We start from the raw sequence: 72,089 nt of genomic DNA, 5'->3' as shown, positions 1-72,089 counted from the left end.
GTCGCGCTTGTGCGCATGCGTGACCAGTGCTCCTTTCATTTTTATTGAGCTGCGCAGACGCCGGAAGTCAGAGGTTAGTCTTGGAGAACTTGGGGGACTTTCAGTCCCCCGTTCTCCTTATCGCTGCCAGCGATCACACATGTATCCCCTATCCTGTGGATAGGGGATACATGTCTTCTGTAGGACACACTGTAGGTCACATTTTTTTGGGAGGGGGGGGGCGCTGTACAGCGTTGCCTACAGGAAGGGGGGCTGTATGGCGTTCCCTACAGGGGGGGGGCTGTATGACGTTCCCTACAGGGGGTGCTGTATGGCGTTCCCTACAGGGGGGGGCTGTATGGCGTTCCCTACAGGGGGGGGGGCTGTATGGCGTTCTCTACAGGGGAGGGCTGTATGGCGTTCCCTACAGGGGGGGGCTGTATGGTGTTCCCTACAGGGGGGGGCTGTATGGTGTTCCCTACAGGGGGGGGCTGTATGGCGTTCCCTACAGGGGGGGCTGTATGGCGTTCCCTACAGGGGGGGGCTGTATGGCGTTCCCTACAGGTGGGGGCTGTATGGCGTTATCTACAGGGGGGGCTGTATGGCGTTCTCTACAGGGGGGGCTGTATGGCGTTCTCTACAGGGGGGGCTGTATGGCGTTAGCACTATCTACAAGGGGGGGGTTGTGTGACACCCTGGGGAGGGGGGGCCCCAGTCAAAAGTTTGCTATGGGTCCCGGACCGAACACAGTGCAGGGAGCCGGGCTCCTAGCATCATAGTTATGTACAATGCTAGGAGTCCCTGTCCCGTAATGAAAACATGATTACAGTACGGGACAGTTGTCCTGCAGCGAGGCAGGGCCTCCAAGCATCGTACATAACTATGATGCTAGGAGCCCGGCTCCCTGCACTGTGTTCGGTCCGGGACTTCCGGCCGAAATACGTTCCGTCCATTACGGACGTAACATGGTCGTGTGAACCCAGCCTCATACACATTTTTATTTTAAAAAAAGTTTTCAAAAGTGTAGTGGCTGTAGCCTTTAAATAATTTTTGTGGGGGAGGGGGGATTTGACTGTAAATGGCATGTGTGTTGGAACTTATTTAGCATATATTCACAAGTTACGGTCATATTGCGTTTTTGTTTTTTTTGCAGAGATATTCGCAAAACCGTGGCAAATGACATGGTTATAAAGCAATTTTACAAAAGCTGTTGCAAAAAACGTGATTTGACCTCGACATGTGAAGAGACCCTTGTAGTTCATTTGTGTAGGGTAGGGGGGTTGTGCTATGGATGTTATGTGAGGGAAAAGTCAACTGCGCTATTGATTCCGTCAAAATAACAGAAACCTTATATAACGGAGATGAACGGAAACCATTTGCAACTGATGTGATGGTAATGCAATGGTAATGCAAATGGGAAGCTATGGTTTCCGTTTGTTTTTCATCCATGGGTTCCCTGACAGAAAAGTCAGACAGAACCCATGAACGGAGTCCCGACGCAGATGTGAACGAAGCCTAATATATATGGACATAAGGAACAGCCCCAGAGTCCCTGGGCAGAGCGCTAGTAGAAGATCTGCCTGGGGACTCCAGCCCTGGGAAAGCCCCACTCTTCGGGCAACGTATCCCACTATATGCCATACAGTCAGATAAGTTTTGGCTAAATTGAACAAAATCCAGGGCATTAACCGGTCACGGCCTACTCCATAGTTTAGTTCACTGTAATTGACATCAGCACCAAAATCGGTTAACGCGTATAATGTACAAACATGAGCGCCACACTTTCCGCTGTCCACCCCTGGTAATGGAGGGGGGTCCAGACATCTTGGCTTCATGGGGCCCAGAAATTCCTGATGGCGGCCATGACTGTAAGTGTATACTCATGGGACCTCTATTATTACAATTCTAAAGAGCTTTTTACCCACTACGCAAATTTGCCATTCATCTTTGTGGGAAAGCTGGATGACAAAGCCTGTGCACAATAGCAGGGGTGGGATCTGGCTGGTTCTCCCTGGTTTGCCTGAACCAGTTGTTAAAATTACAGCCAGTTCGCAGAAACGGGGATAAGCGGGATCGCGACACGGTCCCCCTGAACTCAATTGTATCTAATTGTATCCTAATTGAGCAGTCACTGGTGAGGCAAGGGAAGTATCAATTCCCTATCTCACCATTCTGCGCTTTACCTATCATGTAGGCGCACAATGACGTCAACGCGCCGTCTGCGTCGTTCCCCTGGATGTTGAATAATAAGAAAAAAAGATCTAAAAAAATAGTTGTCGGACAACATTAGTAGACATTAGTAGACATAGAATAAATCCCATTTCACATAGAGACCGATAGATCACTTCACATAGAAATATAGAATATATAAACTTTATATAAACTTCAATTGTATACCTAGGCTAGGGTTATCCTTAGGGCAGGTTCACATGTGGCTCAGTTTTTTCACTGCAAATGTTGGTGTAGATTTGGGGCAATTACGCAACGAATCTGCACCAACATTTGCATATTTGACAGCTAGTTCAGACGTTGCAGAAAACACAGCGGACTTGCCTCCCCATGTGGCCGGTGATTCCACTTCAGGAAAAGCCCCTGTCGTCTGTGTCCATTTATGGACACTGAACGTTACTGGCTTCTCCTGGTGTGGAATCCCCGGTCACAGAGTGTTCGGGGATTCCGCTTCAGGAGTTTCCCCTGATGTCACTGCCCAGATATGGACAGAGATATCAAGCGCTCTGTCCAGGAGCGGAATCCCCGAACACACAGGGATTCCGCTCCTTCAGGGAGCTAAAGTGGGGCTAGCACATAGCAGAGCAGGGACGAAGCTACAGCAGTAGCAGCCACAGCAGCTGCTAGCGGCGCCATCGGCCATGGTAGGTGTCGCCGCTAGCATCTGCTATGGCTGCTATAGCTGTAGCGATGCCTGAAGAAGCGCCAGGGCGGAAAGGAGGCTGATTCGCCGGGCCAGGGCGATTTGGGAAGGGAGCCAGCGCAGCGCCCCCTTCCACCTGCTGTACACCCCAGCCCTGCCACACAGTACCCCTGCACATAGCAGAGCAGGGACGTCGCTACAGCAGTACCCCCACAGTGTTACCTCCAGCATAGAGCGCTTCTTCTGAATGAGATACACTCCTCCTCCTCACATGCACTCTGCGCTGTGAGGAGGAGAGAGCGAGCGACGGTAGACACGGCCATCACTCGGGAAACATTCCGGTGATGGCCGTGTATTACCCGGCCCCATAGACTTCTATGGGAGCCGGGCGGTCGGGTAAACGGCCGAAAATAGGGCATGTCCCATTTTTTGACGGCTGGTTTTCCCGGCCCGTCAAAAAATTGGTCGTGAGAATAGCCCTTTAGGGGTCTATTGTTCCTACTGCAGCCGGGTGACGGCTGATTTATGAACGGCCGTCACCCGGCCAGGAAACCCTGTCGTGTGAATAAGGGCTAATAGGCATGCAGCTTATTTAACCCCTTCCCCCCTCAGCCATTTTTTGGATTTTAACTTTTGTTTTTTCCTCTCCACCTTCCAAAAGCTATAATTTTTTTTACTTGAGGGCTTGTTTTTTGCGGTACAAGTTGTAGTTTTTCATGGCACCATTTATTGTACCGCATAATGTACTGGGAAGCTAAAAAAAAAATATTTGTGGGGTGAAATGCTGCACGTGCATGACGTTCTGACAAACCCCATTCACATGAGTTGGGGCTTATTCAGACTAACGTGTTAATCGTCCATGTGAAGGACGTTTTTTTAATGGCCGTCACACGGCTGCGTGTATTTCTATGGGGCTATTCACACGGTTGTTGTTCTAACGAATCGTGTGAAGGGCCTGTAAAAAAATAGGACATGTCCTATTTTTGTGCATTTTCACGGATCCCTCAATAGACTCAAGTCTATGAGGGGTGTGTGAAAACGGGTCCCGCACGGCTGCAAATCGGCCACAAAAAACGGCTGTTCTTCACGTCTGATTTCACACACGTTGGTCTGAATATCGCCTTAGGCCTCATGCACACGACCGTAAAAACTCCCATTATTACGGGTCGTAATTACGACCCGTAATAACGGGCTCATAGACTTCTATTGGCCACGGGTACCTTCCCTCCCGTTTTCTTACGGGAAGGTGCCCGTGCCGTTAAAAAAGATAGAACATGTCCTATTTCAGGCCGTAATAACGGCATGGACAGTCCATAGAAGTCTATGGAGCTCCCGTAATGACGGGTGGCTACATGTGTGCACCCGTCATTACGGCAGCGTTGCTAAGCGACGTCAGTAAATAGTCACTGTCTAGGGAGCTGAAAGAGTTAACTGATCGGCAGTAACTCTTTCAGCACCCTGGACAGTGACTACCGATCAGAATAAAGAGCAACCTGTAAAAAATAAAAATAAAAGACGTTCATACTTACCCAGAACTTCCTGCTTCCTCCAGTCCGGTCTCCCGGCCGTTGCCTTGGTGACGTGTCCCTCTCGACATCCGGCCCGACGTCCTGGCCGTCCCTGGATGACGTTTCAGCCCATGTGACCGCTGCAGCCAATCACAGGTCAATCACAGGCTGCAGCGGTCACATGGACTGCCGCGTCATCCAGGGATGTCAGGCTGGATGTGAAGAGAGGGACGCGTCACCAAGACAACGGCCGGGTAAGTATGAATTTCTTTAACTTTTATTACAGAAAGGGCTGTCCCTTCTCTCTATCCTGCACTGATAGAGAGAAGGGGCTGCCGATTAGTGCAGTGCTATTTTGCCGCCAAAAACGTGCCCGTAAATACGGGTGGAATACGGGTGACACCGGACCCATATTTACGGGCACTGCTGCAAAACGGGTCGAATACGTGTGACACCGGACCCGTATTTCCGCCAGTATTTACGGGTGGGAGAAAATACGGTCGTGTGCATGAGGCCTTAGGCTTTATTCACACGAACGTGTCCGTTTTGCACGCGCAAAAAACGCTGCATTTTGCCCGAGCAAAAGTTCGGTGTGGCATCAGCATATGGTGCGCGGCTGCGTGATTTTCGCGCAGCCTGCATCATTATGACACTCTGTTTTGATGTTACAACATAGTAAAGAAGAAGGGGCTTTTATGTTTCCCTTCACTTCTTTACCTACTGTAGCGCGAATCACACACGTCACCCGGAAGTGCTTCCGTGTGCCGTGCACGATTTGCACGCACCCAATGACTTCAATGGGTGCGTGCTGCGCGAAACACGGGCAAGTATAGGACATGTCGTGAGTTTTACACAGCGCACACACGCTGCGTGAAATTCACTGACAGTCTCAATGGCCCCATTCACTAACATAAGTCCGTGCGACTTAATAAGTATCACGGACGTATAACACGTTCGTGTGAATAAGGCCTTATATTGTAATTTGTAGTGAATTTTCAGTGCGCAATCCGCACCAAAAATAGGAGGCAAGTAAGTGGCTTATTCAGATGTCCATGTTCGGTCTGTGATATAAGGACCGTGTATCGGCCATATTTCCCGGACCGACCACAGTTCAGGGAGCCGGGTTTCTAGCATCACAGTTATCTATGATCATAGTCCCTCCCTTCCCGTGGGAATACTGTCCCCGGTCCCGTACTGAAAGCATCATTACAATATGGGACAGTATTCCCGCGGAGAGGCAGGGACTCCCAGCAACACTGATAACTATGATGCTAGGAGTCCGGCTCCATGAAATGTGGTCAGCCTGTGAGATACAGCCGATACACGCTCCGTATGTCCCGGACCGAATGCGGCCGTCTGAATAAGGCCTTAGTCTAGTTACACAGTGCGGTGAAATCCCATTTTTTTGCCACAATTTTTGCAAAAACTTGATTTGACCGCACTGTGAGAATATAGCCTAACAGCACTTTTCATGTTTTGTATCTTTTTTTTATGCAATTTTCATAATTGCGGTACAAACCACGCGGTTTTGCCGCGATTTTTATATAATCGCGGCAAAACTGCGCCATTTTTGCCGCTATTACGAAAATCGCGGCAAAAAAACGCTAGGAAAACGAAAAAATACCAAAAAACTTTTTAACCAACTTTATACAATCTACAAATGGGGTCAGGGGGATGGGAAGCAGGATGGATAGGGGAACATACTCACCAGCCTGCAGGTCCGGTCGGCAGTGTAGAGGAGCTGGGGGGCGGGATCTCCACACGCAGCTTCAGCACATGCTGCATCTTCCCCTCCAGTGAAGCTACAACAGGTATGCAGGGGCTGCCGCGAGTGTTGCAAGGGGAGTGTCGCTAGGGGGGGGAGTGTCACTAGGGGGGGTCGCTAGGGGGGTGCCGCGGGCGTTGCGAGGGAGGGCCCGTGAGCATTGCGAGGGGGGGCCCGTGAGCGTTGCGAGGGGGGGGCAACGGCAGCCCGGCGGGCCCCTTTTCTTCATCCATGTGGCCGGGCCCCTGACGGGAGTACCAGTAATACCCCCCTGATGGCGGCCCTGGCTACACATCTGCCTTTAGAATTTATGAAGGCAAAGACCGTGATATTACCCACATTATTAACTCATTTACTTTCACACTGTTTTTGTAGGGAGAACCAAAATGGAGGGTTGCTTATTGGATAATGTTTCGCTGTAAAAATGCAGCAATACTGTATTTTCTGGAAAAAACTATTTTTTATTTCTTTCCACCTATTAAAAATACTCACTATACCCCTATATGAATATTAGAAGGACATTTATACTTGTCAAAATGACCTGCAGTACCACGGCAAATATAGCGTGGTTCCCTAAAATCAGCTCTGGCGTAAAAAGGCCTCCAAAAGCCAAAATGGTCTCCTTCTATGATATGCCCTATAACGGGTCCATATAATAGATTAGACACACATATTTGGTATCACCGTACAGAATGTGGAAAGGTGTCACTTTTACCAGTATGTCATATGGTGTTTCGAAATGGCTTAAGAAAAGTGCCACTTTTGTAAAAAAAAATGCAATTTAAATTTTTTGGGCCCAAGTTTGGACAAATTCTGTAAAAAGTGTGAAGGGTTAAAATGGAAATTTAACCGCTAGAAATAGAATTTAGAGTGTCTAGTTTGTAGAACACAATGTTTTTTTACTATTATTTATTGGACTTCAAGTCCATTACCCATACATTACTACCATGGTGTAAAAAACTAAATTAAGACATTTTAGTGCGCAATTGAAAAAAGGGGAACTTGTGTTTTATACTATATTTCTGGTAAAAAAAAAAATTAACTACGCCACCAAGTCAGGTGTCCTTATGATTGGGATAAATGAAAACATATATTTCAATACATTTGTATGATACAATTAATTTTATTTTCAAACTGTTACATTTTAAATGATGAAAAATCCAAATTTTTCTTTTATTTTCTGTCTTTCCACGGCTATAAAAAAAGTAACAAAAATGTTACCTATACATATATACCACAAAAAGGAAGCACGACATGTCCCAAGAAAACAGTGCAAAATTCACATCGATACATAAAACACATACAGGGTTATACTGCGTTACATCTGTGAATAGCAAAACTGCGAAAATTGCTCTGTTCACTGAGGTTTAAAACACCTTCGGTATTAAGGGGTTAAAAGAGGGCTTATCCCCATTACGGACTTTATTTTCTTAGCTTGCTCTACGGTCATACTTGTCCTGCATAATGCCAAAAAGGTCTATACAGTGGCAACAGGTTGGGCCACTACTTGTCAAATGCCCCCTTGGGCAGCATTCAAAACATAAAACACATAATCTGCAACAGTTTCCAATCTGTCGGCCACTTTCTCTATATTATGAGCATTCTTTACTGCTAAACCTACTAATATTGCCAATAATCTAAACTTGGTCCAAACTATGGTACATATTGGTCATAATTGTGTCGCACTGTCACTTACTGTCCTAATTAGACTTTTACCCCTGCAGTTATAACAGGTCGTGGGCAGCATCTATCTCAAACCTAACGACACCCAGGTAATATAACCTCCGGGCTCTCATTGCTGCCATGTACTTCTTACTTATGAGTGACAACAACCAGTGACCTTCACCTCATAACTCCACATAAAACACCTCAAGTTGTTGTATACAATATAGCCCTCTTACAGTCTTGCTGAGAAAAAGTAATATAGCTTATAAATGGGGTTTTCCCACTAAATTAATCATTCATAAAAATGGAACTACGCATGTGTTACGTCCATGGCCGGGGATCGCCGTTCTAACTCACCCCCTGACGATCCCGGCCATGGACACCTCTCTGCTTGGCGTCCTCCTCCCTCTGGCAGACGCCGGCACTGTCTTCCGGGTCCTCGCGCCGTTCCCCGCAGGGCGCGCGCGCCCGCGCGTGCACGGCCTTAAAGGGCCAGTACGCGTCCAGCTGCCAGTAATCAGTTATCAGCCCAAATGGCTGCTGGACTATAAAAAGGGGCTCTGCCCACTGGTTCCTTGCCTGAGCGTTGTTGTATACCCTAGTCTGTCTTGCTAAAGGTCTCCCAGTGTTTTCCAGTTCCCAGTGTTGCCCGTTCCTGCTGCCTGTACCCTGTATCCCGTACTATCGTTACCTGCTGTAAAAGTCAAGTCGTGTCTTCCGCCGCATCCGCGGCGTCACCTGCTGTAAAAGACAAGTTGTGTCTTCCGCCGCATCCGCGGCGTCTCCTGCTGCGAAAGTCAAGTCGTGTCTTCCGCCGCATCCGCGGCGTCACCTGCTGTGAAAGCCAAGTCGTGCCTTCCCGCTGCATCCGCGGAGTCACCTGCTGTGAAAGCCAAGTCGTGATCCTGCCACTGTCTACATTGTCTCAGGTACTCGTTTTGAACTATAGACATTGTTTTGTACCTAGTTGGCCAGCTGCTACCCCGCTACACGGTACGGCCCAGTGGGTCCACACCCCGCGCCGTGACAGTACGCTCAGGCCATGGACCCTGCTGGCCAAGTCAAGAGCCTGTCATCCTCCCAAGCCATGCAGGCAGACCTTCAGGATCTGCAAGCGCGACAGGATCAACTCATTGTGGCAGTAGACTCCATGGTGCAGCATCTTGGTGCACTAGTTTCTTCCGTCATCGCCCCTGTCGCTGGCGGGAGACCTCATCCAGTCTCTGCCTACCTGGACTCTGGCTCCGCAGCCAATTTCATCTGTCAAGACATTGTGGATCTCTTTCAGTTGCCCACTGTTTTGCTGGAGAGACCATTGATCGTTGCCTCGGTAGATGAACTGCCTTTGCCTGACCCAGTATTGTCTGTGACCAAGCCATTGAGACTCCAGGTGGGAGCTCTTCATTCCGAGCTGTTCTCTCTGTATGTCCTGTCCAAGGCCGTCAACCCCGTGCTGCTGGGCTTGCCTTGGCTCCGTCTTCACGCCCCAGTCCTGAATTGGAACTCTGGAGAGGTTCTTCAGTGGGGTCCCAAGTGTCTAGACCACTGTCTGGGCCATGTCCGTCCATCCCAGCCTTCTTCGCCTCAGTCATTGTCTGGGCTACCTCCTTGTTACTCTCAGTTCGCTGATGTCTTCGACAAAAGGGAGGCAGAGATATTGCCACCACATCGAGAAAACGACTGTCCTATCGACTTGGTTCCTGACTCTTCTCCTCCTCGCGGTAGAGTATTCCCTCTTTCCTTGCCAGAGACCCAGTCTATGTCGACCTACATTAAAGAGAATCTAGAGAGGGGCTTCATACGAAAGTCTTCATCCCCGGCCGGAGCCGGGTTTTTCTTTGTCAAAAAGAAGGATGGATCCCTTCGACCCTGCATTGACTACCGGGGTCTCAATCAGATTACGGTGAAGAACAGGTACCCCTTGCCGTTGATTTCTGAGCTCTTTGATCGTATACGGGGGGCGAAAAAAAATTCCAAGCTTGACCTGCGGGGGGCTTACAATCTAATCCGGATCCGTCAGGGAGACGAGTGGAAGACTGCCTTTAACACACTTGATGGACACTACGAATATTTGGTCCATGCCCTTCGGCCTGTGTAACGCTCCCGCAGTATTTCAAGAATTTGTGAATGACATATTTCGTGACCTCCTCTATGTCTGTGTTGTGGTGTACCTCGATGATATCTTGATTTTTTTCCCCAAATCTTGTGACTCATCAGGGCCATGTCCGTCAGGTGTTGCTTAGATTAAGAGAGAATCATCTCTACGCCAAGTTGGAGAAGTGTGTGTTCCAAGAAAAGTCTCTACCCTTCCTGGGCTACATTATCTCTGATCAGCGTCTCAAGATGGATCCTGAGAAGGTCAAGGCTGTCCTGGAGTGGCCACGTCCCCAAGGCTTAAGGGCCATACAACGCTTCCTGGGATTCGCCAACTTCTATAGATTATTCATCCCCAACTTCTCTTCTCTGACAGCTCCCATCTCCACCCTTACTAAAAAGGGTATGAATGCCAAAGTATGGACTCCAGAGGCGGAGATCGCATTTGAAACCTTAAAGAAAGCCTTCACGTCTGCCTCCATTCTGCACCATCCTGATGTGTCTCTGCAGTTTTCGTTAGAGGTGGACGCCTCCTCTATTGGTGCCGGGGCTCTATTGTACCAGAGGGGTTCGAAAGGCAAGACGGTGGTATGTGGTTACCACTCCAAGCTGTTTTCTTCTGCAGAGCGCAACTACTCGATTGGGGACCGGGAGTTACTGGCCATCAAGCTGGCTCTGCAGGAATGGAGATACCTACTGGAAGGCGCAGCTCATCCTATCCTGGTCTTCACGGACCACAAGAACTTGACCTACCTACAGATGGCTCAACGATTGAATCCTCGTCAAGCCAGATGGTCATTGTTTTTTGCACGGTTCCGGTTCGAACTCCACTACCGACCTGCCGACAAGAATGTGAGGGCCGATGCCTTGTCTAGGTCTTTTGAAACAGAGGACACTGTGGAGTCCCCACAGAATATTATCGATCCCTCCTGCATCTACTCTGTCAACCCTCTGCAGGTTAGAGGCATTCCCCCACGAAAAACTTTCGTACGGCTGGCAGACAGAGGAAGAATTCTTCGCTGGGGTCACTGTTCCAAGCTGGCAGGACATGCGGGTGCCCGTAAGACCCGAGACCTGATTGCCAGTCAGTTCTGGTGGCCCACGCTGCCCAAAGACGTCATAGACTTTGTCTCCTCCTGTACGGTGTGTGCAGTCAACAAGGGTGCCCACTCCAGACCAGCCGGTCTGCTCCAACCACTGCCGGTGCCCGAGGCCCCCTGGCAGCATAATGCTATGGATTTTGTTACGGATCTGCCTCCCTCTGCAGGATGCTGTGTGATCTGGGTAGTGGTGGATCGTTTTTCAAAGATGGCTCATTTTGTTCCCCTGACTGGCCTGCCTTCTGCCGCTCGACTGGCTGACCTCTTCATGCAACACATCTTCCGTCTGCATGGATTACCTCTGCATATTGTCTCGGATCGAGGGGTCCAGTTCACCTCTAAGTTCTCTGCGGCCTACTCGGGGTAAAGTTGGACTTCTCCTCAGCTTATCACCCTCAGTCCAATGGGCAAGTTGAGAGGATTAATCAAATTATGGAGAACTACCTACGGCACTTTGTTTCCAGAAAACATGATGACTGGGTGCAGCTGCTTCCGTGGGCGGAGTTCTCTTATAATAACCATACCAGTGAGTCCACCACTTCCAGTCCGTTCTTTATAGTCTATGGCCAACATCCTCGAATACCCCTGCCCGGCTCTACTATGTCTCAGGTGCCTGCAGCCGATTCTACCTTCAGGAACTTTCTGCAAATATGGCAGCAGACACGGTCTTCTATTCTGCTGGCGGTGGACCGCATGAAGAGAAAGGCAGACACTAGAAGACAAGAACCTCCCCAGTTTCTTCCAGGTACAAATATCTGGCTGTCTTCCAGGAATATCCGGCTGAGGGTGCCATCTTGCAAGTTTGCCCCCAGGTTCCTTGGACCCTTCGAGATTCTGCTGCAGATCAATCCTGTGTCGTACAAGCTTAGACTGCCTCCTACCCTCAAGATCCCTAACTCCTTCCACGTCTCCTTGCTAAAACCCGTGGTTCTAAACCGCTACTCCAGGACTCCTAGTTCAGCAGTGGCTCCTGGCAGTTCATTCGGAACTTTCGAAGTGAGGGAGATCCTGGCCACCAAGAAAGTAGGAGGCAGGACATTTTACTTGGTGGATTAGAGGGGATTTGGTCCAGAGGAGAGGTCTTGGGAGCCAGAGGAGAATATCGATGCCCCTGTCCTCGTGAAGAAATTTCTTTCCCGCTCTGGTCCCAAGAGGAGGGGGCGTAAGAGGGGGGATACTGTTACGTCCATGGCCGGGGATCGCCGTTCTAACTCACCCCCTGACGATCCCGGCCATGGACACCTCTCTGCTCGGCGTCCTCCTCCCTCTGGCAGACGCCGGCACTGTCTTCCGGGTCCTCGCGCCGTTCCCCGCAGGGCGCGCGCGCCCGCGCGTGCACGGCCTTAAAGGGCCAGTACGCGTCCAGCTGCCAGTAATCAGTTATCAGCCCAAATGGCTGCTGGACTATAAAAAGGGGCTCTGCCCACTGGTTCCTTGCCTGAGCGTTGTTGTATACCCTAGTCTGTCTTGCTAAAGGTCTCCCAGTGTTTTCCAGTTCCCAGTGTTGCCCGTTCCTGCTGCCTGTACCCTGTATCCCGTACTATCGTTACCTGCTGTAAAAGTCAAGTCGTGTCTTCCGCCGCATCCGCGGCGTCACCTGCTGTAAAAGCCAAGTCGTGTCTTCCGCCGCATCCGCGGCATCTCCTGCTGCGAAAGTCAATTTGTGTCTTCCGCCGCATCCGCGGCGTCACCTGCTGTGAAAGCCAAGTCGTGCCTTCCCGCTGCATCTGCGGCGTCACCTGCTGTGAAAGCCAAGTCGTGATCCTGCCCCTGTCTACATTGCCTCAGGTACCCATTTTGAACTATAGACATTGTTTTGTACCTAGTTGGCCAGCTGCTACCCCGCTACGCGGTACGGCCCAGTGGGTCCACACCCCGCGCCATGACAGCATGTAATAGGGAATATAGAGTAGGGAAGTGCTTTGCTCACTCAGTGGGGGTCTGTTGGTTGACCCCTCATCCTCGCTGACTTCTAAAGTCTCATCTCCGAAACTATCATTGGACTGGATTCAGAGTTCTAGTCATCGCTCATTTACTTATTTTTTCCTTTTTTTCTCGTGTGTATTATCATAAATGTAGGTCTATTTGGATGGCCTTCAGGTGGACTTTTTTTTTCCCCCACTTTTTTTGAGTGGCTGGTCACCGTATGGTCACCATATGGTTTGGTGGAGTTACTCTTGTTGCTTTTCTTTTTTTTTGCTACAATATATATTATGTCATGTGTTTAAATTTATTTTTCTTTCCTATCCATTCCCTCCCCCCCCTTATATATCTTTGTACTTTGTTTTTTTCAAAGGGTCTGGGTGCGGTAAAGCTTATTTGCTTTTTTTTCTGTGGCGCTCAAAATAACCTCCTTGAATGTTAAGGGATTAAATTCCCAATTTAAGAGAGCTTCTGTGAGGAGAGATACATTGTCCTCTAATACTGATATTCTCTGCTTGCAAGAGCCCCATTTTTCCCAATCTAATTTCCCTACTGTCTATATGGCTAACGCTGTTAAGAAGAGGGCAGGAGTGTTGCTAGCGTTGAGAGACTCTGTTTTGTTTCATTTACAGGAATGTGTTATCGATTGTATGGGGGAGATTTCTTGTCTTGGTGGGACTTCTTGACAATTGCCCCGTGACTATTGCTAATCTATATGCTCCAAATTCATCTTAAATTCGTTTTTTGAATAAAACTATGCAGAAGATTCGTAAAATTGCTAAGGGTAAACGTATTATGTGCAGGGATTTCAATATAATCCTGGATGCTATTTGGGATACTACTAATCAAGACAGAAGATCTCCCCCAACTCTTTCTTCATGGCTTAACAAGGATAATTTATATGATTCTTTTAAGTGTTAAATTCCTCCTCTAGAGAATTTACCTATTACTCCCCTAGGCACAGAATGTTCTCCAGAATAGATTTGTTTCTAGTGAATAGCGGGTCTTTTCCTAATGTCAAATCATCTGAGATTGGTCAAATAACCTGGTCGGATCATGCTCCTATTTACTTGCACATTTCCCTTTTCATATTCCCGTTACACCCTTTTCATGGAGCAATAATACCTTTCTTATGAATCTTCCCAAATATAGAGATACGTTATCTGAGCAACTGAAAGAATATTCTAGTAGTATACCTACATGAAGAACACCACGAAAGAAATTCCCCAGATACATTTATTGCAGTCACAAAATCTGACCCATCACATAATAACCCATGGGGAAAGACGCATGGTAATAACGGTGAACCCGCTGATTAATTACAAAAACCTATAAATCGGAGTCTGACACACCAAAAATAACTTTAAAATAGAAAATTTATTGAATACATCTAAAAAATGCCACAAAAGTTAAAACAGAGATGATATCCACAGTACAGAAAGACAACCAGATTAATTGTATATAATAATTCCAGATATATGGGTAAAGGGCAACACTGTTCAGATACAGGAATACATCCACAGTGGGTTACAATTGTGTAGCGTCATATACATATTCTGATACATTCACCAGCAAAATGGGCTATTCAGCACATAGGGCAAAACTCCCCCGTATGTATCTCTTTCACATTTTTAAAGTATAAATTAAGTAAGCATCAATGAGTAACGTACAAAAGTATAAATACCCCTGAATAAGGCCAGATGCAAAAAACAGTAAAGAAACAATACAAATACTAGTACCATGCACAAGTAAAATACATGGCTCAAATTTAAACAAGTGAAAACAGACACATGAAATACGAGCAGGGCAATAGCTGTAATGTCAGCCCCAGTTACAGACACTCAAACACCCATTAGATTAAATATGGTAGAAAAAAGCTTTTGCTGGAACACAGACATATGCTGGAAGCGGAGTTCATACCCATTGTGACAGGTCACCGTCTCTGGTGTCAACCCCGACGCGCGTTTCGGCCCGGAAGCCTTCCGGGCCGAAACGCGCGTCGGGGTTGACACCAGAGACGGTGACCTGTCACAATGGGTATGAACTCCGCTTCCAGCATATGTCTGTGTTCCAGCAAAAGCTTTTTTCTACCATATTTAATCTAATGGGTGTTTGAGTGTCTGTAACTGGGGCTGACATTACAGCTATTGCCCTGCTCGTATTTCATGTGTCTGTTTTCACTTGTTTAAATTTGAGCCATGTATTTTACTTGTGCATGGTACTAGTATTTGTATTGTTTCTTTACTGTTTTTTGCATCTGGCCTTATTCAGGGGTATTTATACTTTTGTACGTTACTCATTGATGCTTACTTAATTTATACTTTAAAAATGTGAAAGAGATACATACGGGGGAGTTTTGCCCTATGTGCTGAATAGCCCATTTTGCTGGTGAATGTATCAGAATATGTATATGACGCTACACAATTGTAACCCACTGTGGATGTATTCCTGTATCTGAACAGTGTTGCCCTTTACCCATATATCTGGAATTATTATATACAATTAATCTGGTTGTCTTTCTGTACTGTGGATATCATCTCTGTTTTAACTTTTGTGGCATTTTTTAGATGTATTCAATAAATTTTCTATTTTAAAGTTATTTTTGGTGTGTCAGACTCCGATTTATAGGTTTTTGAAAGAATATTCTAGTCTAAATGGTTCATCTGATGTTAATTTCTTCACTCTCTGGAATGCCCACTAAGCAGTCATTAGGGGCTTAATGATACAACAGGGTGCTTGCTACAAAAAGCAGAAACGCTTGGATTTAGACTACCTTCTTACACAAATGTCGTCTGTGGAAGTCCTACTTCAACAAGACAATTTTCTACACTTATATGACAATCTCATGACCCTAAGGCGTAAATTTAAGGCCCTCGTACTAGATGAATACGATAAACAGATAAAATCCCTATGTATGTCCTACTACACTTCTTATAACAAGACAAGTAAGCTGATGGCACGCAGAATTACATTTCAACAGTTGAAGTAAAAAATACTGCATCTAATTTCACATGATACAGGGGCAAAGCTTACCAACCCTCAAGATATTATGGATCAATTTAGTACTTTTTAGTCTAAATTGTATAATTTAAACAAAGAACATGCCACCCCTCAGCCTCTTGAGCAAGATATAGACACTTTCTTGAGATCCCTACATCTTCCATCTTCTATCTAACAAAAAAGATTCAGAAGTGTCAGGATTCTGAGTACACATGACGTCCAGGCTGGATGGTCATGTGTATTCATTATCAGCACACTGTAGTAATGTTAGGGTTTGTGTATGAGGCTGCACATATAGTTATATCGCTAGTGCAGTGTAAATGAATGGAGAGGAGTGCATGATGCCGATTGGTCAGCGTCATGCACTCCTCTGTACAACGCCCACTTGGTCGAAAGTAAAAATATGCCCACTTGGGCATTAAGAATGCTCATTAGCATAAACCCAAATCGCGCCTAACATTGTGAAAATAGATCGTTTTTTTAAATAAAAAGCATTACTGTCACCTACATTATAGCGCCGATCTCCTTATGTAGGAGATAGGGCACTTATAATGTGGTGACAGAGCCTCTATAAGTAGGGGCTTCTTAGGACATTTCCAGACTTGGTATCCAAGTTTGGTATGTCAGAACGGGATGGCTACAAGTATATTCAAATTAAGTCATGTTTAGCATCTTTTATACCTAGGGTAATTTACCTACCGGAATTTATTTGCAGACACCTTTCTGATCCACTTAAAGGAGATCTAAACCAAACCAGAAAAATGTATGATGTCCTCAATGGGGACGTGGAGATTGTCAAGCGGGCTCATTTTTTGAAGTGGGAAAGAGATGTCAATGAAACTTACACTCCAGATCAATGGGCCAGTGCACTTAGATGGACTATGAGGTCCTCCCTTTGTTCCAACCTTCTGGAAGTATTTCTTAAAATCCTCTTGCGCTGGTATTACACACCTTCTAAAATGGCAAGAATTTATCCTCAAATTTCTTCCGACTTGTGTTGGCGTCTTTGTGGACAAACAGGCACCATATATCATATTTTTTGGGACTGCCCAATACTCCCCTCATTTTGGCACGATAATTTTTCTCTCTTTACAAACATTTCAGAGGTGGTTATTTCTAAAAACCCGGCATTGGCACTTTTGTTGTTGGGAGTGGAGGATATTCCCATAGAATTTAGACGGCTGGTTTGCCATATTTTGCTTTCTGACAAAACTCCTTATAGCTAAAGCTTGGAAATCTTCTACGTCCCCTACCAGTAGGGAGTTGATCAATATGGTGTCACACTGTTTATATGAACGCCTTTTTTATTTAAGACAAAATAGACATTCTTCTTTTGTTGCCTTTTGGGAACCCTGGACCTAGAACTTTGGTGACTGATGGGTAGGAGATCCACTTTTCTTGACCCTCCTCCCCTTCTTTCCTTTCCCCTCCCTGACCCCTTATTTTCGAGATTATTTTGTTTAATTTTTCTTTCTTTTTAGGTTTGGAGGTCAGAGGGTATGCTTATTGCTGCCCTTCAATAATTGTTGTATGCTTTTTACTATTGACATTGTTACCTTGATTTTTACTCTTACATGCGTGATAAAAAAAAAGTATGAAATAATCTGAAAAATGTCAATAAAAAGTTAAAGATTAAAAAAATAAACTTTGTATTATATGTTAATATAGACAATGCTACTTTCTCCACTTATCATACTCCTCCCTCCTTGCCTTCGTTGAATTAACTAGTGAACTAATATACTAGGAGAATGAATCATGACAGTCTAAGATGATTATGACACTGAATGAAGCAGCGCCACCTATTGTCGTTTACAGTTACTGACTCATGGTGAATGTGTATGAGTGAGCTGAAAATAGTGCATCACCTAGCCCAGAGGGGGGGGGGGGGTAAAGTAGCCCAGAGCAGAGGGCTCAGTAGCCAGTGTTAGCAGCAAGACTGGACCTCTGGACTAACAAGATTGCGATTTTATTACAAAAACAGGTCCAATTTCATAGCTTAGTTTGTTTTACTAGATTTGTATTTGCTGGGGTGTGTTGTGTTTTCCTACTTTCCTATTCCAGCATTAGGAACTAAAAGTGGTAATGTGACAGTGAGGACTGAGGAGCCGCTGTGCTCATTCACTCACTGTCTAACCCCCCCCCCCCCACACACACACACACACACACACACACACTTGCTTTAGGTCCTGATGAATTAATCTTTGCCAGGAAAGTGAACTAAATGATTTAGTTCACTTTGAAGATCAGTTCATTTTGCACTAATCATTCATGAACTACCCATCACTAGTATAAACAGGGCAGCGATCAGCCAATGAACGAGCAGATGCTTGTTCATTGTCTGATCGTATCGTTTATGCAGAAATAAATATTATCTTTGTCGGCAGCATATCTCCTTGTGTAAACAGAGAGATGTGCTGCCGACATGATAGAAATGCATGGGGACGAGCGATCGTTGTATCGAGCGCTCCTCCCCATACATTACTGATCATAGCTCCTTGTGAAAGGAGCAAACGAGCGCCGATCAGCAAGCTGTCTCGTTGATCGGCGCTCGTTGTTACGGCTAAATTTGCCCGGTTGTAAAGGACTCTTAGTTATCTTCCTCAAACCATTCCTGAACAGGGGCATTACCCTGCTGAAAGAGGGCACTGCCATTAGGGAATACCGCTGCCATGAAGGGGGTACTTGTCTGCAGCAATGTTTAGTTAGGTTGTACATTTCACATACACATGAATGTCAGAACACAAGGTTTTTGAGCAGAAGATTGTCCAGATCATCACACTGCCCCCGCCGGCTTATTTTCATCCAATAATGCATCCTGGTGCCGTCTCCTCCCCAGGTAAGCGACGCACACACACACGGCCATCCACATGATGTAAAATGGGCCATCAGCCATGAAGAGGAGCCCAAGAAAATCTTTTGCACCAGGGCCCCTGGGCCTTTAGCTATGCCCCTGTGAAGGATCCTCATTGTGGTGCGGTCTCTCTTCTGGACTTTCTGCTGCGGAAAGCAGCAGTATAAAAAATAAAAATGTTCATGCTTATCCAGGCCGTTGTCATGGTGACGCGTCCCTCTTTTGTCGCCCGGTCCGGTCTCCCTGGATGATTCTGCAGCTCTTGTGACTGCTGCCGCCTGTGATTGGCTGAAGCAGTCACATGGTATGAAACGTCATCCCAGTTGACCGGACTGGAGGAAGAAGCAGAAAGTTCTCTGTATGAAATGTTTTCTCTGAGTTGCGATTCTTGCGGCGGAATCGCTGCGAATTTGCCGCAAAAGTCGCAACACTTGGCTATCTATTGTGGGTTTTGCATCCCCATTCAATGCAATGGGGAAAGCCTCAACAGAAAAGGAAAAAAAAAACAAAAACGCAGCATAAATTTACATGTTGCGGATTTAAATTACGCATCACAGGTCAATTTATTAACATTTTCGCTGCGCTTTTTTTTCTGCAGCGTGGGCATTACGTTTTCAAAATCTCATCCACTTTGCTGCTACTGTAAATGCTGTGGAGTTACGATGCGGAAATTCCGCAGCATTTACGCTATGTGGGAACCCGGCCTTAGGATTTCATAGAGAGTTGAACATTGATTATTCAACTAATTTACCAATTGAAGGAACACACTTTTATAACAGTTATTTATACTTTTATTTCCATTGTAGAAATGGGAGAAAACACTCATATTGCCAATGCATGCAGCGATGAGATAAGAATATTTTATGAGTCAAGGAAGCTGCAAATTGATGAAATTGCCTTTGAAGTAACAACAAATGCTGGAATAAGTGTAAAAGACAGCGTGGAAGCCTCTCTGGGAGCTGGATCAAAATTATCTGTGCATTTAAAACCTGACACCAGGATTCAGTTCAGAAGATGTCCTTCCAGGGAGGTTATAAATATCCCAAGTCAGGGAAATCTCTATGTGACTGTTACATGCAGCCGAGGATCAAAGGATGAGCTGATTTGCCTAAACGTGTTTGTCCCGAGTGATCGCTCAATCATAATCACCGATAGCGGCATGGTCAAGTTTGCAAAATATGGAAAGTTGTGGATGGATGACGAAGGTAAATACTGGTAAGTACATCAATTGAAAAATATAAACTGTAAATTAATATTAGAGATAGTGGAGTTGATTCTGCATGATTGATAATTGATGAGGAAGGGGAAAGGTTGAAAAGTGTGGAAATATGACAATGATACAAATACTTTTCGTTTTTTTATATTTTATGTAGGTTAAAAATAAACAAACAGCAAGTATTGAGTTATCGCAGAGACCCCTATTGTTCTGCAATGGAGGGAAAAATTATGCCCTATATATTGGTGTGTGCCTAACCTTGCTAAACTGTAGTCAAAAGCTTATATTGGCCATAGAATGATCTGACATCCGTGTATCGTGCTGATGCTCTTGACCAGTGTATTGTAAATAGGCCTATCTCCCTGTCATGTATGGTGCCTATATCGCTATGCTTATACACCCAGGTATTTGAAGTCCAGAATTGTCTCTTGCTGTTGTTCCTCCACTGGTGTACCGAATGGAGGAAGTTAACAGCAGTTTAACAGCAGACTGTAAGCTGTCAGGGACGCTCTTATTAATACCAGAGCATTGGAGGTCCACTGTGTGCCCGTGCTGTTATTGCTTAGTAGCAAGTAAACAGCTGTGCAGCAAACCGTGGAAGGACTGTGGCATGAGCTCTCAGAGTACTCTCGTAACACCGGAGCTCCAAGGGCTAACACTGAAACAGCACTGCTGTTCCTCCGCTCATATACTTAACGGGGGAGACATAGCAGCAGCAGGGAGGCAGGATGGGTGTAGACGCGGTGGGACACAAAGTGCTGAGGCCCTGCCTTACAGTAAATCTGCTCACGAGCAAGACAGAAGCGACAGAGGGCTCGGATAGGAGCCGTATCGCTGATGTGGGGGAGAGAATTTTTTGCCAAAACCATCTTTGAATTATTTTGTGGTCTTTTCCTTGCAAACTGTGCAAACCATGCAGAATCCTCAAGACCACAAAAGAATTCAAAGATGGTTTTGGCAAAAAATTCTTAATCAAGGAACACATCAAATGTAATTCGGTAGGTGTGGTTTATTGTTAAGAATGCCCATGTGGCCTCAAAAATGTGGGCAAAACCATCAGAGAATTGAGAATACGGATACGCGAGCACATTGGCTCCATTGCGAACTATGACAAAAATGACAGGGATAGTCGGGCAGCAAATAAGCCCTTCATGCCTATTCCAATTGCTAGGCATTACAAAATTGTACACAATTTGGAATGGACCAATCGGAAGGGGTGGGCCATCTGCCAACTACACCTTGGCATTAGAGGAGGAGATTTTGATGAGGCCCTCCTGAGAAGGGAAAGTCTTTCGATTTTCTGCATGAACTCTGTCAACCCCCATTGTCTGAACTAAAATTTCAACTTCGGCTGTTTTCTTTAATCATTGTTTATACAATCATCATTTGTCATCATCCTTTTCTCAAGCCCTAGCTTAATTCAACCACAAGTACTTTGACAAAGACCAGTCTAGTACCTATGGTTCTTGTAGTTTAAGTTAGCATTATTGTTACGACTGACAGATAATTAGTCTTCAAAGTTTACAATTTTAATTCAACTATATCCCATGACTAAGCCACATTAAATTTTTTGTAAAATGGGGTTTATAATCACAAAGTATATAACATCAATATTTAAAGAGGCTCTGTCACCAGATTTTGCAACCCCTATCTGCTATTGCAGCAGATAGGCGCTGCAATGTAGATTACAGTAACGTTTTTATTTTTAAAAAACGAGCATTTTTGGCCAAGTTATGACCATTTTTGTAGTTATGCAAATGAGGTTTGCAAAAGTCCAAGTGGGTGTGTTTAAAAGTAAAAGTCCAAGTGGGCGTGTATTAGGTGCGTACACCGGGGCGTTTTTAATACTTTTACTAGCTGGGCGCTCTGATGAGAAGTATCATCCACTTCTCTTCAGAACGCCCAGCTTCTGGCAGTGCAGACACAGCGTGTTCTCGAGAGATCACGCTGTGACGTCACTCACAGGTCCTGCATCGTGTCAGACGAGCGAGGACACCGGCACCAGAGGCTTCAGTTGATTCTGCAGCAGCATCGGCGTTAGCAGGTAAGTCGATGTAGCTGCTTACCTGCAAACGCTGATGCTGCTGCAGAATCAACTGTAGCCTCTGGTGCCGGTGTCCTCGCTCGTCTGACACGATGCAGGACCTGTGAGTGACGTCACAGCGTGATCTCTCGAGAACACGCTGTGTCTGCACTGCCAGAAGCTGGGCGTTCTGAAGAGAAGTGGATGATACTTCTCATCAGAGCGCCCAGCTAGTAAAAGTATTAAAAACGCCCCGATGTACGCACATAATACACGCCCACTTGGACTTTTGCAAGCCTCATTTGCATAACTACAAAAATGGTCATAACTTGGCCAAAAATGCTCGTTTAAAAAAAAATAAAAACGTTACTGTAATCTACATTGCAGCGCCTATCTGCTGCAATAGCAGATAGGGGTTGCAAAATCTGGTGACAGAGCCTCTTTAAACACACCATTTGGCACCTCGTACATAACATTGGATGCGCCCTTGATTTCCAACATCATGTACTTATTGTAATGATGAAAAAGTAAATTATTGTGTAGTACCTGTTTAATGTGTATACTTTCTTCTTACTGTGCAGCACATTTATGCTGCACAGTGGTTAATAAAATTCTTCACAGGTTAGCTGTTTATATATTCCACCTTACTAATTGTTTCTATTGTGTATTTATAAACGCATACCATAGATATGGCTGTGTATTTAACCAGCCATATACAAGCACATTGTAACATTGGCCCCTCATTGTGTCAATCACTGTCTGACACATAAAAGAGCCGCTAGTCCTGCCATTTCCGACCCTTGAAGAAGCAGGAAATACTGGCGAAGCGCGTATCGGGCGTTCTATCTTTTAATTTATAAACACAGCCTCTGCCCTAGAATCTAGCAAATCTAACTGTCAGTCTCTCCCCCACATCAGCGATACGGCTCCTATCCGAGCCCTGGTCGCTTCTGTCTTGCTCGTGAGCAGATTTACTGTGAGGGTATGTTCACACGCAGTGGTTTCAGACGTAATTCGGGCAAGAGAGGAACAACAGCAAGAGACAATTCTGGACTTCAAGTACCTGGGTGTATAATCATAGCGATATAGGCACCATACATGACAGGGAGATAAGCCTATTTACAATACACTGGTCAAGAGCATCAACACGATACACGATGTCAGATCATTCTATGGCCAATATAATCATTTGACTACAGTTTAGCAAGGTTAGGCACACACCAATATATAGGGCATAATTTTCCCCTCCATTGCAGAACAATAGGGGTCTCTGCGATAACTCAATACTTGCTGTTTGTTTATTTTTAACCTACATAAAATATAAAAAACGAATAAAGTATTTTTTATCATTGTCATATTTCCACACTTTCCAACCTCTCCCATTCCTCATCAATTATCATTAAATTACTGGTGGTGTAAACCTGGTTTGGCTTCTCATCAATATATTTCTAAAAAAATATAAGGACCCATGCCATCCATTTTACTTGATTCTGCATGATTGGCATTCTGGAGAAACAATGAAGAAGAGTATTTAAGGATTGGTTAAGATTTTCCTCTATTTTAAAGCTTCCCATTATATTAATATTTAAAGAATAATACACCTCTTCTCCCTTTAATGATGTTGTCTAACTTTAAAGGCGACCGTCAGTTCATTATCAGAACAAAGGATATCCCTCAGTATTAAAGGGCACACATTTTACTTTCTTCTAATGTGGGAGGTACCAACTGTGAGGGGGGTGGCTGATTCTATACAGCATCTGAATGGCATAGTGGGGCCTTGTGTTCAGATCTGGTCAGGATTCGGGTGAGAGAATGAATTTACCTATTCGTGTTTTGTTGATTTGCTTCTCCATAGAATACAATGGGAGAATAGATTCCTCTATTGTTCTCATAAATTCACCAAAAGCAAATCTCTATGGTGTAAATGAATTGAGCAAAACACAATTCAGGCAACAAAATGTTCCTCACTTCCAGCTAAGAGGCTACTTCATACAGAATATTGTTATTTATCAGCCATAAAATAAGATTCCCCCATGTGTTGTGCAGTCCAGCTAGAGGAGGAGCAGACCGCTACATATAAAGGGTTAATCCAGCCTAGATGCAGGAAGTCTCACAGAGCAGTCAAACGCCCTGTTCACACTGCGTTTTTTTGCAGGCAGAGAAAATTTGCCTCAGAAGTCCCAGATTTTTTCCGCTCATTTTCTGCCCTCAGCCATTTAAGCTGATGCAAGAAAAAACTCTCAGAAACAAGCTCCGTGGGTTTTTTTTCTGCCTCCCATTGATTTCAATGGGAGATCAGAGGAGGAAACCGTGGCAATAAAAGGACATGCTGCTCTTTTTCCCCGCAAACGGTCAAAAGCCAACCGGGAAAAAAAACATCTTTGCTTCCCATTGAAATCAATATGGGGTAATTTCGGACATTTTTTTGGTTCTGATTCCGACACAGTTTCCACGTCAAAATCAGCACCAAAACTCTGTGTGAAATGACTCAAAATCTCCTGTGACTGACTGCGCTGCTGTCTTTGGAGAGCTGACTGTAGCTGAAGTTGCCGACCTTTCTTAGGCTGGAAACACACTTCGAGTTTTTGTTTTTGCAGATTTTGATGCACTTATTTTAGCAAGTTTTTTTGAGGAGTGGATTAGAAAAAAAAGGAAGAACTTATACATACCTCTTTTTCCCACTAAATCCAATTCTGGCTTTGGAAAAAAAAACCTGCTTCACAACCTGCACCAAAAACTTGATGTGTGTTTCCAGCCTAAGGCCTTATTCAGACGGCCTTGTTTGGTATGTGGGTCGCACCGTTCAGGGAGCCGTACTCCTAGCATCATAGTCACCCATGATGCTGTGAGTCACTGCCTTCCGACGGGACTACTGTCCCGTATTGAAAACATGATTACAGTATGGCACAGTATTCCCGCAGAGAAGCAGGGACTCCTAGAGTCATAGACAACTATGATGCAAGGAAATGCAGTCGACATATGGTCTGTATCTCACGGACCGAACATGGCCGTGTGAATAAGGCCTTAGGAAGGGCGGGGACTTTTATAACTAAATTAGATGGAAATTTTTTTTCACTTTCCTAGATACTTTGTGTTAAAACTTTTACATTTTGTTATTGTATTTTTTTTGAAGAATAACATAAGGATCTGTTCACAGGTTGCGGTCAATTTCCCTTGTTTGCAACGACTTTGCAAAAATCGCATCAAAATTGTGCGGTTTTGCCATGGTATTTAAAAAAAATTGTGGCAAAAAAATGCAAATCGACTACGATGTGTCAACACATCATTCGCATCAGTTCCTGTTCCTGATGGGACTTCCAGTCTAATTTCCCTATAGCTTCCTACACATTTAGGCTGGATTCACACGAGCGTAGCGTTTTTGCGGACGCAAAAACGCGGCATTTTGTGCGCGCAAAAACCACTTGACAGCTCCGTGTGTCATCCATGTATGATGCGCGGCTGCGTGATTTTCGCGCAGCCGCCATAATAGAGATGAGGCTAGTCGACGTCAGTAAATAGTCACTGTCCAGGGTGCTGAAAGAGTTAACTGATCGGCAGTTAATTCTTTCAGCACCCTCGACAGTGAATTCCGATCACAATATCGAGCAACCTGTTAAAAAAAACAAAAAACGTTCGTACTTACCGAGAACTTCCCTCCCGGCCGTTGCCTTGGTGACGCGTCCTTGGTGACGCGCCTCTCTTGACATCTGGCCCCACCTCCCTGGATGACGCGGCAGTCCATGTGACCGCTGCAGCCTGTGCTTGGCCTGTGATTGGCTGGAGCTGTCACTTGGACTGAATTGTCATCCCGGGAGGTCAGACTGGAGGAAGAAGCCGGGAGTTATCGGTAAGTCAGAGCTTCTTTTTTTTTTACACGTTCATGTATATTGTGATCGGAAGTCACTGTCCAGGGTGCTGAAACAGTTTAACTCTTTCAGCACCCTGGACAGTGACTATCTCCTGACGTCGCGTAGCGGAATTTTTTTTGCCGGGTTCGGTAAAAACGAGTTCGGCCGAACCCGGTGAAGTTCGGTTCGGTTCTCCGGGTTCGCTCCGTTTGGATGTTTGTAAACAGAAAAGCACGTGGTGCTTTTCTGTTTACATTCATCCTTTTGACAGCTCTTGCGCGAATCACGCAGTTCACACGGAAGTGCTTCCGTGCGGCATGCGTGGTTTTCACGCACCCATTGACTTCAATGGGTGCGTGATGCGCGCAAAACGCCGAAAGAATGGACATGTCGTGACTTTTTTTCAGCGGACTCACGCTGAGGAAAAATCACGGACATGTCAGCACGGCCCCATAGACACATATAGGTCCGTGCAACGCACATGCAAATCACGCGCGTTGCACGGACGTTTTTCCCGTTCGTCTGAATAAAGCCTTAGTTTTTTTATGGCCTCTAGTAATACCTAGAGATTTTTTAAAAATTCCACTAATCTATAAAATGCACCAAAATACAAGAAAAATGGCACAAGCAAAAAAGCATTGTTTGTAGTGTGTTTTATATTTTACTAGACTTTCAGCTAACATCTAGTTGCAGAATTTTTGTGCAAAAACAAAACAAACACAGGAAATTAGTTAATGTGTTTTTATACTAATATAAAGTATATAATTTATTTATAATCTTTATTTAAATATCTTTCATATTTTATTTTAGGTAATAAATCTGGAAGAACAGCAAGAAGCCTGCATGCCTTTAAACTCAATAATAATCTATATCACACGAGTTTAACACTGAAGCGCTTTGTTTGACGAAATAAAATAACTTGATTGAAGGGTAACTAAACTTTCAAAGTATTAAATTCATAGTGACATGTAAGATGTTTTTATCGGTGGGGGTCCGAGCACTGAGACCCCCTCCGATCACTAAAACGAAGCTGCAGAAGTTCTCATGTGAGCCGCTTAATTTCTGATCGGCTTTTCTCGGAGAGCCGAGCAGTTGGTGTACAGACTCATAGACTTTCTATGGAGCCTGTACACAACTGCTCAGTTTTTACGAAAAAAGCCGATCAGAAACAAATGGGCACAGCGCTCACCCGAGCACTTCTGCCACTTAATTTTAGTGATTGGAGGGGGTCTTAGTGCTTGGACCACCACTGATTAAAAAAAAATTCTGACATGTCAGGAAATTTGAAGTTTAGTTACCCTTTAAACTAATATTTAAACCTTATTGATTATTTTTCTAATTTTCAAAAGCTGTACATTTGCCAAATCCATAGCTGTGTTGCACAAATTCTTTTTAAAGTTAATACTTCATGACTATAAATCGTGCATGATTATAATACCAATGCCATTGCGTCATATAATATATTCATATAGTGTTACATTAAATTTTATGTGCACAGTATAGGAATTTTTAGGATTATTACAAATCACATGAAAGTTTTCCCCAAAAGGGTTCTAATAAAAAGATACAATTATGCTATCACAATTTTATGTCATATCACAATGCAGTTTTCATATTTTGACCTTCAAAAAGAAGGCTCCACCCCGATATCACCAAAAATATAATGAAATTTATCGCATGTAATTTTCTGTAATGTGACCGTGCATAAAATCTCAAAGTAGTTATAAAATGTGTTTTTGCAGTGATTGTGTTAGATGCAGTAAGCTATTGAATATCATGTATTTTTCCTAATCGCTTGTGTACATTCACAAAAATCTTTCTTGCAATTATTTCCCCTTAGGGTTCTATTAAAGAAACGTGCTATCATATGTTATGGGATTTTGCAATGCATTTTAATATTGTTACCTACAAAAAGTAGACTTCTTATCTAAATCACAGAAGGTCGCATGCGATTTTAAGCATGTGATTTTCTGCAAGGTGATGTCGCAAAAAATCACACATTACTTTTTGTCCAATTTTGCAGTGGTTTACAGACCCTGTCACCAACTATTCTCCATGAAATCCGAGAGGCCAATTTGAAAGAATGGGTGAAAATGTGCAAATAACAGGTAGCCAGGTGAGGGACTGGGATAATTAAGTGTTTGCTCTGGGAAACCCAGTTAGGCACTGTTCACACCAAATTACTGCATCCTGTTGAGGCCCCATGCACACGACCGTAAAAACGCCCGTAATTACGGGCCGTAATTACGGCACGTTTTTACGGGCCTATGGACTTCTATTGGCCACGGGTACCTCCCCGTATGCTTACGGGAAGGTGCCCATGCCGTTTAAAAATATAGAACATGTCCTATTTCAGGCCGTAATTACGGCACGGGCAGGCCCATAGAAGTCTATGGGGCTCCCGTAATTACGGGTGACTACGTGTGTGCACCCGTAATTACGGGAGCATTGCTAGGCGACGTCAGCAAATAGTCACTGTCTAGGGTGCTGAAAGAGTTAAACGATCGGCAGTAACTCTTTCAGCACCCTGGACAGTAACTTCCGATCACAATATTGATCAACCTGTAAAAAAAAAAAGACGTTCATACTTACCCAGAGCTCCCTGCTTGTTCCTCCAGTCCGGCCTCCTGGGATGACGTTTCAGCCCATGTGACCGCTGCAGCCATTCACAGGCCAATCACAGGCTGCAGCTGTCACATGGACTGCCGCGTCATCTAGGGAGGTCGGACTGGATGTCAAGAGAGGGACGCGTCACCAAGGCAACGGCCGGGTAAGTATGAATTTATTTTACTTTTTCTGCGCAAAGGGCTGTCCCTTCTCTCTATCCTGCACTGATAGAGAGAAGGGCTGCCGATTACTGCAGTGTAATTTTGCAGCAAAAACGTGCCCGTAAATACGGGTGGAATACGGGTGACACCGTATTTACGACAGTATTTACGGGGGGACAAAAATACGGTCGTGTGAATGGGGCCTGAAAGGTGTTTTTTTTTTTCAAAACAGACTTACAATATTAACCATTAAGCAGCACAAGGTTTTCTGTATCACTGTGAAGCTGTCCGCTCTGATTTGATAGCATCACAGTAATACAGGAGGCAACACCTACTGAGGAGCTGGAATTGCCTATTTACAGCACTGAAATCGGAAGGTGGCGATAAATTAGGGGAGGAATGTGGTAAAAAAAACAACTATGTAAGGTCCCCTTTAAGAATCAGTTTTTACATACATTTTTTGCAGTAAAATGCAAAAAGTGGACTTGCATAAGGAGGGGAAGCAGTTTTTAACAAATGTCACCATATAATAACACAGTGCCCAAATGATACAACCATACAGTGGTCAATAATATACCATACCCTCCAAATAGTGTGCCATGCAATGTCCAGAAAATGGTATTCAGTGCCTCAATAAAACACCATACTGTATCAAATACTGTGCCTACTGCGCCGTCTGCTACAAGCAGGCCTGAGGCCTGCCCCACTACAGGGCTTTGTCCTGTGACTGTCCAGTGTCTTTTAATGTGCTGCTACTACTACTACCACCCTTGCTGTCCGTTGGCTACCTCTACTACCACCAATACACCTCCACTGCCGTCTGTTACAAGCAGGCCTGCCCCACCACAGGGCTTTGTCTGTGACTGTCCAGTGTCTTTTAATGTGCTGCTACTACTACTACCACCACCCTTGCTGTCCGTTGGCTACCTCTACTACCACCAATACACCTCCACTGCCGTCTGCTACAAGCAGGCCTGAGGCCAGCCCCACCACAAGGCTTTGTCCTGTGACTGTCCAGTCTGTTTTAATGAGCTGCTACTACTTCTACTACTACTACTACTACTACCACCACCCTTGCTGTCCGTTGGCTGCCTCTACTACCACCAATACACCTCCACTGCCGTCTGCTACAAGCAGGACTGCCCCACCACAGTCTTTTTTTAATGTCCTCTTTTTATCTTGGGGATTGTAAAATTCTGCCACAGTTTATTTTCCACATGTTTTGTTCCAAAGGAAGCCTTGGCTTGATCTTCCATGTTGTCTGTGTCTGCCTAGTAACCGACGCCGGTCCTCATACACAGCACAGCACCATCCGCAGTACCTCTGACAAGTCTCAGAAAAACAACCACAGGGCTTTGCCCTGTCCACTCTTTTTTAATGTGCTGCTGTGCTGTTTATGCAGCTACTACTACCACCACCACCCGTGTTGTCAGTAGTCCACCACCACCACTACTACCAGTCAACCACCACCAATGCACCCCCAGTGCCGTCTGCTACAAACAGGCCTGCCCCACCACAGGGCTTTGTCCTGTGACTGTCCAGTCTCTTTTAATGTGCTGCTGCTACTACTACTACTACCACCACCCTTGCTGTCCGTTGGCTACCTCTACTACCACCAATACACCTCCACTGCCATCTGCTACAAGCAGGCCTGAGGCCTGCCCCACCACAGGGCTTTGTCCTGTGACTGTCCAGTGTCTTTTAATGTGCTGCTACTACTACCACCACCCCCCTTGCTGTCCGTTGGCTACCTCTACTACCACCAATACACCTCCACTGCCGTCTGCTACAAGCAGGCCTGAGGCCAGCCCCACCACAGGGCTTTGTCCTGTGACTGTCCAGTCTCTTTTAATGTGCTGCTACTACTACTACCACCACCCTTGCTGTCCGTTGGCTACATCTACTACCACCAATACACCTCCACTGCCGTCTGCTACAAGCAGGCCTGAGGCCAGCCCCACCACAGGGCTTTGTCCTGTGACTGTCCAGTCTGTTTTAATGTGCTGCTACTACTACTACCACCCTTGCTGTCCATTGGCTACCTCTACTACCACCAATACACCTCCACTGCCGTCTGCTACAAGCAGGCCTGAGGCCTGCCCCACCACAGGGCTTTGTCCTGTGACTGTCCAGTCTCTTTTAATGTGCTGCTGCTACTACTACTACTACCACCACCCTTGCTGTCCATTGGCTACCTCTACTACCACCAATACACCTCCACTGCCGTCTGCTACAAGCAGGCCTCCCCCACCGCAGTCTTTTTTTAATGTCCTCTTTTTATCTTGGGGATTGTAAAATTCTGCCACAGTTTATTTTCCACATTTTCCAAAGGAAGCCTTGGCTTGATCTTCCATGTTGTCTGTGTCTGCCTAGTAACTGACGCCGGTCCTCATACACAGCACAGCACCATCCGCAGTACCTCTGACAAGTCTCAGAAAAACAACCACAGGGCTTTGTCCTGTCCACTCTTTTTTAATGTGCTGCTGTGCTGTTGATGCAGCTACTACTATCACCACCACCCGTGCTGTCAGTAGTCCACCACCACCACTACTACCAGTCAACCACCACCAATCCACCCACAGTGCCGTCTGCTACAAGCAGGCCTGCCACACCACAGGGCTTTGTCCTGTGACTGTCCAGTGTCTTTTAATGTGCTGCTACTACTACTACCACCCTTGCTGTCCGTTGGCTACCTCTACTACCACCAATACACCTCCACTGCCGTCTGCTACAAGCAGGCCTGAGGCCAGCCCCACCACAGGGCTTTGTCCTGTGACTGTCCAGTGTCTTTTAATGTGCTGCTACTACTACTACCACCACCCTTGCTGTCCGTTGGCTACCTCTACTACCACCAATACACCTCCACTGCCATCTGCTACAAGCAGGCCTAGAGGGCTTGTGAAAAGCCATTGCTTGTTGCTTTTACATCCATGTATGGATGAACCCCGGCAGGCATCTGCCACCATAAAGGGTAAATTTTTTGAGGGCTTGTCAAAAGCCATTGCTTGTTGCTTTTACATCCATGTATGGATGAACCCCGGCAGGCATCTGCCACCATAAAGGGTACATTTTTTGAGGGCTTGTCAAAAGCCATTGCTTCTTCTTTTACCACCTTATATGTATGAACCCTGGCAGGCATCTGCCGCCAAAAATGGTTAATTTTTGTACCTTTTTTAACAATGCATTAAGCATACAACATGCAGAAGTGCAGTGGTTTCTGTTAGTTATCACCGTGTCCCATCCGTTTTCCTATAGCCATACATGTTGGCGTAACTTTGACACTAACTTTGCCTTAAAGACAGCTCAAAAGTACTTGGATACACTCATGGGTGACTTAAGAGTGTTATACAGGGCTTCTAGGGCTTTTAAACAGTGTTATACACAATTTTTAGGGGCTTTCTTGTATTACAGGTTCGGTCAGAACTAGTTCGGTCCGAATCAAACTTTTTCATGAAATTCGGCGAACCAGCCGAACCGAACTTTTCATAAGTTCGCACATCTCTACTGTAGACTGTGAGTCTGTGAACTATGGCTCACCCAGCCGTTGCTATGGCAACGGATCCGTCAAAAACGGACGGCACACGGAAGCCTTCCGTGTGCCATCCTTTTTTTGACTGACCCATTGACTTTTATGGGCCACACAGTCACTGAATCACTGACCAAAGTAGGACATGCTCTACTTTTGACGGAACGGAATAACGGATCCGTTTAAATAACTGAGGTGTGCATGGCCCCATTGAAATGAATGGGTTCAGGGTGCTATCAGTGACAAAAACAGATAGCACCCTGAAGGAAAAGACTGAAGTGGGCATGAAGCCTTACTCCAATAAATAGAGCAAAAGACCTGTTAGGTCAAGATGCTAACTATACCCCTAGATAAATTCCTTGAGAGATGTCGTTTCCAAAACTGGGTCCCTTTTGGGGGTTTCCACTGTTTTGGCACCACAAGACCTCTTCAAACCTGACATGGTGTCTTAAATATATTCTAAAAAAGGAGGCCCAAAAACCTACTAGGTGGTCTTTTGCTTCTGAGGCCTGTGTTTCAGTCCATTAGCACACTAGGGCCATATGTGGGGTATTTCTAAAAACTGCAAAATCTGGGCAATATATATTGAGTTGCGTTTCTCTGGTAAAACTTTCTGTGTTACAGAAACAAATGTATTACAAATGAATTTCGGCTAAACAAATTAAACGTGTAAATTTCCCCTCTACTTTGCTTTAATTCCTGTGAAATGCCTAATGGGTTAAGAAACTGTCTAAATGCTGTTTTGAATACTTTGAGGGGTGACATTTTTAAAAAGGGGTCATTTATAGGGTATATCTAATATATAAGGCCTTCAAAGCCACTTCACTTTTTCTTGAAAATGTGATAAATTGCTGCTAAAGTTCTAAGCCTTGTAACGGCCTAGAAAAATAAAATAATGTTCATAAAACTATGCAAACATAAAGTAGACATATGGTAAATGTTAACCAGTAACTGTTTTGTGTGGTAGAATTATCTGTTTTAGAAGCAGATACATTAAAATTTAGAAAAATTAAAATTTTTGCAAATCTCCAAATTTTGGCGTTTTTCACACAAATAAATATCAAATTTATCGACCAAATTTTTCCACTAAAACATAAAGTACAATTTGTCATAAGAAAACAATCTCAGACTTGCTTGGATAGGTAAAAGCATTCCAAAGTTATTATCACATAAAGTGACACATCCTCAAGACCAAAACATGCTCAGTCCTGAACGGGTTAAAGTAAGGCTGGGTTCACACGACCTATTTTCAGACTTAAACGAGGCGTATTATGCCTCGTTTTACGTCTGAAAATACGGATACAATACGTCGGCAAACATCTGCCCATTCATTTGAATGGGATTGCTGACGTACTGTGCCGACGACCTGTCATTTACGCGTCGTCGTTTGACAGCTGTCAAACGACGACGCGTAAATTGACTGCCTCGGCAAAGAAGTGCAGGACACTTCTTTGCAACGTAATTTGAGCCGTTCTTCATTGAATTCAATGAAGAACAGCTCAAATGATTGGCCGTCAAAGATGCCTCGCATAATGCGAGGAGGAGCTTTTACGTCTGAAACGACGCAGCTGTTTTCTCCTGAAAACAGTCTGTCTTTTCAGACGTAAAAGACAGTTCTCGTGTGCACATACCCTTATTCTGGAATAAAAAAAAGAGAGGATATCTGTTTTTAACTGTAATGTTATTAAGCTCCCTATAGTCAGGGATGTAAGACAGAATGTTTTTTCTCAACAAAGAACAAAGGTGCTTCAGCAGCAGATGTGGATGGCCATATAAAGCCATTTTTTTAAAATTATCGTTCAGATATTTCCATCGGGCTTTCAGTTCTGATTTAGAAAGAGGATTTTTTAGCTCCAGGTAACAGTTCTATTGGGAAATCATATGAGTGATGTGGAGTAAGCAGACTTCTTGAAATTCTTCGTAGTGTGATGACAATGAGTCTGTAATAAAAAGTTTAGAGATTGATGTGTTCTTAGGTAGTGAAGAAGTAGGTTTAGGCAGACAATTTAACTGACAATATTGAGGCTGGGTTCAAACGACCACTTTAACGTCCGTAATCGACGGACGTATTTCGGGCGGAAGTCCCGGACCGAACTCAGTGCAGGGAGCCGGGCTCCTAGCATCATAGTTATGTACGATGCTAAGAGTCCCTGCCTCTCTGCAGGACAACTGTCCCGTACTGTAATCATGTTTTCAGTACGGGACAGTAGTTCCACGGAGAGGCAGGGACTCCTAGCATCGTACATAACTATGATGCTAGGAGCCCAGCTCCCTGCACTGAGTTCGGTCCGGGACTTCCGCCCGAAATACGTCCGTCGATTACGGACGTTAAAGTGGTCGTGTGAACCCAGCCTAAGAGGAAAAATGTATACAATGTGTTTCACAATTTAAGGATTGTGAGTAAACAGCCAAAGAATTCCCCCAAATAACTGCAAACTTTGGAGAAGCAGTCAGTTGGGAATAAATAACTACTTCATGATCAGACTTAACCCCTTCCCGCCGCAGCCCTTTTTCAGATTTTCATTTTCGTTTTTTCCTCCCCACATTCCACAAGCCATAACGTCTTTATTTTTCCGTCTATATAGTACTATTAGGGCTTGATTTTTGCGGGACGAGTTTTAGTTTTTTGTAGTACCTTTTATTTTGCCATATAATGTACTAGGAAATGGGAAAAAATTATTTGTGGGGTAGAAAATGAAAAAAACTGTGATTCCTCCATGGTTTTTTGCGCGGCGTTTTTACGGAATTCACTGTGCAACTAAAACAACATGTTAGATTCACCGCCTGAAAGAACGATTAAAAGAACATTTTATTGATAAATTGTATAAAACATGGCTCAAAACGGCTAATATATCCAAGAACAGGCAAAAGCAAGTGGTCAGCGAGGGAAGAGCGTCAGGGGGTGATAGTACGTGTATTGCACCCAGAGACCACTCTCCCTTATTGTATTATAAATATTCACTGAACCCTTGCCATAAATTTCAACTGATCCTACGCGTTTCAGTATCACCAAGCAGCGTGATACATCATCAGGGATTCATAGAAATCTTGATTAAAAAGCCGGATAGCACTGTTTAAATGCTGATTAAGCCTCCTGGCGCGTGTACGGCTCTGATGTGATGGCCGCACATGCGCCGGAGGAACCACGGACCTTTAAAGTTTTGAGCCCGCCTCTCTTATGTCGTCATACCGGCCAGCCGTCAATCCGCATGAAACACGTCCGGTCTGACGCGCCAGAGGCGGCGAGCCTCCATTCTAACGACCAATGAGAGCGCCTTAACAGCGTTCAGGATTTGGAGTCTGGGACAGGCAGGTATTGGAGAGAGGATGGCGTGCACCTCAATGACGTGGGAATGGATATGTGGAGTCTGGCTTTGACTGATAGAATTGAACGAGCGATGGGTATGTGGAGGAGCTCGCAGGCTTGAGGTGGTCAAGGCCTATTTAGCTTTGGCGGGGGGGAGTCCTTGAAGTAGGTCGTAAAAAGTGGTGGGGGGGAATGCACCCCCAATTAGTCGGCTTCTTAGGGTGTTACCCCTTTTGAAAGCTGGGTTATATATATGGTGGTCATCTGCAAAAGGTAATTGGTGCCCCCGGGCCGGGTTACAGCTGGTGGTAAGGTATTGGTGGGCAGATGGCCAAAATTAAATATCGGTGGCTTCAAGGACTTGCTCCTGTCATTCTGGTTGTTTAATAATGTTATGACCCTGATAGGGTCGCAGTTGGTTATTTAATGTTATGATGAATTCCTTTTTGGGGATTCAAAAAGTTACGGCATTTAAAATTCCGTGTTATTTAAATAATAAACACCTGCTGTGGCCATTAAAATCCAACTCTGTTTCAGTGTCTGCTTTGGGTAAAGGGTAGGTTTCCATAAGGGGAGAAGCGACTCGACTTATTTGAGTCAAGCGATTGGTAGTAATGTGAGGTAGAGAGAAACTAGACCACAAGCAGGAAGCTCAATAGTCTGGCAAGGAGGTACTGCAAGGTCTAGGCTTATATAGTAGCCAAAATGGTGAGACCAATTAAAGCAATCAAGGCACAGGAATCTAGAGAAGCTAGACATTATATCCAGCACCGGAGCTGTCTACAGCACCAATGGTTCAACAAGAACAGCTAATGCCTGGGACAAAGGAGTCTTTTGTTTTGATTCCTGACAGCATTATTTTAAGCCCACACATCTTCCACATACTTAGGCCACCTATCTTGGTGCATTTCCTCTAATGTTCAGATAATACCCAGCAGGGTCTGGTTGAAGCTCTCACAGGGACTGTTCACCTGGGGATCGGGTTTGTAATTTTCTGATACTGTGCAACACACACAGCTCTTGTACTAGCTGAGACTCAAAGCCAGGGCCTTGGTCAGTCAACCATTGTAACGTCCGTGGTCGCTGACCAAGAACTCCTTTCATCCAGTCGACGCCCTTCTCTCCAGAGATGTCTTCACAAAAAACCGTCCTGTTCCACAGTGACCACCAGGATGCGCTCGCGAGCTCCGTGCAGACTTAAGAAGCCAAAGCGCACGCAGGTGAGAGATTGAGCTGATTGCTATTAGAGCACCCTGGGCTATAAGAAGGGCTGTGCCCCTCCCTGCAATGCCTGAGCATTGTTTGTCGTATCCAAAGTTTGTCTATGCAAATGGTCTCCTAGCGTTTTCCAATTCCCAGTGTTCCCTGTATCCTGTGCTATCCTGGTCAAGTGTCGTGTTGAGCTGTAGTCGCGCTGTGCTGTATTCCACGCCTGTCCTGCTACTCCACACCTGACGTCTACCTGCTGCCTAGTCCCAGCCGAGCATGCCTTGCTACTGTCCGAGCTACCACAGGTACACTATACGACTATAGACTGTGACCCACGCCCTGTTGGCCAGTTGCCATACCGTCAAGGCGGTACGGTCCAGTGGGTCCACGAACCCAACGTGACAGTACACTCAGGACATGGACCCCACTGGTCGATCCAAGACCAAGATGACGTCGCAAGAGATGCGGACGGATATGCTAGACCTCCGGTCTCAACAGGACCAACTCCTCCAGGCCTTGAACATTATCGCACGTCGGCAGGAGGCGCTAGCTTCTGTTCCTTCTACTACACCTCCTGGCAGTGTTGATCCTCAGACTACACCTCCTGGCAGTGTTGATCCCCGTTTTTCTTTGCCACTTCCTGACCGCTATGATGGAGACGCAGGGACCTGTCGTGGATTTTTTAACCAGTGCCAGATCCACTTCAGCCTGTATGCCAGGGCATTTTTGTCTGATGGCGCAAGGGTCGTTTTCATCATCTCGCTCCTCACTGGCAAGGCCCTTGCATGGGCGAATCCTATCTGGGAGAGACAAGGATCAGAGACCCGTGACTTCCATTTTACACAGTGTTTGAGGAGCCTGGACGAGTCCCATCTGCTGAACCTACGCCAAGGAGACACCTCCATTTGCGAGTACGCCATCCACTTCCGCACCCTGGCAGGAGAACTGTTGTGGAACAATGAGGCCCTGGTGGCTACATTCTGGCAGGGACTGTCTCCTAACATTAAGGACGAACTTGCCGCTCGAGATCTACCGTCTACCCTGGATGACCTCATCCTTCTGGCCACCTGGATTGATATAACGATCCGAGAACGGCTCCAAGAAGCTCGTCGGGATAAAGGCCTCCCTAGTCTGGTCTCTACCTTGCAGCGACCCCCTGCTGTCCTCTGATGCCAACCCTCCTAAGTAGTCTGTGAGGATGGACCAGTGTAAGCTTTCTACCCAGGAGAGACAACGCAGACACACTTCGGGACTCTGTCTATATTGCGCCCTCAGAGGCCATGTTGTGTGTCTGTGTCCCCAAAAGCCCCAAAGCCTAGGGTTGGTAGGAGAGACAACCTTGGGTAAGGAAGGACTTCCGTCTAAATTATCCATCCCCGTGACCATAGGGTCCGGCGAGAAAACTCATCGGGTCTCTGCGTATCTGGACTGAGGTGGACCTTCTGCAATTACCCACCACCCCTCTGGAGAGCCCGTTGACAGTTGCCTCAGTGAATGGACTACCTCTGCCAGACCCAGTTATGGCTGTGACCAAGCCGCTGAGGCTCCAAGTAGGAGCTCTCCACTCTGAGCTCCTCTCGTTCTTTGTTTTGTCCAAAGCCGTTAACCCCGTGCTGCTGGGCCTGCCTTGGCTCCGACTACATGCCCCAGTCCTGGACTGGAACTCTGGAGAGGTTCTCCAGTGGGGCCCCGAGTGTCACAACCATTGCTTGGTACAGATTCGTTCAGCTCAGCCTACTCTGTCTCTTTCATTGGCAGTCATTATGCTGCATTTTCAGATGTCTTCAGCAAGAGGGAGGCGGAGACGCTGCCCCCACACTGAGCGTATGACTGTCCTACCAAGCTGATTCCTGGTGCATCCCTTCCCCGTGGTAGGGTATATCCTATCCCCTTGCCAGAGACTCTGTCCATGTCCGCCTATGTTAATGAGAACTTGGAGAGGGGCTTCATACGGAAGTCTTCCTCCCCGGCAGGAGCCGGATTCTTCTTCGTCAAGAAAAAGGATGGTTCCCTGAGTCCTTGTATCGACTACCGGGTTCTCAACCAGATCACGGTGAAAAATAAGTATCCTTTGCCATTAATCTCAGAACTGTTTGATCGTATACGTGGTGCCAAGATTTTTTCAAATCTAGACCTTCGTGGGGTTTAGAACGTAATCCGGATTTGCCGGGGTGACGAATGGAAGACTGCATTTAACACCCGTGACGAAAACTATGAATATCTAGTAATGCCCTTCGGCCTGTGTAATGCTCCCGCAGTCATCCAGGAGTTTGTTAATGACATCTTCCTTGACCTCCTCTATGTTTGTGTAGTAGTCTATCTTGATGACATCTTGATTTTTTCTCCAGATCCCATGACTCATCAGAGACATGTCCGTCAAGTTTTGCTGTGGTTAAGGGAGAATCGTCTGTACGCCAAGTTGGAGAAGTGCGTGTTTAAGAAAGATGCTCTACCCTTCCTGGGCTACATCGTCTCAAATCGAGGTCTCGAGATGGATCCTGAAAAGGTAAAGTCCGTCCTGGAATGGCCACGCCCTCAAGGTTTGAGGGCCATACAGCGCTTTCTGAGATTCGCCAATTTTTACAGACAGTTCATCCCAAACTTCTCCTCACTGACTTCTCCTATCTCTAACCTCACCAAGAAGGGCATGAACGCCAAGGTGTGGACTCCTGAGGCAGAGTCCGCATTCCATAGCCTGAAGAGTGCCTTCACATCAGCCTCTATCCTCCATCATCCAGATGTTTCTCTACAGTTCTCATTGGAGGTGGACGCCTCCTCTGTCGGTGCTGGCGCACTCCTCTTACAGAGAGGTTCCAAGGGCAAGTCAATGGTATGTGGATATTTCTCTAAGCTCTTCTCTTTCGCAGAACGCAACTACTCAATTGGGGATCTGGAGTTACTGGCGATCAAATTGGCTCTGGAGGAGTGGAGTCATCTACTAGAGGGCACAGCTCATCCCATCCTAATTTCTACGGACCACAAGAATCTCACCTATTTCCAGATGGCCCAACGGCTGAATCCTCGTCAGGCCAGGTGGTCGCTGTTCTTAACCAGGTTCCAGTTTGAGCTCCATTATCGCCCGGCTGACAAGAATGTGAGGGCCGATGCCTTGTCCAGATCTTTCGAGACAGAGGACACCACAGAAATTCCACAGAATATTATTGATCCGTCTTGCATTGTCTCTGTCAACCCCATGCAAGTTGGGGACATTATTCCAGGGAGGACCTTTGTGCGCCTGGCTGACAGAAGGAGAATCCTCTGCTGGGGACACTGCTCTAGACTGGCAGGTCACGCGGGGACCCGTAAAACTCGAGACCTGATTGCCCGTCATTTCTGGTGGCCCACGCTGTCCAAAGACATTATGGACTTTATTTCTTCCTGCTCAGAGTGTGCAGCTAACAAGGTCGCTCACTCCAGACCTGCTGGTCTGCTCCAGCCATTGCCTGTGCCCGATGCTCCCTGGCAGCATATATCTATGGACTTTGTTACGGACTTGCCTCCCTCTGCGGGATGCAGTACAGTCTGGGTAGTGGTGGACCAATTTTCGAAGATGGCCCACTTCGTTTCGCTGACTGGTCGTCGTCTGCTCCTCAACTGGCCAAACTTTTCATCCAACACATCTTCCGCCTGCATGGCTTACCGCGGCCTATTATGTCTGATTGGGGGGTTCAGTTCACCTCGAAGTTCTGGAAAGCCCTCTGCGGACCCCTCTGTGTGAAGTTGGACTTTTCCTCAGCCTACCATCCTCAGTCCAATGGTCAGGTTGAGAGGATCAATCAGATCTTGGAGAACTACCTACGCCACTTCATCTCCAAGCAGCATGATGACTTGGTGCAGCTGCTTCCGTGGGCTGAGTTCTCATATAATAATCACACCAGCGAGTCAACAAGGAATACACCGTTCTTCATTGTCTACGGCCAACACCCACGAATTCCTCTCCCGGTGCCTGATACGTCCGAGGTACCAGCTGCTGACATGGCCTGAAGGCAGACGAGAAGAGAACCTCAATGCGCCTACCCTTTTGAAGAAGTTTCTCTCTCGCTCTGGTCCAAAGAAAAGGGGGCGTAAAAGGGGGGATACTATAACGTCCGTGGTTGCTGACCACAAACTCCTTCCATCCAGTCGACGCCCTTCTCTCCAGAGATGGCTGCACATACGGCCATCCTTTTCCACAGTGACCACCAAGGTCCGCTCGCGAGCTCAGTCTAGACTTAAAAAGCCAAAGCGCACGCATGTGGGAGATTGAACTGATTCCTCTCAGAGCACCCTGGGCTATAAGAAGGTCCCAGCCCCATCCTCCGATGCCGGAGCGTTGTTGTCGTATCCTAAGGTTGTCTTGCAAATGGTCCCCTAGTGTTTCCTGCTCCCAGTGTTCCCTGTTCCTGTATCCTGTAACCTGTATCCTGATCTAGTGCCGTGCTGAGCTGTTGCCGTGCTGTGCTGTATACCACGCCTGTCCTGCTACTCCACGCCTGACGTCTACCTGCTGCCTAGTCCCAGCCAAGCCTGCCTTGCTACTGTCTGAGTGTCACGGGCACTGGGTTTGTGGACCCACTAGGCCGCTCCGCCGTAGCGGGGAGGCAGCTGACCAGGTCACAGTCTATGTGAAAGTAGATAGCAGACAGTAATGTTTAGGTACCTGTAATAGTCCGGACGGTGACTGTGGCCTCAGCACGGATGGAGACAGGTGCGGAAAGTGGCGCCAGACGTGGCGGGCAGTATCCGATGAGCCAATGGTACTTGACGTGGCAGATGGTACTTGACGTGGCAGATGACACTTGACGTGGCAGATGGCACTTGACGTGGCAGATGGCACTTGACGTGGCAGATGGCACTTGACGTGGCAGATGCACTTGACGTGGCAGATGACGCTTGACGTGGCAGATGGCACTTGACGTGGCAGATGGCACTTGACGTGGCAGATGACACTTGAACACGGGTAGGCACAGGAACAATGCGGAATACAGGAACGGTAACAGGGCACGGGTAACAGCAGGAACGGGAGACACTAAGGGACCATTTGCGAGACAGACAGGGAAAGACTAACAACGCTCAGGCAAGGATCAGAAGGGCTGGGGCATTCTTATAGAGCAGGGAATCACGTGGGTTAATAATCATTGATTCCATGTGCGCGCGCTGGCCCTTTAAGAGCGGGCGTGAGCGTGCGCGCGCACCCTACGGGACCCGGCCGGACGGAGCGGAAGCGAGCGCTGGCATCTCCTAGGAGGGAGAAGGAGGCCAGCGCTCACAGATCCATGGCTGCGGGCGTCGGGAGGTGAGTGAACCCGACGGCCCGCGGCCATGGGCGCTAGAGTATCCCCCCTCTTACACCCCCTCTTCTTGAGGCCAGAGTGAGAGAGGAACTTTTTAATAAAAGCAGGAGCACTGAGGTTCTCTTCTGGCTCCCAGGACCTCTCCTCAGGACCAAACCCTCTCCAGTCCACCAGATAGAAAGTCCTTCCTCCTACCCTCTTGCGGTCCAGGATCTCCTTTACCTCGAATACATCGGAAGGGCCGCTGGAAGCAACTGTGGAACTAGAAGTCTTGCTGTAGCGGTTCAGGACCACTGGTTTCAGGAGGGCCACATGGAAGGAGTTAGGGATTCTGAGGGTAGGGGGCAGCCGCAGCTTATAGGAAACAGGGTTAATTTGTTGCAGGATCTCGAAGGGACCAAGGAACCTGGGAGCAAACTTGTATGAAGGCACCCTCAAGCGAATGTTTCGAGAGGACAGCCAGACTTTAGTCCCAGGAAGATACTGAGGCGGCTCTCTTCTTTTGGTATCTGCCTTACGCTTCATGCGTTCGACCGCCTGCAAAATAGAGGACCGGGTCTGTTGCCAGATTTGCAGGAGGTCCCCATATGCAGAGTCAGCAGCGGGTACCTGAGATGAAGTCGACACTGGAAGAGGAACTCTGGGATGTTGACTGTACACGATGTGAAACTTAGTGGAGGTGGTGGACTCACTTGTGTGGTTGTTATATGAAAACTCCGCCCATGGAAGAAGCTGTACCCAGTTATCGTGCTGTGAAGAAATGAAGTGGCGGAGGTAATTTTCCATGATCTGGTTGATCCTCTCAACTTGCCCATTGGACTGGGGGTGATAGGCAGAGGAAAAGTCCAAACTCACATCCAGGAGTTTACAGAGGGCTCTCCAGAACTTGGAGGTAAACTGAACCCCCCCGGTCGGACACAATGTGAAGAGGCAAGCCATGCAAGCGGAAGATGTGCTGAATGAAGAAGCTTGCTAGTCGAGGAGCAGAGGGTAGGCCGGTTAGCGGGATAAAATGTGCCATCTTAGAGAACCGGTCCACCACCACCCAGATGGTGTTGCATCCTGCTGAGAGAGGAAGGTCTGTGACGAAGTCCATAGCGATGTGCTGCCAGGGGGCACTGGGTACAGGTAGGGGTTGAAGCAGGCCGGCAGGCTTGCTGTGGGCCACCTTGTTAGAGGCACACACCGTGCAAGCAGAGACAAAGTCCAGAACATCTTTAGGTAGCGTGGGCCACCAGAAGTGACGAGCGACCAGGTCTTGGGTTTTACGGACACCAGCGTGCCAAGCCAGTTTAGAACTATGTCCCCAGCGGAGAATTCTTTTTCTGTCAGCCAACCGAACAAAAGTTCTCCCTGGAGGAATATCTCTAAGCTGAAGAGGATTGGCGGTGACAACGCAGGATGGGTCTATGATCGCCTGAAGGGACTCCACCGTGTCTTCCGTTTCGAATGATCTGGACAGGGCATCGGCCCTCACGTTCTTGTCTGCGGGACGGTAGTGGAGCAGAAATTGGAAACGGGTGAAGAACAGTGACCACCTGGCTTGACGAGGGTTCAGTCTTTGAGCGGACTGAAGGTAAGTGAGATTCTTGTGGTCGGTGAAGATCAGGATGGGGTGAGCAGCGCCCTCCAGAAGATGTCTCCACTCCTCCAGGGCCAACTTGATAGCCAGTAGCTCCCGATCTCCAATGGAATAATTGCGCTCAGCAGAAGAAAATAGTCTTGAGTAGTAGCCACACACTACTGCCTTTCCTTTGGAGCTCCTCTGGAACAGAAGTGCGCCTGCACCAACAGAGGAAGCGTCCACCTCCAGTGAGAACTGCCGAGATATGTCAGGGTGATGGAGGATCGAAGCTGAAGTGAAGGCCTTCTTGAGGCTAATGAATGCGGACTCTGCCTCTGGAGTCCACACCTTGGCGTTCACACCCTTCTTGGTAAGGGTAGAGATGGGGCCGTCAGAGAAGAAAAGTTCGGAATGAACTGCCGGTAGAAATTGGCGAAACCAAGGAACCGCTGTATGGCCCTTAGGCCTTGAGGACGTGGCCATTCCAGGACAGACTTTAACATCTCAGGGTCCATCTTAAGGCCTTGATCCGAGATGACATAGCCCAGGAAGGGCAGAGACCTCTTTTCAAAGGTGCATTTCTCTAACTTGGCATACAAGCGATTCTCTCTTAGTCGCAGAAGAACTTGACGAACGTGCCTCCGATGGGTCATCAGATCTGGGGAGAAGATTAGAATATCATCGAGATAAACTACAACACATGTATAGAGCAGATCTCGGAAGATGTCATTAACGAACTCCTGAAATACTGCGGGAGAGTTACACAGTCCGAAGGGCATCACTCGTTATTCGTAGTGCCCATCGCGGGTGTTAAATGCCATCTTCCATTCGTCACCCCGGCGAATCCGGATTATAGGCGCCTCGCAGATCTAGCTTGGAAAAAATTTTGGCTCCTCATATGCGATCAAACAGCTCGGAAATGAGTGGCAACGGGTACTTGTTCTTGACCGTGATCTGATTGAGACCACGGTAATCAATGCAGGGTCGGAGAGATCCATCTTTCTTTTTAACAAAGAAGAATCCTGCCCCGGCCGGGGAGGAAGATTTTCGAATAAAACCCCTCTCCAAGTTCTCCTTGATATAGGCTGACATCGATAAAGTCTCTGGCAAGGAGAGAGGATATACTCGTCCACGGGGAAGAGAAGCATTGGGAACCAGTTCAATGGGACAGTCATAATTCCGATGTGGAGGCAACGTCTCAGCCTCTCGTTTGCAGAAGACATCCGCAAAACTGGCATACTGAGGAGGTAGATTGGAGAGTGACTGCGGCAGAGGGGGCACAACAGGACGGACTTGTGACAGGCAATGGCTATGGCATCTGGAACCCCATTGAAGAACTTCTCCAGAACTCCAGTCGAGTGTCGGGGCGTGTAGACGGAACCATGGCAGAGCCAGCAGGATAGGATTGATAGCCTTGGGTAGTACCAGGAAGGAGATCTGTTCTGAGTGAAGAGCTCCGACCCGTAATGTCACCGGCTCAGTGATGAGCATGATTGGATCAGGCAGCGGTAGACCATTCACAGAGGCAACTGCCAGGGGTCTCTCCAGACGGACTGTGGGTAGTTGAAACCGATCCACTAGATCTTGGTGGATAAAATTAGCAGCCGCTCCAGAGTCAAGATAGGCGGAGGAAGGATGTGATGCCTGTCCGGTGACGATGGCCACAGGTATCGATAATTTGGAAGAGGTTTTAACATTTGGAGACGTTCCACCTAGAGTTGCCTCTCCAACCAACCCTAGGTACTGGAGTTTCCCGGTTTCTGTGGGCATTGACGCACAAAATGACCCTTGAGGCCGCAATACATGCAAAGTCCAGAGGAGCGTCTGCGCTGCTTCTCCTGTTCAGATAACCGGACTCTGTCTACCTGCATGGGTTCCTCAGGTAGCGCACTAGGAGTGAACAATTGTGGTCTCTGGGCAGGGGGTGCTTGTCTGTGGACCCGGCTCTCCTGACGAACCTCTAGAGAGCGCTCCCGGATTCTCATATCAACCCGGGTGGCTAACAGGATGAGGGCATCCAAGGTAGAAGGAAGGTCGCGGGCTGCCAGTTCGTCCTTGATGTGAGAGGACAGTCCCTGCCAGAAGGTCGCCACCAGTGCCTCATTGTTCCATGCCAGCTCGGCTGCTAGGGTACGGAAGGAGATCGCATACTCCCCTACTGTGGAGCCTTCTTGCTTGAGGGTCAACAGAGTGGCTGCGGCAGGGGATGTTCGACCCGGCTCCTCGAACACGGCACGAAAGGACTGCAGGAACAAGGCTAGGTCCGCGGATACAGCACCTTGTTGCTCCAAGATTGGGTTTGCCCATGCGAGGGCCTTGCCAGCGAGGAGGGAGATAATGAACGCTACTTTAGCCTCCTCGGAGGGGAAGAGATGAGGCCGTAGTCTAAAATGCACCGTGCATTGATTAAGAAATCCTCGGCATGCTCTGGGATCACCGTCATAGCGAGGAGGAAGAGGCAGAGGAACTGAGGATCCGGAACAAACAGGGGGAGCAACAGGCAGTGGCACGGCAACAGCTTCTGGAGGAAGATCCGGGGGTGGAACAGCGAGTAGATCCAGGCGGACCAGAATAGAATTCACCACCTCAAGGAGTTGATCCTGACGAGTGCGTAGGTCATGCATCTCCGTCTGAATTTTCTGTACTGGGGTCTTGGGCTGGCCAGCGGGTTCCATGGCCTGAGCGTACTGTCACAGGCACTGGGTTTGTGGACCCACTAGGCCGCTCCGCCGTAGCGGGGAGGCAGCTGACCAGGTCACAGTCTATGTGAAAGTAGATAGCAGACAGTAATGTTTAGGTACCTGTAATAGTCCGGACGGTGACTGTGGCCTCAGCACGGATGGAGACAGGTGCGGAAAGTGGCGCCAGACGTGGCGGGCAGTATCCGATGAGCCGATGGTACTTGACGTGGCAGATGATACTTGACGTGGCAGAAGACACTTGACGTGGCAGATGGCACTTGACGTGGCAGATGGCACTTGACGTGGCAGATGACACTTGACGTGGCAGATGGCACTTGACGTGGCAGATGGCACTTGACGTGGCAGATGACACTTGAACACGGGTAGGCACAGGAACAATGCGGAATACAGGAACGGTAACAGGGCACGGGTAACAGCAGGAACGGGAGACACTAAGGGACCATTTGCGAGACAGACAGGGAAAGACTAACAACGCTCAGGCAAGGATCAGAAGGGCTGGGGCATTCTTATAGAGCAGGGAATCACGTGGGTTAATAATCATTGATTCCATGTGCGCGCGCTGGCCCTTTAAGAGCGGGCGCGAGCGTGAGCGCGCACCCTACGGGACCCGGCCGGACGGAGCGGAAGCGAGCGCTGGCATCTTCTAGGAGGGAGACGGAGGCCAGCGCTCACAGATCCATGGCTGCTGGCGTCGGGACAACATGTTTGCAAGAAGCTTAAATGTGAGAATTAAAACATAATATTTTTTGGAAAGTGAAAATTAAATTAATACAATTACTATATCTACTATATCTACTATAATCTGGTATGGATGGGACATTTAGGAACTGAAAAATAAAATTGACAACTAAATATATATTGAGTAGATGCAATAAATAGAAGTATAAGTCCTTCCTTTATACTATTCGGCCCTTTGGAATATTTTCTAGCCATAGCCAAAGCCATAGCCAAAGCCATAGTTTAGCCATAGCCAAACTGTCTATACAGACCATTGTGCCATCTAAAGCCCTCAAACATTGCAGTAGCTTTGACTCAGGTTAAATGAAGATTGGCTACCTATACCACCAAAGCTCTGTGAGTATAGAAGAATTACTGCAATCTTCTGGAGGCTTCTGATAGCCAAATCAGAAGATGTCCTCTAGAGTCATTTATATCTGAACCTAAACCTCCTTTGAGAACCAGGCCTTATAAACTGGGAGAAATTAACAACTCCCTCCACAAGCTTCCAAAACCTGGGATATATTATAAATTCAGAATACTTCACAACATCTTGCCCCTCAACTTAGAGGATTCATCAAAAATCCACTATCTTGCAATCCTCCGGTAAAGTGTCCTTAAGCTCAGTATGTAAGATGCAGAACTGATCAGTTTTCCTAAGGAGACAATTCATCTTTGACCCGTTCAGTTAAAATCTTCTCTAAGAGCAACAAAGGCCAAGATGAGAAAGTCCTTAGTATCTTGAGCAGAGTCTTAATGACTCCAGTGCGTGTTAACAGAACTAACAGTTCTTCCAAGACCACTCAGAAGGGGGGAATGGCAAACTTCCAGTATTTTGCTCTCTCTACAGGGAGGACAGTCCTCTGGCAGTGTATGTGATGTCAATCCCACAGAGCATCAGTCTGGTGTCCATTTTCCCTCCATTTCTCCTAGTAGCATATGTACATCAGGATTGTACCTCTCATAGACATAATTTGTTATTGGTAGTTTGTAGTTTACCATACTAATATAGATGAATTATGGGAGAATCTGTTGTCTTAAGTATGAGAATAACAGTTAACTGAGTTGTTTACCATATATCATTTAGTGGGAAGTCTGTAGTATAAAAAGTTAATAATTGTCTCCTATGGGATACAATCAATGGGACCTTGGAAGTCCCAGGCCAGTCAAAAATTCTGTATTAACTAGACTGAACTTTTTACCCCAATGGAGGGGGCTTGGAGCACTTCCAATGCCATATATAGATATGCTTTTGCTGCTACATGCAAGTAATATATCCGTATACCATAAGGGACCCTAATAGTAATTGGTTAAGCTACCTCTGCAACTGGGCTGGAACTGAATCATGTATGTCTTCTATTGGTTTTGTATGTTATGTATTGGCTTCTGTATAAATGAACAACCCAAGGCATCAACCAGCAGAGAAAACCACATGCTTGATACTAAAGCACTTCCGTGTTTGTGTCTTCTCTCCGGTGCATCATTATCTGATTTGGACTCCGAGGCTGGACGATAACAGAGTACCTTTAGCTCTCCCAAAACCCAGGCTACTCTGACATTTCATTAGTGCTGAATCCCGGGACTTCCTGGTTTACAATCTTTTTGCAGTGGCTGGCGTGAATCCAGGTGTCTTTGCCTTCGAGCTTGACTGAAGTTGCACTGACCAGTTGTACTTGGAACGGTACGGTATTTCTGGGCTCAAAAGCCTTCCTTGTGTGTCTTTTCAGGACTACTCAATCACCAGCAGCAGTTGATGGTTAACATCTAAGGAATTGGGGTCTGGAATAGAAGAATACACTGGTTTATGCAATTCACATAGGCTGTTAGTCTGTCAAACTCTTGCTGCAACTGTTGTGGCAAGTACAAACCCGTCTTTGAGGCTGACTCAAACAGTACTTCATAGGGGCTGAGTTTCAATGGCCCCCTAGGAGTAGTTCTTACAGAATACAATGCCAAGGGTAGGCATTCAGTCCATAGCAAACCTGAGGAATCCATGGCTTTCTGTATTTTTAACTTCAGGGTTTCGTTTAGTCTTTCTACCTTACCACTACTTTGAGGGTGATATGGTGTATGGATTGCCTGTGTGATGCCAAGGCTAGTAAGTATATGCCCTAGTACTCATGTGAAATGGGTTCCTCTGTCACTCTCAATTACTTCAGGGACCCCATATCGGCAAACTACTTCACTGAGTATTTCACTGTTTTTAGCTGAGGCTTTGGTTTCTGTCTTTGAAAACAAGTCAGTACGTACGAGGACATATTCATATACACCTACGGTGCCTTGGGTAGCTGTATGTAGTCCGCCTGCAGTCACTGGAAGGGGTAATTAGGGCAAGGCGTGTGCTTACTGGGTGTTTTCGTCAATTTACCCGGGTTGTGTCTGGCACATATCGGACAACCCTCTACATGTCGAGCAGCTGCGTTCTAGAAACCAGGGGAAAACCAGTGTTGTAACACTGTGCTACTCTTGGCTCCTTTTGAGTTGTGAACTGTGGAATGTGCTAGGGCGCACATAATTGGAAAAAGACTACGTGGTAAGCACGTTTTACCTTTTACACGCCACGGCTCTCCTTTACCTCGGACAGCTCCTGCCACAATTTCTGTTCAGGGGCTGGTGCTTCTGTCTGGAAAGAACACAGCAATTGCTCTGTGACTGGGCCCACTTCTTGGACTACCAACATGGGGAGGGTTGCAGCTGCTTTTTCTGCTTGGTCAGCCCGTGCATTCCCTTTTGCTTCAGGGTTGTCTAGTCTTATGTGCACTTGCACTTTAATTATGGCTACCTCTGTAGGTAATGCTAGAGCCTCAAGTAGTTGTTGTACTGCATCTTCATTTTAATTGGTTTCCTGAAGTCAGAAAGCCACTTGCTCGCCATATTGGGCCATAATCGTGTGCGACTCCAAAAGCGGACCTTGAGTCTGTATAGACGTTCACCCTTTTACCTGTGCCCAACTTACATGCTTCTGTGAGTGCCATGAGTTCTGCCTCTTGGGCGGAGCTGCTGGAGGGCAGTGACTTTTGCAGCACTGTCATACCTTCCTGGACTACTGCATACCCGGTGGTGAAATGTCCTGACTGCTTATTCCAGTATCTAGATACGTCTATAAAATACTGAACATCATAGTTAGTCAAAGGTACATTAGTGACACCTGGTAACCCTTTGGGTTTGAGTTGCATTAAACTGTGACAATCATGCTTATGTTCCATATCAAACAAGTCATTATCATTTGCAAGTTCGTACATTAAGATCTGGCGCCCCCCCTTACCCTCCATTCGCTACAACAATAGGCATCAGTGTAGCAGCGCTTGGGCGTAGTACATCATTTAAGAGTGATGGAGGGATTTAGTAAGGCACGTTCAAGTTTGGTGATATGGAAAGTGGTGAAGTGCTTAGTCTTAATATTGTGCATGACTTCTGAAACTGTGTGTGGGACATGAAGCACTAAATCATGTTGTAAAATAATGTCTGCAGTTTTGTCAAGGAGGAGGGCGGCTGCTATAATAGCCCTGAGGCAAGAGGGAGCACCGTGTGCAATGGAATTGTGACTAGCAGAGTAATATCCGATGGGGTGCATGCTACCATCATGGTCTTGGGTGAGCACACCTGAAGCGTGACCACCTTGTTGGTGACAATAGAGGTGGAAAGGCTTAAGGTAGCTAGGGATGCCCAGAGCTGGGGCTGAGATCAAAGACAGCTTGAGAGCGTCAGGCGAGAGTTGGAAGGGGTCAGTTTGTGGGCAATCATACAGGGGCTGCATTGATATGGACACATTTTTAAATCATGGTCTACAATAACCCACTAATCCTTGAATGGATCTGAGAGAGCGATGGTTGTGTGGGATCAGGGGGCCTTGGATAGCAGTAAGCCTGGAGGGAGTGAGGTGCAATGCACCAGCAGAGAGGCAATGACCAAGGAAAACAACAGTGGGCTTACAAAGTTGTACTTTGTTCTTTGCAACCAATATGGAACAGATACAAAAATAATGAGACTGTTTTTTTAGCGCATATGTCAACAGAGATACAACACATAAGCAAATTGTAATGTAAGGGTAGGGAGACGGACAGGTGAGCCCTAATCTACCCGCCACTCAGTCCCTGCCTAGGCGACTGCGGACAACTGGGCGACGGTCCCTACGCTCACTATGTGAACGACAAACAAAACAGACAGGGGAACACAGAAGCAAGGGAAGAGGGGCAGTTGCCCACGGAAATACCGTGAGCAACAGAGTAGTGAACGAGCCGAGTCAAACCTGGAGAGTAACAAAAGCAGAACAGGAGAATAGTCAGTCAAGCAGGGTCAATATGAAGCAGAGGTCAATGGTAATAGCAGGAACAGCAGAGCCAGGAAACAGAAGAATCACAGGCAAAGGACAGACAACAAATGAAGGTATAAATAGACCAAGGGCGGGAGCTAGAACCGTCTGGCCAGGCTGTGATAGGTTCTCCCACTCCTCAGCCTACCAGCCTGAGTGGTAGCAGATCGAGTCACTCTATCAGACCTAGGGACAGATGCAGACTGATTAACCACGGGCGTCGACACAGAAGCTGTGTCTGGCAGATCCTTTACAGTACCCCCCTTTTATGAAGGGCCACTGGGCTCTTCCTAGATGGACCTGGCTTATTGGGGAACCGAAGATGGAACCTCCAGTGCAAAAACCCAGCGTGAACATCCCGGGTGTGTACCCAAGTCCTATCCTCAGGCCCGTATCCTCTCCAATGGACCAGGTACTGGAGGGAGCCTTGGACAATCCTGCTGTCCATAATCTTGGCCACCTCGAATTCTACCCCTTCAGGGGTGAGAACAGGGACCAGGGGTCTCCTCGAGGTAGTCAAGGACGGGGAGCAGCGTTTCAGGAGGGAGGCATGAAACACGTTGTGTATTTGAAAGGACGGGGGGTAACTCCAGCCGGAAGGAGACAGGGTTAAGGACCTCAATGACCTTGTACGACCCTATATACCGGGGAGCAAACTTTTTGTACGGAACTTTAAGGCGCAAGTTTTTTGAAGACAGCCACACCAGATCCCCGACCACAAACAAGGGGTTAGCAAAACGTCTTTTATCTGCCTGAGTTTTTTGTATGCTCTGGGATGCCTCAAGGTTCTTCTGAACCTGGGCCCAGACTGTGCACAGTTCCCGATGAACCTTGGGATTGTTGGAACCACCAGGTTAAACGGAGGAGAACCACGGATTAAACCCAAAATTACAGAAAAAGGGGGAGACCCCTGACGAGTTACTGACCCGGTTAGGGAAAATTCGTCAAGGGGACTGAAGGAGACCCAATCATATTGACAGTCAGAGATAAAACACCTTAAATATTGTTCTAGAGACTGATTAGTCCTCTCAGTTTGACCATTAGTTTCAGGATGGAAGGCTGAGGAGAAGGACAGCTCAATCTCCAACTTCTTACAGAAAGCTCTCCAAAACAATGAAACAAAAATGTACCCCTCTGTCTGAAACAATATTGACAGGAACCCCATGGACACGCAGGATGTGTTTGACAAACAAGGTAGCTAACGTCTTGGCATTGGGTAGTTTCTTTAGGGGCACAAAGTGGCACATCTTACTAAAGCGGTCTACTACAACCCACACCACCGACTTGCCTTGGGATGGAGGCAGAACGGTGATAAAATCCATGGAGATATCGGTCCAATGTCTCTGAGGAATGGGCAAAGAACATAGTAAGCCCGCTGGTCGGGACCTGGGAATCTTGGACCTATCACAAATTTCACAAGCGGCGACATAGGAATTAAAAACGTCTTTAGGCAACCCAGGCCACCAATAGGTTCTAGAAATGAGGTGCTTGGTACCCAGGATGCCAGGATGGACAGATAGTGCAGAGTCATGATTTTCCCTGAGTACCCTTAGCCGGAAACTGCAGGGGAACAAACAGCTTGTTCTCAGGAAGGTTCCCGGGAGCTGAACCTTGATCAGCCGCAATTTCGGAGACTATGTCAGAATCAACAGAGGATATGATTATACCTGGGGCAAAACACAAGCAGGATCCTCCTCCAAAGGAGGGCTGGCCATGAAGCTACGCGACAGTGCATCAGCTTTAATATTTTTAGACCCAGCCCTATAGATGACCACAAAGTTGAATCTAGTAAAAAACAACGCCCATCGAGCTTGTCTCGGGTTTAGCCTCCGGGCAGATACTAGGAAAACCAGATTCTTGTGGTCAGTAAGGACCGTTACCTGGTGCCTAGCCCCCTGCAAGAAGTGGCGCCGCTCTTCGAATGCCCATTTAATGGCTAAGAGTTCACAGTTGCAAACGTCATAGTTACTCTCAGTGGGCGAGAACTTCCTGGAGAAGTAGGCACAGGGACAGAGATGGGTGAGAGACCTGGTACCCTGGGACAACACAGCACCCACTCCCACCTCGGAGGCGTCAATCTCCACGATGAATGGCTCCATTTGGTTAGGCTGAATCAGCACTGGGGCAGAGATAAAGCACTTCTTAAGGATCTCAAAAGCCTGGATCGCCTCCGGAGGCCAGTGGAGGATATCAGCACCCTTGCGAATAAGATCCGTAAGAGGCTTAGCGATGACCGAGAAGATAGCAATAAATCTCCTGTAATAATTAGCAAACCCCAGGAAGCACTGTAACGCCTTCAGGGAGGCAGGTTGGACCCATTCAGCCACAGCCTGAACCTTGGCAGGGTCCATGCAGAATTCATTAGGAGTGAGGATATGACCCAAAAATGGTATCTCCTGCACCCCAAACACACATTTTTCGGTTTTAGCAAACAGTTTGTTTTCCCGAAGGGCCTGGAGCACCTTCCTGACATGCTCAATGTGGGAGGACCAGTCCTTGGAAAACACAAGTATATCATCAAGGTACACTACAAGAAATATCCCCAGATAGTTTCTTAAAATCTCATTTATGAAATTCTGGACGACCGCGGGAGAATTACACAACCCAAAGGGCATGACGAGGTATTCAAAATTAATTTCGGGCGTGTTAAACGCAGTCTTCCACTCATCCCAGTCTCTGATTCGGATAAGGTTATAAGCCCCTCGAAGATCAAACTTAGAGAACCATTGGGCCCCTTGAACCTGATTGAAGAGATCAGGAATCAAAGGAAGGGGATACTGGTTCCTTACAGTGACCTTATTCAAGTTTCGGTAATTGATGCACGGCCTAAGACCACCATCCTTCTTCCCTACGAAGAAGAAGCCAGCACCTACCGGAGAAGTAGAGGGGCGAATGTAACCCTTGGCCAGGCATTCCTGGATATATTCTCTCATGGCTTCACGTTCGGGACAAGAGAGATTAAATATCCTACCCTTAGGGAGCTTAGCTCCTGGTACCAAATCGATAGCGCAATCGTATTCTCTATGAGGAGGTAACTCTTCGGAGGCCTTTTTAGAAAAAAAACATCAGCGAAGTCCTGAATAAACTCAGGTAGAGTGTTCACCTCCTCAGGGAGAGAAATAAAATTAATATAAACACAGGACGTCATGCATTCATTACCCCATTTAGTAAGATCCCCCGTATTCCAGTTAAATGTGGGATTATGCCTCTGCAATCAGGGAAGGCCTAAAACCAAATCGGACGATAATCCCTGCATCACCAGTACAGAACACTGCTCCAAATGAATGGAGCCAACAATGAGTTAAAAAGCAGGGGTATGCTGCGTAAAATAACCATTAGCAAGTGGAGTGGAGTTGATACCCACTACCGGGACAGGTTTAGGTAAATCAATCAATGGCATAGCTAGAGACATAGCAAATTCCACAGACATAATATTAGCAGAAGACCCTGAATCCACGAAGGCACTGCCGGTGGCAGACCTACCCTCAAAAGAGACCTGAAAGGGAAGCAAGATCTTATTAGGTTTCATATTTACGGGAAATACCTGTGCGACAAAGCGACCTCCCCGATGGTCACTTAGACGCGGAAGTTTTCCGGCTGCTTATTCTTACGCCTCGGACAGTCGTTCACTTGATGCTTGTCATCCCCACAGTAGAAGCAGAGACCATTTTTCCTGCGGAGCTCTCTACGTTGTTGGGGAGACACGGAGGCCCCGAGTTGCATTGGTTCATCCGAGTTTTCCGTGGAGGAACGAAGCAACAGAACCTCGGGAGCCATCATAGGGGAGCCAGATGAGAAGACACAAAAACGTTCAAGTCGTCGTTTCCTGAGACGTCGGTCAAGACGTACCGCTAAAGCCATAACCTGATCTAGAGAGTCAGAAGAGGGATAGCTAACTAACAGGGCTTTCCGGGCGTTCGACAGACCCAATCTAAACTGGCACCTCAAGGCAGGGTCATTCCACCGAGAAGCTACGCACCACTTCCTAAAGTCAGAACAGTACTCCTCAATGGGTCTCTTACCCTGACGTAAGGTCACCAGCTGACTCATAGCAAAGGCAGTCTTGTCAGTCTCGTTATAGATGAGCCCGAGAGCAGAAAAAAAAAGATCAACAGAGGAAAGTTCAGGGGCGTCAGGAGCCAAGGAGAAGGCCCATTCTTGGGGGCCGTCCTGGAGCCCGGACATAATTATACCCACTCGCTGGCTCTCAGAACCCGAGGAGTGGGGCCTTAAACGGAAATAGAGCCTACAATTCTCCTGAAAGGAGAAAAAAGTCTTCCGGTCCCCTGAGAACCGGTCAGGCAACTTGAGGTGGGGTTCAAGAGGTAAGGTGGAAGGCACTACCTGGGTAGCATCACTCTGGTAGTACCTGTGAGCCAGGGCTTGGACCTGTAGGGAGAGACCCTGCATTTGCTGAGCCAGGGCCACAAGGGGGTCCATAGTAGTGTAGGAACCAGGGTAGAAAAGGTATATGGGCCTGTGATTATGTAATGTAAGGGTAGGGAGACGGACAGGTGAGCCCTAATCTACCCGCCACTCAGTCCCTGCCTACTTGCACAGTCCGTCCTAGGCGACGGCGTACAACTGGGCGATGGTCCCTATGCTCACTATGTGAACGACAAACAAAACAGACAAGGGAACACAGAAGCAAGGGAAGAGGGGCAGTTGCCCACGGAAACACCGTGAGCAACAGAGTAGTGAACGAGTCGAGTCAAACCTGGAGAGTACGCGGTAACAAAAGCAGAACAGGAGAATAGTCAGTCAAGCAGGGTCAATATGAAGCAGAGGTCAATGGTATTAGCAGGAACAGCAGAGCCAGGAAACACAAGAATCACAGGCAAAGGACAGACAACAAATGAAGGTATAAATAGACCAAGGGCGGGAGCTAGAACCGTCTGGCCAGGCTGTGATAGGTTCTCCCACTCCTCAGCCTACCAGCCTGAGTGGTAGCAGAACGAGTCACTCTATCAGACCTAGGGACAGATGCAGACTGATTAACCACGGGCGTCGACACAGAAGCTGTGTCTGGCAGATCCTTTACACAAGTCATCAACATATTATTGCAATAGACAAGTGGTGGAGTGTTTGGAAATATCAGGGGAATTTGCTGCACCCTGGGGAAGCACCATCCAGGCTTACTGTTTGCTTCTGTGTGTGAAGGAAAAATATTGGTAACAATCTGGAGACAAATGGATAGAGAAACATACATAGTTATCATTTATTTTCTAATAAATTAGCAATGTCATTTACGCAGACTGTGCTTGTTGTTATATTTTGTACTTCAGTACAATGTTCTAGAACTTTTTACACAATATTTTTACGGTGATAAGCTTGTGGCACTGCTGAGGTGTTATGGAAGCCCAGGTTGCTTCATCACTGACTGGAAACTTTACAAAGTAAATTTTGCATTTCATTTGGAAATCAAGGTCCCAGAGTTTGGAGGAAGAGTGGAGAGGCATCAATCCAAGTTGCTTGTGATCCAGTGTAAAGTTTCTACAGTCAGTGGTTTTTTTGGGGAGCCATGTCATCTGCTGGTGTTGGTCAACTGTGTTATATCAAGTCCAGAGTCAGCGCAGCGTCTACAAGGGCATTTTCTAGCATTTCATTCTTCCCTCTGCTAACAAGCTTTATGGAGATGCTGATTTTATATTCCAGCAGGACTTGGCACCTGCCCACTTCCACTTCTGATGTGCACTTCTTTAAACGATAATATCTTTGCAACCGCTTTGAATATCCTAACTATTTTTACTTTTTTTTTTTTAATTTTCTAGATTATTAATTAATTCCATGTTTTTAATTTTTATTATGAGCAGACATATCACTAAAAAATGTAAAGAAAAAACAATTTTGTCATTTTTTATATAGTTATCTATCTATCTATCTATCTATCTATCTATCTATCTATCTATCTATCTATCTATCTATCTATCTATCTATCTATCTATCTATCTATCTATCTATCTATCTATCTATACATTCATAATCCTTGGATCAGGATTACCTGCCGGGCACCCATACCCATTTTGTAATCTATATATATATATATTGTTGCAGCTCTATAACAATTAGTCTTCTCTGTCTTGGAGGGTGGAGTAGGCTAAGGTCTTGTTCACACAGAGTTATTTGCAGGCAGAAAAATTCAGTCTGGAATTTTGAGGTAGCTTTGGACCTGCCTGCACGCCGTTTGCCATGTTTTTAGCCCGTGGCCATTGAGCGCCGCGGGCAAAAAATGCAGTGATAAATGCTTTCTCTGCCTCCCATTGATGTCAATGGGAGGTCAGAGACATAAACGCCCGAAGATAGGGCATGTTGCTTCTTTTTCCCGTGAGTGGTAATACGCCTCCGCCTCCCATTGAAATCAATAGGAGGCATTTTCGGCTGTTTTTTGGCACATATTCAGACGTGGTTTCTGTGTCAAAAAACCCGTGTGAAGGGGCGTGGCTACGACGGCAAGGCTGAACGGACGCACTTACATGGTGCTCCAGAATCCCGGCGAAAAATAGCAGGCATCCTCCTCTGGGCGAGCTTCGGGGTGAAACCCCACAGTATAACTGGATCCCCCTAGACGATTACGAGCAAAATCCAGGTTTTTGGGCCAAAAACGGAGGTATTTGATATCGGGGCCTACACACGCGGCCGAAGCCGGGGACTAAATTTTGACCCGGACGGAACTCGGAAGTCCGGACCTGGCCACAGCAGACAAAGGAAACCAGGTGGGCTTCCCAAATTTCCCCTACCTCATTGCCCAACTACCCAGGGCACAACTGGACCCTCTCCTATGGTCAAGGGACATTAGAGACTCTCTCAGCCACATTACCAGCTGCGGCCTACCACTGTCTGAGAGACTGGGGCCTGGATTAATGAGGGCATCCACCTGCAGACCATTCCGCAGCGGAGCACATTACAGCAATACAAGGCAGGAGTTCCATACTCAGTTAAACTAATACATTTTAATAAACCACTACAGAAGTGACCACAGGGCTGCACTATTTCACCTGAGAAGCTCTATGTGATGCCTTAATCTTACTACAATGATCTGACTCACCGCATAACTGTTTACCACGGACCTACATAAGCTGCATACAACCTATCTGATTATAAGGTCCCCTGAAGAATACGATCCAATGCCGAGGCGGGGCAAGTCTTCTAAGGTGGCTTCAATTCGATCTTCCATCCCAGATATATTTCGCAGAAATTCGTTACCTTCCATATTTCAGGATACGGATTCGGATATGTCAGCATCACAGGTCTCAATGGCGGGTGACTCAGTCCCCTTACCGCAGAGATCTCCAAAAAGAACTCCAACCTCAATAGCGCCTGAAATGGTCAGGGAGGATCATCTTACGAAAGAGGACCTAACAACGTGTATAGACGCACTGTACCAGAAATTGAAGACCTCTTTTCATACCGAATTACAAAGAGCGACGCATGATCTTACCATGGAGATAACATCAATTGGCACTCGCACAGATCTTCTGGAAACAAAACATGACGAGTTGGTTAAAGCGCACAGCGAACTCAAAACCGAAATTGATCTCATGAAATCCTCTCAGGAATCGATACATCTTCATCTGGAAGACTTAGAAAACAGATCTAGACGGAATAACCTGCGCTTAAGAGGAGTCTCAGAAATGGTGGAGGATCTCAGGACTATGCGATACAACTCTTTACATACCTACTACCGAATGTCCCGACGAATCAATTCCAAATGGACCGTATACATCGGGCGCTGCGACCCAGGCCGGCGGTTGGAGAAAGACCAAGGGACATAGTTCTGCGACTTCACTACTTTACAGTGAAGGAAGAGGTCCTTAAAGCGGCAAGAGAAAAAACTCCACTCTCCTTTAAACAAGAACCGCTACAGATTTTTGCGGATATCTCTCCAGTTACTTTGGAAAAATGGAGACAACTGAAACCCCTTACGGACATTCTGAGAGTGGCTGGAATCAAATACAGATGGGGATTTCCATTCCGGTTGACCTTTCAATACAAAGGTGCTCCGCATACTATCTCAGCACTGGATATGGGATGGAGACTGATCACTCGACTAGGCCTCAGAGAAGGGACTCCTACTCCAGAATCAGCTAATCGTCCTCATCAAAGCCTCCCGTTGGAACCCATTTGGACAACAGCACGTCGCCAACAACTGCATATGACTCCTCCTGCAGGACCAGTTTCACTGAGATCAAGAACACCGACTGTGACCTGAGACGGAGGGTGGCAAAATATATTTGTAACGTATATCTGATGTAATAATCTGTATGGTCGCTATGGACATTTTTTTTTGTATTGGTTTATTTTTCCTCTTCTCTATGGGACCTTGTCCTCCCGGCTGGGAGGGGGAGGACCCTGGATGAATATAGGGCAATAGACTGCCCTGCTGGCAAATATTGTACTTAAGCTAATTCTATATTTTTACTTGTCTAACATTGCATAATCCGCTTGATATTGCGGTGGGTCAGCCAAAACTCTGGTGACGCCTCTGTGCTAGACTTGCTGAACTTGCTCAGAGCCGGTGTTATCGAGCGCGGGTTTTGTTCAGCAAGTTGAGAAAGAGAAAGAGACCCGAATGGGGTCACGTGGAGGGCACTTAGCCGCACTCCACTTTTGTTTTTTTATGTTGACGTTAACTGTAAAAGATGTTATTTGCGTTGGCTGCAGCTATATTTTACATACAAAAGTACTGTCTGCTTATCTACATAATGTAACTCTATCGAATTTCTATGGCATATACTGTTATTACACATAATGTAAAAGGCTTTAATAACCCAATGAAGAGACGAATGGCCTTTAATAATTACAAGAGGCTCCATGGCGATGTTATAATGTTACAGGAAACACATTTTACTCATACTAGTTACCCAAAATACTTTGATAAGACGTTCCAGAGAGTTTACTTATCCACCTCGGACACAAGGAAAAAAGGAGTAGCCATTTTCTTCAGAAATACACTTCCATTTACAGTAACTGACTCCATAATAGACTCAGATGGTAGGTACATAATCCTTACAGGACAACTAGCGGGACAACGTATTACCTTTGCAACGATTTATGCACCTAACCATTCAGCAACCTCCTTCTTTACTAAGTTTTTTAAACAGCTGGAGAAATTCTCCGACTCCTACATTATCCTAGGGGGGGATTTTAACATAGTGATCAATGCCCAATGGGATAGAAGCCGTCCCCAAGCTAATGCACAGTCAGCACCGAAATCATTTATGTACAGGATGAAACAATTATCTCTCGTAGATCTGTGGAGACAAGATCATCCCCTAGATAAGGAATTCTCGTTTTACTCCGCAGTACATGACAGTTATTCTCGGATTGACTACATCCTAACTTCCTCCCAGCTATCTGTTAGACCACACAATACCTCATACACCCAATGTGCATGGTCAGACCACAATATCCACTCACTTCAAGTTTGCATTGGCAACGTCACACGTCCGCCATCATGGAGGCTGAATGATTCCCTACTTTCTCATCCAGAAATAGTCACATCCATATCCAGCGCTCTACAAGAGTATTTTGCCATTAATTCCCTACCAGATACCTCTTCTGCTCAAATATGGCTGGCACATAAAGCAGTGTTGAGAGGTGTACTAATGGCAAAAGGATCAAAATTGAAAAGAGATAGATTGCAACTTCTTAATAAATTGCTATCGACCCTTACAAGACTAGAGCGTCAGTATATTAATAAACCAAATACTATGATTAAAGCTCAGATAGAGGAAACTCGCTGCTCTCTTAGAGCATTGGAGGAGAGCAAGGCTGAGAAAGCACTTCGATGGGGCAAAGCAAAATTGTATGCATATTCCAATCGAGCTACCTCAATGTTCTCCAGAAAACGAAACTCCCACATTAGAGGTAAACAAATTTACCACATGCATAACAACACGGGAACACTAACAACCAATCCGCTTGATATATTAGACACCATGAGTACATTCTGTAGTGCTTTGTATAGCAAACCCCAATCCTTGAACTCCACAGATTTATCTGAATGGCTTTCAACACACCCACTTCCATCTCTGACAGATGAGGCAAGATTACAACTTAATTCCCCGATCACAGCAGAAGAGGTCACTGAAAGCATAAAAAACCTCACATCTTCCAAGTGTCCAGGTCCTGATGGTTACTCCGCTTTCTATTACAAAACATTTTCACAGACATTAACACCGCATCTAACCACATATTTCAACACACTTCTGGCAGGGGAAGTACCACCTCCTGAATTTTCACAGGCTAATATTTCACTCATTCCAAAACCTGGAAAAGATGAAACCCACTGTGCAAATTTACGTCCAATATCAGTACTTAATGTAGACTACGAGATATTTACTAAAATACTTTCAAATAGACTTGCACCATATATGACCTCCCTAATTTCTCCTGATCAAACGGGCTTCATACCATCACGACAAGCAACGGACAATATTCGATTGGCTCACAATATTATTCTTCATGCTACTACGCACAAACGCCAATTACTAATTTTGAGCTTAGATATCCAGAAAGCATTTGATTCGGTGGACTGGAACTACTTATATAGCACACTTACACAATTTGGTATTAGGGGTCCGTACCTAGACGCTATCAGGGCGGTATATCACTCTCCACAAGCTAGAGTAAAATTCCTAGGTCAATACTCTCCTTATTTTCAGATACAAAAAGGGACACGACAGGGATGCCCGTTGTCTCCTCTCTTGTTCGCTCTCGCCATGGAGCCTCTTGCACAGCATATTCGTCTAAATCCAGACATTAAGGGATACAAGGAGCAATCTCATGAGTTTAAATTTAGCATTTATGCAGATGATATGCTTTTATTCATTACAACGCCAATGGTTTCTTTACCAAATCTCATGAACACTCTTACCCGCTTTGGGGCTTACTCAGGGTTAATAGTAAATCCGCTTAAATCCACAGCAATGCAGATACAAATGTCGATGGAACAGGTGGACCTGTTAAAACTTAACTTTGGATTTCAGTGGAAACACTCCCACATGACATACTTAGGAATAGCTCTAGTTAGAGATCCAACTACTTTATACTTAAGTAACTACCCTAAAAAATTTGCATCTATCAGGAAATTATTAGAGGAGTGGTCTAGGTACCATATATCTTGGTTGGGCAGACTCGCTGCAGTTCGAATGGCCATTCTACCCAAGCTGCTGTATTTATTTAGGGCCCTTCCCGTTAGGGTTCCGCGTTATGCCATCTCACATATACAGCGGATATTAAATAAATTCATTTGGGCGAATAAAGGATCAAGAGTTGGTAAGTCCACCTTACATCGCTCCACGGTTAGTGGGGGACTTAGTCTTCCGGACCTGAAATTATATTACTATGCGGCACAAATCTCACAGATCGCAGCATGGAACTGTGACCCCAGCACCGTAAGATGGGTTTTGTTTGAATCCCTTACCACATCTCCATCCTCACTAAAGGCACTGATGTGGTCTCCGGTTTTAAGATCTCACATTTCTGGCATCAAAAATAGCATTATCAAACACTCCCTCACACTTTGGTTTATATGTCGGGAAAAGTTTAAACTTATGTCTAATCCATCCGCATTACAACCATTATTGCTTAACCCTGACTTTCCGCCGGGATTACACCCGGAGGCCTTCCAGTGGTGGACCTCATTAGGCTTCACTTCATTACTTAAGTTGTGCAAAGATGGTAAATTCCTTTCTTTTGAGGCCCTACGTCAGGATTTTCAAATCCCGCTCAGGGAATATTTTAGATATCTACAAATACACCATCTTCTCATGGGATCTGTCTTTTTACCAAGCGACACTAGTATAACCTTCTATGAGGCTAATTGTCAAGACTCCCCAAGGGGGAAAGGGCTGATTTCAGTTTTGTACTCCCAATTCAGAAGTGAAACGTATAATGGTCCAACGTCATATATGATGGCTTGGGAACGTGAGCTGGGAAATATACCAGATTCGACCTCGTGGCAACAAATATATGATAACACAGCTAAAGTATCTCAATCAAATAATATTAAAGAAACATCGTATAAAATTCTAACGAGGTGGTATCTTACTCCGGACAAATTAGCAAAATTGTTTCCAGGTAGTTCGGATGCTTGTTTCAGAAACTGTGGGGAGAGGGGCACTATGGCTCATATCTGGTGGTTCTGTCCAGTAGTACAGGCTCATTGGAAACGAATTGAGCGCCTTATCAATTCTAAATTACAGTTACAAATCAAATTAACACCTTGGTCAGCGATACTGAATGCAGAAATTCCTGATGTACCCAAAATAAATAGAAAATTAATCTCGCATATTTTATCAGCAGCCAAATGGACGGTAGCCATTAGCTGGAAATCACTATCTATCCCATTCCCAAGGACGCTGAACAAAATTAAGGAAATACACCAATTTGAGAAATTAATTAGTATTCTGGAAAACAGATTACCACAATGTGAAGCCCAGTGGATCAGTTGGACCTCATAGAAATCACTTAAAGCCCTCTGTTAGTTTGGAGGACACATCAGTTTAGGACAGAAATAGACTCTTTACTATGGATAGCTGCACCATGTTTGGTAGATTTTGGTTTACTTGTTTTTAGTATTGTATTGTTACACTGAACTCATAAATATCATTTACAGTATTGATATAACAATGTTTTAAATAAAATGAGATACTCTCGCAACATCTGTAAAGAAATGAACCTTTATCACTATGTTTTCTTTTGAGAATGTTATCAAAGCTCTACGTAGCGATATATGCTCCCGATATGTGGGAATGTCTACTGATTTGTTATGTCTTGTTTACCAAATAAAGAGTTTGCAAAAAAAAAAAAAAAAAAACCCGTGTGAAGTCCCCCTAGAGGGGCTTTTACACAGGACGATTATTGGGCAGACGAGCGTTCATATAATGCTCGTTGCCGATAATTGCCCTGTGTAAAAAGCGTAGCGATCAGCAGTTGAACGATCATCTGCAGCTCGATAATCTGTTGGTCGTATCGTTTTAACAAAGTAAAAGATTATCATTGTCGGCAGCACATCTCCCTGTGTAAACAGGGAGACGCCCTGCTGACATGATAATGTATGGTGACGAGCGATCGGCGTAACGACCGCTCGTCCCCATCCATAGGGCTTCCATAACACCTCAGCAGTGCCACAGGCTGATCGCCTCCATCCCACATCGCATTGATGCAGTAATCCATGCAAAAGGAGCCCCGACCAAGTATTGAGGGCATATACTGTACATACTTTTCAATAGACCAACATTTCGGTATTAACAATCATTTATTAAATTGGGCTTATATAGTATTCTAATTTTCTGAGAGACTATATTTTGGGTTTTCATTTACTGTAATTATAATCATCAACATTAACAGGAAAAAATGCTAGAAATAGATCACTCTGTGTAATGAATATTTATAATATATGACTTTCACTTTTTTAATTGAATTACTGAAATAAATTTACTTTTTGATGATATTCTAATTCATTGAGAAGGACTAGTATACCACACCTTGGTGGGACAACGTTACTTATTGATGATGTACGTCCTCCTGTGACTTTTCACCTGTTCCCTCTGCAGATTCTGAGCTCTGACTCTTTCTGCAGGTTCTATATAAATGATTGACTCTTTATTTCCGTCTTGTAAAGTGCTGGATATCCGTGCCTGAAAATGACTCACATCTTGCACATATAAAACTAGTTATCCCCTAGGTTGTATGTCCCATAAAGCAAACCTTGAGCATTCTCCTACAAAAAAATATAATTGCACATATAATCATATAATGCTTGTCACATCATTTACTGGTGTATTGTTTAGCTCTGGAAACACAGGTTTTAAAGTGTGAACGTGTCCAAATGGTTTTACAGTCACTTTGTACAGAAAAAAGGTGTGCAAAGGTTTGTGGGGGACTGGACTGACGATATTCATTACAGGATTATATAATTGTAGAAGAATGTGTCTATTGTTCCAATAACCCAGGGTGTACGTGACAATGAGAAATCACACGTGGTAAGGTTTCCATTTTATCAGCTTTACATCTCATAAATTTTGGATTGTCACCATCAATGTTCGGCTGTGTGCTACAGGAAGACAATGAAATTCTATTCTTACCAGCTAGAAACGGAACAATTGCAATTTTCTATTCCCAGATAATTGAAAGACAAACAGCATTGTTTTTTATTAAGGAAAAGTACATTTAAAAAAAAAAAATGATTTATGTCATTATTTATATTATGTGTAAACTTTTTCTCTCTTTGCTCACTGTCTTTGCCTTTGCCTAATCACAGACAAGTCCTAGTTTCATTTCCCCTAAATATGAAAACCCCTAAATGGCTGATTTTTCCAGGGGAAGAAGTGGACGACTATACATTTCCCCTGCAGAGCACTGACATGGTCCCTTTATGACGTTACTATGCCCTAACAGGGCATATGCACAGAGATTGTCCTGATGGCATACCTCCCAATTTTTAAGTAACACAAAGAGTGACAACTGATGCGGCACGTTGTCCCTCTTTTTTGTTTCTTTTAATCCACGCCTCTAATCCCACCCAATCTACGCCCACACACACCCGATTCAGCCCACTCAGTATCATGCTCCCATAGTGCCTCCACACAGTATAATGCCCTCTAGCTGCCACCATACAATATAATGCTCCCATAGATGCACCCACACAGTATAAAGCAAACACAGATTCTCCCATACAGTATAATCCCCACAAAGATGCCCTCATGCAGTATAATGCCCAAATAAATTCCGCCATACAGCATAATGCTCCATTGCTGCCCCCATGCAGCATAATGCCCCATAGCTGCCCCAGACAGTATAATGCTCCCATACAGTATAATGCCCACACAGATGCCCCCACCAGTATAATGCCCCCATAGCTGCCCCATACAGTATAATGCCCCATAGCTGCCCCATACAGCTTAATGTCCCCATACAGCATAATGCCTCCATAGCTGTCCCATACAGTATAATGCCCCCAAAGCTACCCCTAGTGTCATTGCCCACATATAATGTGCCAGTGCCCTTGTAGATAGTGCCAGAGTGTCCATGTAGATAGTGCCACTATATAGTGCCACAGTGTCCATGTTGATAGTGCCACCCCCCCTTGAAGATAGTGCCATTGGGACTACCTCTAGGAGCGGAATCCCCAGGTAGAGACGGGGGGCCCAGGTTTGGGAAACAGCATAGGGCCTATGGTCTACTTAATCCACCACTGTTTACACTGCCTACCTGTATAAGGGCCTGTTCACGTCTTCATTCAGTGTTTCTGTTGCTCTGCTCCTAGGAACAGAACAATGAAAATACTGTAAGCGCCAGACCTGTTACATGACAGACACTATCGGCACCTGATGGAACCCATTGACTTTAATGGGTTTCGTCCAATGCCATAATGGTGTTCGTCACTTTACCGGAAAAAAATAGTGCAACTGCACTATTTTTTTGGGCATTTTGTACTGAATCTGTGACGAAGGCCCCTAACGGTGCCTCCAATGCAGATATGAACAGGCCCTTACCTTTGGATATGGACTGCCCAGTGGCCATTTCCATATAGGTAAGTTAGTAAGGACATTTTTAAATATATATATGTGTGAAATGTAATTATCAAAGAGGTGGAAAATATGACGGAAATGGTTTGATTACAGCTTTCTGATTTCCTGTTTGTTTACTTCTTGCAAAATAACTTTCTAGCACACACCCTGCTGAGTCAGAAGAATAAACCCATCCCGTGTCTACCTCTTAATTGGCTGAGAGGCATGCAGTGATATTGGTCTACTGTTCAGTCTTATGCTATATAAACTCTTCATCTAGTGGTAGTAAAAAGTAATTATATCCATTTGGATTCGCTTTTTCATTTTTTTCCCTAACAGGCTTCTACTTAGAAAACTGAAAGTTGGCAAGTATTATATATTTTTTTTGTCGCTTCTTTTACTTTCTGTGTGCCTAATGTGTACAGTTATCAACTTTATGTATTGCGCTTATACTCTATGTGTGTATGCATAATCTATTGCATCATGGCAACTGTAAGTGTATACTCATGGGACCTTTATTACAAGTCTAAAGAGCTTGTTACCCACTAAGCAAATTTGCCATTCATCTTTGTGGGAAAGCTGGATGACAAAGGCTGTGCACAGTAGCAAAGGTGGGATCTGGCTAGTTCTCCCTGGTTTGCCCAAACCAACCCAAACCAATTACAGCCAGTTCGTAGAAACAGGGAGAAGTGGGATTGTGACATGGGCCCCCTGAACTCAATTGTATCTAATTGTATCCTAACTGAGCAGTCAATGGTGAGGCAAGGGAAGTATCAATTCCGTCTCACCATTTGGCGCTTTACCTATTATGCAGGCGCACAATGACGTTATTGAGCTGCCTGCGTTGTTCCATGGATGTTGAATAATAAGAAAAAAAGATATAAAAAGATTATTTTTTGCTCTCCCACTATAGGAATAGTTGTCGAATGAGCAACATTAGTAGACCTAGAATAAATCCCATTTCACATAGAGACCGATAGATCACTTCACATAGAAATATAGAATAAGATATAAAGCTCGAGCTTGACAAAAACAAATGGCTGCAAAAATGTAGATTTTTCCTACCCTTCGTTTGATGAAAATCACTTTTAGGTATTAAGGTTTTAAAATTTATCAAAAGATCGCACACTCCTCCTCTATATAGACCAAATGTCCCTTCTCTAAACTCCCCCGGCTTCTCTATATGAAAATAGACAAGTCACTATAGTAACACTAAAACAAACAAGTTTCCCCGGCTGAATCACCATAGCAACATATCAACAAAATGATGAACTATAGAAATATACTACAAAAGGCATGTACTATGGAAAAGCACTGCCGATGGCTACTCAACACAATTAGCATAGCCATCTGACCCATTCAGCAGACCATAGAAATGCTGTTACTTTTAAATAATGAATAGAACTTCACATCATTAGAGTTTAAAGATGCTGGACGTTTACTCACTTCATAACACTTATTTTGTGCCCCTGACATTACTTGTTTTATGATTTTTTTTTTCTATTTAAAACAATTTTTAAATTCAGTGAATTTTTACCTTTTACTGTGTTTTCAAAATTACCCACCTATTTACATGTAAATGAAAAGGGGTAGGATCCAGCCGGTACTCCCCAGTTCGCCCGAACTGGTTGTTAATATTACAGCCGATTCGTGGAACCGAGGAGAAGTGGGATCGTGACCCAGTCCCCATGCACTCAATTGTATCTTTAGAATGTGGATACAATTGAGCAGTCACTGGCCAGGCAAGGGAACTATCAGCTCAGGTAAGGTAATCATGCCACCTACATTATTCCCCTGGAGCAGACCTGGTCAGAAAAGACTAGGACAACAAAAGCAGAGAACAGTGCGGGAACGGGACAGGTCACTATATAGAGTTTATTTGACACTGTACAGGCACTTTAAACAGGGGGCACTATTTACAGATGGCAGTGTGTGGGGCATTAGTTACAGATGGCACTGTGTGGGGCATTAGTTACAGATGGCACTGTGTGGGGCACTAGTTACATATGGCACTGTGTGGGGCACTATCTACAGAAAGCACTGTGTGGGGCACTATCTACATAGGGCACTGTGTGGTGGTATATTCAGGTGCACAGCGAGTGGTACTATTTTTTATAGGGCACTAAATGTATGGACTCTATTTCAGTGTGGGGCACAAATGCATTTAGTGAAACAATATGTGGTGGTATTTTAAGGGGCACAGTGTATGATTCTCTCATAAACAGGGGCACAGTGTATGGTACTATTATATACAGGGCACAGTGTATGGTACTGTTATATTCAGGGGCATAGTGGTCTAGACTGGATGTATAAGTATAAAAGAGTATCTTGTATCGGAGATGACGATACCTTTAAATCACTGAATGTAAATGTTTATTCTATCCCCGACTGATCAGTACTGTAGTAACTGTATGATCTGCAACGAGATGATAGATGGTTGCATATCATTACCATTGCTAAGGCCATACTGGGAGCTGAAGTTTCACATAGTACAAGTGTATATGGCAGGGGTTAAACTGGATTTGTTAATGATCTCTGTACTGAGCTTAATTCTGGTGCTGTATTTATGTAGTGAGCTTTGTTCTGGTACTGTATAAATGTTCTGTGCTTGGTTCTGGTGATGTATTTATGTACTGAGCTTGGCTTTAGTACTGTATAAATGTTCCGAGTTTGGATTTGGTGCTGTATATATGTACTAAGCTTCGCTTTAGTACTGTATATATGTACTGATCTTGGTTCTGGTACTGTATAAGTGTTCTGAGCTTTGTCCTGGTACTGTACATATGTACTGAGATTTGTTCTGGTGCTGTGTTTATGTAGTGAGCTTGGTTCTTGTACTGTGTTCATGTTCTGAGCTTGCTTCTGGTGCTGTATATATGTACTGAGCTGAGATCTGGTTCTGTATATATGTATTAAGCTTTGTTCTGGTGCTGTAAATATGTACAGAGCTGGGTTCTGGTGCAGAATATATGTACTGAGCTGAGTTCTGTTTCTGTATATATGTACTTTGTTTTAGTATTGTATTTATATACTGAACTGATCACTGTACTATGCCTTAAGCTTTAATCTGATACTGTATTTGTACACTTAACTTTTGTAGTCTGGGGTTGTGGCATGCTGCACTGTCCTCTACCCTTCTCACAGTGTGCAGCCTAACTAAATGTAATAAAGTGGTAGGAGCAAATGCATCTAGAGCTTAATACACAGCTCAACATACCATATGAGAAAAAAGGTTGCAGCACTCCATCAAGGTTCAGTGAAGAATATGTAATTTTATTTGCCCATGTTTAACCAGCACAGCGAGATCTTGCTGTAAATTACAGTTTACAGCGTAATCTGGCGAGACTACGCCTGCTATGCTGTAACTCACAGAGAAGTGCAGAGAAGTGGTCAGGATTCTGAATACACCTCCCGTCCTGGTTGGAGGTAATGTCTATTCATTGTCAGAACACTACAGTAATGTTAGTGTTTGTGTATGTGGCTGCACATAGCGATATATCTATATCGCTATGTGCAGAGTAAATTAATGGAGAGAAGTGTATGACGCTAATTGGTCAATGATTGGTTATCATCATAAACTCCTTTGTACAACGCCCACTTGGCCAAAAAGTAAAACACGCCCAGTTGTCCATTGAGAAACTCATTAGCATAAAGCTAATATAGGTCATAACTCCGTAAAAAATGATTGTTTTTCTAAATAAAAAACACTGCTGTAATCTACATTACAGTGCCAATCACATCATGTACAATATAGGCCACTTTTAATGTGGTGACAGAGCCTCTTTAAGCCTCTATTACACTGGCCGATAATTGGCCAGTGTAGTAATCATTTGCTCCTGTCACACAGAGCTATGTATGTGGAAGAGCGGTCGTTAATCCGATCGCTTGTCCGAATACATTATTATCATGTCGGCAGCGCGTCTCCCTGTTTACATCCACTGGAGCCCAGAAGTTATCTGTGCTTCATTACTTGGATGATTTTCTATTCATTGGTCCTGCGGGGTCGCGCATCTGTTCTGTGTTGCTTCATACCATGGGAACGGTAGCTCTGCATTTTGGGGTTTCTTTAGCTCTGGACAAGATGGATGGTCCCACCACGGTAGTTACTGTATTTTTCAGACTATAAGACTCAGTTTTTAGCAAGAATAAATATTGCTAAAAAGTCCCTGCGTCTTATAGTCGGCAGTCAAAGGATTCCCTGACCGCTTCTTACTTAACTCCTCCCCGACCCATGATGTGCCGACACATCATGGAGCGGGGAGGGGATGATGTTTGGAGCGGAGCCCGCTCCATACACTGCAGGTGTCAGCTGTGTTTTACAGATGACATGCTGTTCTAACGGCCAGGAACAGAGATTGCGCTGTTCCTGGCCATTTAACTAGTTAATAGCGACCGCAGCATTTATATGGGTCCCATGAAGGACATTTATGGCATATCCACAGGATATGTTATAAATGTCAGATAGATGCAGGTCCCACCTCTGGGACCCGCACCTATCTCTAGAACGGGGCCCCCTAGACCCCATTCTTTCTTACCCGGCTCCGCTGTCTCCCGGCCACTTCCTGGTTAAGTGGTTGGGAGTTACGGAAACAGCCGAGTGCTCGCTGAGCTACGCTGTTTCCGTAACTCCCATAGAACTGAATAGTAGTTACGGAAATAGCGTAGCATGCTACGCTGCTTCTGTAACTGCCATTCACTACTATGGGAGTTAGGGAAATAGTGTAGTTCAGCGAGTTATGCGGTTTCCGTAACTCATCCATGTATTGCAGTGTATTGTACCAGCGATCGCTGGTTCAAGTCCCCTAGGGGAACTAACAAAATGTGTAAAATAATGTTACATACATTTTCAGGAGTGTAAAAAAATATTAAAAGTTAAAAAAACAAACCTTTTCCTATTTTTCCCCACGCACAATGTAAAAATAAAAATATATTAAACAAATTGGTATCGCTGCGTCCGTAAAAGTCCAAAACGACTACAATACAGCATTATTTGACTCGTACGGTGAACAACGTAAAAAAAATATTTAAAACCCCAGAATCGTTGTTTTTTTTGGTCACCATAGCGCAAAATGAATGGAATAAAAGGTGATAAAAAAAATTGTGTGTACCAGAAAAATGATGCTAATAAAAAATACAGCTCATCCCACAAAAAATAAGCCCTCAAACCGCTCAAACGATGAAAAAATATAAAAGTTATGGCTCTCAGAATGTGGTGAAACCTAACAAATAATTATTTTTAACCAATAGTTTTTTCTTTGTAAAAATAGTAAAATATGAAATTTTTTCCTATTTTCTGTTGTCTAACACCTGGGTGCGTTTTATAGTCAGGTGCGTCTTATAGTCTGAAAAATA

This window comes from Rhinoderma darwinii, chromosome 11, assembly GCF_050947455.1.
Source record: "Rhinoderma darwinii isolate aRhiDar2 chromosome 11, aRhiDar2.hap1, whole genome shotgun sequence".
Taxonomy (NCBI): domain Eukaryota; kingdom Metazoa; phylum Chordata; class Amphibia; order Anura; family Rhinodermatidae; genus Rhinoderma; species Rhinoderma darwinii.
The sequence above is the reverse complement of the archived record's forward strand: the minus strand, read 5'-3'. Positions refer to the sequence as shown.